At 42.7% G+C, this 72,089-nt stretch overlaps 1 protein-coding gene across 4 annotated transcripts; it reads left to right on the plus strand.

The window, feature by feature from the left end:
* The first annotated feature begins 11,744 nt into the window (after positions 1 to 11,744).
* On the plus strand, positions 11,745 to 55,995 carry LOC124016875 (GRAM domain-containing protein 4-like). 4 transcript variants are annotated; one of them, XR_006835425.1, is made up of 20 exons: positions 11,745 to 12,093; positions 20,629 to 20,836; positions 22,630 to 22,753; positions 29,441 to 29,564; positions 29,832 to 29,890; positions 35,830 to 35,962; positions 38,333 to 38,358; positions 38,556 to 38,647; positions 39,327 to 39,418; positions 39,529 to 39,577; positions 39,983 to 40,054; positions 40,190 to 40,233; positions 45,399 to 45,508; positions 45,685 to 45,839; positions 49,462 to 49,609; positions 49,843 to 49,936; positions 51,076 to 51,166; positions 51,749 to 51,817; positions 52,470 to 53,873; positions 54,557 to 55,995. XR_006835425.1 is itself a non-coding variant. In XM_046332214.1 (19 exons), exons 2-19 carry the CDS (start codon positions 20,672 to 20,674, stop codon positions 52,575 to 52,577), a joined length of 1,755 nt encoding a protein of 584 aa, XP_046188170.1. In that variant the 5' UTR covers positions 11,745 to 12,093; positions 20,629 to 20,671; the 3' UTR covers positions 52,578 to 55,995. The 4 variants fall into 4 exon arrangements, 3 of the variants coding, with proteins under 3 accessions (XP_046188170.1, XP_046188172.1, XP_046188171.1); XM_046332214.1 differs by having other exon boundaries at positions 52,470 to 55,995; XM_046332216.1 differs by lacking the exon at positions 11,745 to 12,093 and adding an exon at positions 19,354 to 19,482 and having other exon boundaries at positions 52,470 to 55,995.
* The last annotated feature ends 16,094 nt before the right edge of the window (positions 55,996 to 72,089 follow it).

The following is a 72,089-nucleotide window of genomic DNA, read 5'->3' on the forward strand; positions in this document are numbered from 1 at the left end:
TTAGTAACTGTTCTATGTCAGTGTGTTGTTCGTGTTTATGGTTGTATGTTCCATTTATTTATTAAACACTCACTCCCTGTACTTGCTTCCCGACTTTCAGCACATTTTGTCAGGATTTGGCCAGGGTTGTTCCGGTTTTTGGACACTAGATGCCCCCATTGTGCCTTTTGACCTTTTGTTTTCCCTTGATCCCCATTATTATTTGCACCTGTGCCTCGTTTCCCCTGATTGTATTTAAACCCTTTGTTTTCCTCTGTTCTTTGCTCTGTGTTTGTATGTTAGCACCCAGCCCTAGTACTCTGAGAACTCTTGTTGATCCCGGTGGACTCTCTTGTGGAATTCTGTTGTTTGTTCTTGTTTGTTTGTTTTTTGAGTATCTTTTGAGGCTTTTTGTGCTTTACCTTCCACCTTGTGGATTTACCTTTTTTGTCTTGGAGGATTACCTTTGTTCTTGTAGGATTCTTTTTGAGGTTGTGGAGTTACATGTTTTCCTGAAGAACTTCACTTTTTACTTCATTAAATACACTGTCTCAAGTACTGCTGTGTCTGCCTCATCTTCTGGGTTCTGCCGACTATTCGTGGCTCAGTTGGTTAAGTGACTGTTTCTCACTCCAGAGACCCAGGTTCGTAACCGGGTCCTGACACATTTGTTACAAATAAAAAGTGTTGACAAATTTGAACTCTCATAAAACCAGCAGCTCTTTGCTGTATTCTGTAACGGTCTCTAGTCATGGTTGAACATTTTTTGTAAATCTCATAGTATCAATTTTGCTGTAGCTTTCTTTTATGCCTGGTATGTTACTGCAGACACGGTAATCTGAGACATCCGATTGGCCAGCGGTAAGTGCACTCGATTTGCTTTAGGGCCAACCAGGGAGGCAAAGTTTGTTCATGTACATGAAATTTTTCAAAATCCGAACACTTCACCTACCTGGTGCAAACGGCAGCTGAATCGGTAGCACCTACCAACAATAGTGCGAGATGATAAAAAAATTGGAACGCAAGGCTTTATTGGTCGGTTTTTACAGACATTTTTGTTCATTGACTAGAAACGCCTCGCGGTCGACCGATAGGTGACCACTGCTTTAGGTAATTGATATTCAGCACCCCTTATCCAAGTAACCCACACACAGCACTCCCTATCCCAGTAAGGAAGCATCTGTCGTGTTCAACCTGCGGGACACTTCTCAGACCATGAGAACCCCCTGCAACAGTAGTCACGGGTCCTTTCAAGGAGACAACACCTGTAGGCACAACAGGGATATTCTTATTTACAATCACGGCCTACCTTGGCCAAACCCAGATGATGTTGGGCCAATTGTGCGCTGCCCTATGGGACTCCCGAATCACAGCCCATTATGATACAGCCAGGGATCAAACCCGGGTCTGTAGTGACACCTCTAGCACTGCAATGCAGTGCCTTAGACCGCTACGTCACTCAGGAGGACCATTGATGTAATCACGCCACAAAAAGCAGGAAGAGGATGCACAGCGAACTGCAGACCATACACCCTCATCAGCGTCCTCATCTCCCATGGTGTAAATGCACCCTGAGAACACGCCCACTCTCCCGGCCTCTTGCTATGTATGCAAAGGTCTGCTCTTTCCCCCGCGGTGCAGAAGAATCAGCTTTCACCTCGCGCTCTTTTGACCCAGCACAGTGTCCATGCCAAGAAGTCCCCCGCTGGTCAGAAGAACCAAGATGGTCAAAACCTCTCAATGAACCCGCCTCTGGCTTGACCCCTTTCCTTCACACAATAAGAACTGCAGCCCCCGCAAAGGTTTTTCATGGGAAAAAGGACCCGTAGAGCTGCGTCCTGGCTTTGTTTCTCCTCGAAACAGGCCTGTAAGTACTTCATAGCTGAGCCAAACAACCTTGTTGGCGAAACTGGCTCATGAGTGAAGGCCTCCTTAGCATGTTTTCACCCTAGACAAACAGGACAGCACTCAAAGCCATCTTTCATTTTCCTAAAAATAGGGCATGGCCAGAGGTTCAAACTCTGCTTTTTGAAATTACTCTTACCACTGGCCATCTTGGCTACACACACAGAGCAGAAAGTAGTGGGGTTTTAGCAAACACAATTTGTACCCAAGCAAGGAAGCATTAGCTACACAAGCAGAGCAGAAAGTAGTTAGCTTTTAGCAAACACAAAAACCGATACCAAGACCCAAACTTGCAACATCTAGGGGGTCGAGTACTCTCTCCCCACTAACAGACGTTTAAGTCAGAGACGAATCCCTTAGTCTTCATATGCTTGGTAAATTAGTTAGTAAATTGCGTAACACCTACTTCCTTCAGGCGAGCTAAAGAGAGAAGCATTTAGGAAATGGATGCGAGCCCCGGTATTATAGCCAGGAAAGCGTTACTTCCTAGGTATTCATTGGCCCATTGGGAGTGATTTCAGTTTTCTTCAGTTGAATATAATTGGTTGTTGACTCCCCATATTGTGTTATACCAAGTGACTGACTGAAAGGGGACTGAAGATGCATGCTTAGTCATTCATTTTTGTTTTTAGGCATGCAGAATTCATGGCCTGCTGGTCAGTGTGGCCTTTTGTTTTGGATGTCTGTGTACACGAAACATGGTCATATGTGCGTAAGCAAGCATGTCATTAAATCTAACAGACGCACCTCCCCTACCTTGCCAGTCAACCAATCCTTGTCTGTGCATCGGACATGGAGCTTGTGGAAGCCTAAAGCTGTTGTTAGCTTAAAACTAAGGATTGTTAGCAATTACAAATCTATAGCGTGTCTTTAAGTTAAAGTAAATATTCTGGCACAAAGCTGCAGCACTCATGTCTGCCCCAGAAGCACTACTAACACACACACACACACACACACACACACACACACACACACACACACACACACACACACACACACACACACACACACACACACACACACACACACACACACACACACACACACACACACACACACACACACACACACACACACACACACACACACACACAGAAGAAGATTCATAATTTTAGAGGAAAACAGCGTCAGTACTTTTAGGGACATAGGCACACAGATTAGCCCCCACACAGCATCACTAGGCAACACACATCGTATGGTGGCAACATGGCATCAAATGAATCCGCACCTTACCCACTCAACCTGTTTGCTAATCAAAGGAACTGGTCATGGACACATGTTTGCCTTCCAGTTTTGCAGTCCAGGTAATGACTAGAGGGTGTGAAAGGCATTAGAAACGTCTCATTAACATTCAGTGAAAGCCAATGTTTCATCAGGTAACAGGAGAACAGGATCGCGTTTCTGACGTTATTGTACATGTTCAAACTGTTGCTGTTCAAACTGACAAAACGTGAAGCTCAATAACTAATGTACTGAAGGGAGAGCAAAGATCAACGATCAAATGGATTAGATGGTTTATCACCAGGTTTGGGGGGGTTCAATTCACTCTAAGTCTGTCCATTTCGGCAAATGTATTGAAAATCACTCCATCAGGATCTAATGGAGAATTTCCCAAACCATTTTAGCCAAGGTAAGTGGACAAATCATGTTTGTTTGTATTTTGAGAGGAACAGCTTTTTAATGTCCGCACCACAGTCTTTAAAGGGATGTTTCACCCTTTATGGTGAATGGGCATGGTGATTGCAATGCCAGGGTTGTGGGTTCAGTTCTCATGGGGGACCAGTATATAAATGCATGCACTCACTACAGCTTTTAAATGTCTACACCACAGTCTTTAAAGGGACTCTGGACTGCTTCTGTCTACATAGTACACTGTAGGCTACTAGAGAAGAAGTGTCTGCATCCAATTGTTGCACTGTGTTTTAGGGAGAATATATCGATTTCATTTACTTTCAATCACCCTTTCTCAAATCAAATGAAATGCAAGCTGCATGCAGTGTTGGAAGAAATCAAATGCATTGACCTCACAAAATACTGGCAAATATTATGTGATACTGCCTACTTGTGGCCATTGTTGAACACCTGGAATGTTTTCTCTAAAATTGTAAAATATTTTCCCGAGAAGTGCCTAGGCAACAATTGATATTGTAATGGAATACATGTGAGGCTCTGAATATTTCCTAAACCTAGAGGAAAACAGTAACATTCATCACATTTGAGAGATCCATTAACTTTACTGGCGTGGTAAATTGTTTCCCTACTTCAAAGTTTTTTGCCCCCTTTGTGTATAGGCTTCCTGCATCGTTTGCCATAAGATAATGTTATTTATTGGGGTTCAGTGGAGGTTGGTGGGGATGGGCAATAGGAGGATGGGCTCATTGTAATGGCTTGAATGGAGTTGATGGAACGGAGTCAAACATGCGGTTTCCATACGTTTGATAATGTTCCATTTATTCCATTCCTGCCATTAAAACGAGCCCGTCCTCCTATAGCGCCTCCCACCAGCCGCCACTGCTGGAGTTCAATGTTAAAGGGAAACTTCACCAATTTTCCACTTCATATTCATCATCTCCAAAACCACCCAAACATCAACATATGTGAAAATGTGTTTCTATGTTCTGTAGTAAAAAAAGATAAAGATAAGTGTTTCGATCATCAACCAATTAGTAGACAATTTGCATCCAATTAGTAGGCAATGCCTACTCACACTTGGTTAAAATAACCAAAATAATACTGATGATGTCAATGGAAAAATGTATCTTCCTCAATTGTTTTTACTACAAAACATAGAAATGCACCATTTTCACATACTGTATGTTGATATTGGAGTGGTGCTGGAGATGATGAAGTTGAAAAAATGTGAAGTTTCCCTTTAATACTTGGAATGAGCAGCATTAGTGGACACTTCTCTTGACAGGAGGACGGTAAGGGTCATATAGCATAGTAACTTTTGTTGTGATATCTAGGGATGAAACGGTTACCGGACGGTAAGTATTACCGTTTAAATTTTAATTATCATTGAAACCGTGTTTGATTACCAAAACTCACGGTAAATACTGTCCAGCATCAACCAAAGTTAGCAACAGTCTGACGCACGTGTGAAAACATGGGAGATTTTTGCCTTCTAAAAAGACAATCTGAAGTGTGGTCGTATTTGGGGTTTTACAAGAATGCTGAGAGAAACTTAATCGAAGATGGTCACCCTGTCTGCAGAACATAGAAAGACCTGGTCTGCGTTACCACAGACAATTCAACAAACATGATCAAGGCTTTTGAAGAGTTCTCAGATCTGTGGCTTGGGTGCTTTGGCCATCATTTGAACCTGGCCATCACAAAGGCTCTGAAAATTAAGTCAAGGCCTGCCATCATCTGGTCCAAGGCTTCTTACGGAGCTGGAAGAGAAGGAGAGAACTGGGAGAAAAGCAAGCTGCCCTCAACATGCCACAGAAAGCTCTGATCCATGATGTGCTGACCTGATGGATCTACACACAAGATGCTTGAGCGTTTCCTCAGCCAACAGCAGCCAGTCTGTGCGACACTGGCTGGAGAAAGAGGAACATGGCATCTGATGCCCAAGGACGCTGACATAAGTGTCATGGAGCAACTGTGCCAGCTACTTGAACCTCTGAAGTTTACAGATGAACTTGCCTCAGAGACACGAGTGACACTGTCAGCCATCAAGCCTGTCCTGGACCACATCACCCGTGATGTTCTGGTGGAAAAGGATACGGAGCCATCCCTGACCAAGGAGATAAAAAGGGTAATGAGAGAAGACCTTAACAGAGAAGGCAAAGAGAGTCATGCACATGGCTTGTTACATTGACCCCTACGTCAAAAGGAGCTTTTTAGATGAGCCTGAGGCTGCAAAAGTTAACACTGACAGCTGTGTCCAGGAGGCCTTGAAGCTGGCAGCTGCACAAGTCAGGGAAGAACCACACAGCACCAGCAGCACCTCCACCACCACCCCCACAGCGGTATTGGAAAGGCTGGGTTGCTGAGAAAGATTACCTCGCTGGCCATGGCAGAACACTGACATTCCTGTCTTGCAGGATATCACACATAGAATGAGCAGTATGGCTGGTGGCATTGCTGGAGGGTCATGTCAGGATGAGCCTGCATGAAGGGTACCACATGAGGGAGGAGGATGTCTTCCCTGTAACGCACAGCGTTGAGATTACCTGCAATGACAACAAGCTCAGTCCGATGATGCTGTGACACACTGCCCCAGACCATGACGGATCCTCCACCTCCAAATCAATCGAACTCCGGAGTACAGGCCTCGGTGTAACGCTAAATGCGACTCCAACCATCACCCCTGGTGAGGAAAAACCGTGACTCGTGATTGAAGAGCACTTTTTGCCAGTCCTGTCTGGTCCAGTGCCAGTGGGTTTGTTCCCATAGGCGACGTTGTTGCCGGTGATGTCTGGTGTGGACTTGCCTTACAACCGGCCTACAAGCCCTCAGTCCAGCTTCTCTCAGCCTATTGCAGACAGTCTGAGCACTGATGGAGGGATTGTGCGTTCCTGGTGTAACTCGGGCAGTTGTTGCCATCCTGTACCTGTCCCGCAGGTGTGATGTTCAGATGTACCGATCCTGTGCAGGTGTTGTTACACGTGGTCTGCCACTGCGAGGACGATCAGCTGTCCGCCCTGTCTCCCTGTAGCGCTGTCACCGCCGGTGTGTGTGTGTGTGTGTCCTGTGTATTCAGTTTGTGTCCAGTGTGTGTATGTCCGATGTGTGTTTTCCACTGTGTCCTGTGTGTGTTTGTGTCCACACACACACACACACACACACACACACTGGACACACCTCTACATACTTGAGTTTCTCCAGTCTGCAGTGGGGATTCCCCAGTCCAGCAGAAAGCAGTCTTGACTCCTGAATCTTTCAGGTCATTGTTACTCACATCCAGCTCTCTCAGGTGTAAGCGATTTTGAATTCAGAGCTGAGACCAGAGAAGCACAGCCTTCCTCTGTTACTAGACAGCCTGCAAAGAGTAAAATCATATTAAAACCACACTGACAGTGAAGATAACATTTGAAATGTGACTCTGTACTCCAGCATTTTGGATTTCCGATCAAATGTTTCATATGAGGTGATAGTAGATAATGTCACCTTTTTATTTGAGGGTATTTCCATACATATCTGTTTCACCGTTTAGAAATGAAAGCACTTCATGTATCTAGTCCCCCTATTTGAATAAGTCACACGTATTCTGACAAATTCACTTATAGTGTATTAAACCTGCACTAGGGAAAATTTTACCTCATAGCCACATGGTTAATGTTATTAATTTAATGTTAATGCACACAAAGTGCATAGTGCTAATAATTTAATTTGATGGTTGTCGATTTTCAATATTAAACTTGACTAAATGATTTCATTGTGTGTATCAGTACTTTTTGAACATTCCCAGCACATTTGAATAATACTGCGATAATACTGATAATTTTGGTCACTATAATCGTAATATGAAAGGTTCATACCGTTTCGAAACTTTTCCACCTTTTTAGTTAGATGAGAAACGAAGAAGAAAAGGACTGAAAATGGCTGACGATCTGGTGTCGATTAAAAATGTCCCTGCTCCTATTCGGATACATTGAGGTCATTTACAAGATTTGCCTGAAGGCAATAACAGCAAATGAAGGAAATGCATCAAATCTGGGCTCTCACCTCAGGGTACACCACCTTTTGACCTATGCACTCGCTGGGCCTGGGTCCTCCTCACTGCCGTCGCCAACCCCATCACCAGTGGTGTGTATTCATGGATGCCAAGAGAAGCCAGGCTTCCCCCCAAAAAATGGACCAATATTTTTTAGACATCAAATATTTTATATTTTGCCTCTCTATGTTTCATCATTTTCCTTCAATTCGCAAGAGGCTGAACGCATCTCACCGGATAAGGCATCCTAGCGAGCAATACAGCGCCCTCTCTCTATGTGTAGGCCATCTATTTCATACCGTCTGGGCCAAACGAGTATGACATTGTTGCCGCCCGTAGCATTGAATGCAATGCAAGGGAAGCACAAGCATTTGGCCTCCCTTGACGAAAAACGTATCCAAAAACAAATTGCCAAAACTGAGCAAACTCAACTGTGAATGGTCCTGGTGCACCCCAATAAAGTGTCAAGGGAAGCCAGCTTGGTTGTCAAATCAAATGTTGTTTGTCACATGAGCCGAATACAACCGATGTAGACCTTACTTTACAAGCCCTTAACCAACAATGCAGTTCATGAAATAGTTAAGTTGACCATTTTTGGTGTCACTCCTATTCAACCGCATTGAGAGCATACTGTACGTCATTGATAGAAACTTGAATTGTTGCATCTCGTTGTGTTGTTGTCCTCCGGTGGCTAGCCAGCTAGCTAAAATTGGTCCTTTCCTAAATTAGCCATGGAGGAAGATATGGGTTTGGACTTCTGGTTTTACTTAATTCTCTGTACTAGCCAATGATTACAACGGCGATTCTGATCCAACCATACATTCATACATTGTGCCCCTGGCCTGAGAGGATGGAAGTTCAATATGTAATTTGATGTAAAAGACTAATGTTAACTAGCTAACATTGCTCATGAATGGAAGTTAGGCTAGCGAGCAAGCATTTTAGCCATTTTAACCTATGACAACAAAAAATACAAGTGTGTACTGTATGACAGAGTGATAGACCGTTTCGTCAACATGAAAGTGAGGAGGATGGCATTGAAATATCTCTAAAAGTAGGGTAAGTCAACATATTTTCCACTTGCACACACCTACACACATACACGCACACAGAAATCAGAACCATGGACAGGCACATCATATTTAGCTTACGTTGATTGCAGGCCAGGCTGCCAGGGTACAGGCCAGGCAACAGGCTGTTAGCCAGCCTGACAGCTTAGTGGAGTCTTAGTGGGATCTGCCACTAGCAGTCAGTGTAGTCAGCTCAGCTATCCCCATTGAAACCTTGTCTGTGCCTCGATCTAGGTTGGGCAAAACTAAACATGGCGGTGTTCGCTTTAGCAATCTCACTGGAATGAAGACCTCCATTCCTGTCATTATTGAAAGAGATTGTGATATCTCACATCTCAAAATAATGCTACTTAATGTTAGATCCCTCACTTCCAAGGCAGTTATAGTCAATGAACTAATCACTGATCATAATCTTGATGTGATTGGCCTGACTGAAACATGGCTTAAGCCTGATGAATTTACTGTGTTAAATGAGGCCTCTCCTTGTCCAAAGTGTCTCCGGAACCTACTCACTGCCGCAGTCATACTATGGACCTAGTTTTGTCCCGTGGAATAAATATTGTGAATCTTAATGTTTTTCCTCATAATCCTGGACTATCGGACCACCATTTTATTACGTTTGGAATCACAACAAATAATCTGCTCCGACCCAATCCCAAAGGATCATCAAAAGCCATGCTATAAATTCTCGGACAACCCAAAGATTCCTCAATGCCCTTCTAGACTCCATCCGCCTACCCAAGGACGTCAGAGTACAACAATCGGTTAACCACCTAACTGAGAAAATAAATGTAACCTTGCTTAATACCCTAGATGCAGTCGCACCCCTAAAAACAAAAAAACATTTGTCATGAGAAACTAGCTCCCTAGTATACAGAAAATATGCGAGCCCTGAAGCAAGCTTCCAGAAAATTGGAACATAAATGGTGCTACACCAAACTGGAAGTCTTCCGATTGTCTTGGAAAGACAGTACCGTGCAGTATCGAAGAGCCCTCACTGCTGCTCAAACATCCTATTTTTCCAACTTAATTGAGGAGAATAAAAACAATCCAACATGTTTTTTTTGATACTGTCGCAGAGCAAACTAAAAAGCAGAATTCCCCAAGAGAGGATGGTTTTCACTTCAGCAGTGATAAATCCATGAACTTCTTTGAAGAAAAGATCATGATCATTAGAACGCAAATTACAGACTCCTCTTTAAATCGGCGTATTTCTCCAAAGCTCAGTTGTCCCGAGTCTGCACAACACTACAAGGACTTAGCATCAAGGGAGACACTCAAGGGTTTTAATTCAATATCTTTTGACACATTAATGAAAACAGTAATGGCCTCTAAACCTTCAACCTGCATAGTGAACCCTATTCCAACAAAACTACTGAAAGAGCTGCTTCCTTTGCTTAGCGCTCCTATGTTGAACATAATAAATGTCTCTCTATCCACCAGATGTGTACCAAATTCACTAAAAGTGGCAGTAATAAAGCCTCTCCTGAAAAAGACAAACTTTGACCAAGAAAAAAAAACGATCGGCCTATATCGACTTTCCCATTCCGCTCAATTTTTTTTGTTGAAAAATCTGTTGCACAACAACTCACTGCCTTCCTGAAGAAAAACAGTGTATACGAAACGCTGCAGTCTGGTTTTAGACCCCATCATAGCACTGAGACTGCACTCGTGAAGGTGGTAAATGACCTTTTAATGGTGTCAGACCAAGGCTCTGCATCTGTCCTCGTGCTCCGAGACCTTAGTGCTGCTTTGACACCATTGATCACCACATTCTTTTGGAGAGATTGGAAACCCAAATTGGTCTACAAGGACAAGTTCTGGCCTGGTTTAGATCTTATCTGTCGGAAAGATATCAGTTTGTCTCTGTGGATGGTTTGTCCTCTGACAAATCAACTGTAAGTTTCAGTGTTTCTCAAGGTTCCGTTTTAGGACCACTATTGTTTTCACTATATATTTTATCTCTTGGTGATGTCATTCTGAAACATAATGTTAACTTTCACTGCTATGCGGACAATACACAGCTGTACATTTTAATGAAACATGGTGAAGCCCCAAAACTGCCCTACCTGGAAAGACTGTTTCGGACATAAGGAAGTGGACGGCGGTAAATGTTTTACTTTTAAACTCGGTCAAAACAGAGATGCTAGTTCTAAGTCCCAAGAAACAAAAATATTTTCTGTTGGATCTGAACAATTCATCTTGATGGTTGTACAGTCGTCTCAAATAAAACTGTGAAGGACCTCTGCGTTACTCTGGACTCTGAACATATTAAGACTGTTACAAGGACAGCTTTTTTCTATCTTTGTAACATTGCAAAAATCTGAACATTTCGGTCCAAAAATGATGCAGAAAAGTTCATTCATGCTTTTGTCACTTCAAGATTAGACTACTGCAAATGCTCTACTTTCCGGCTACCAGATAAAGCACTAAATAGACTTCAGTTAGTGGTAAACAGTTGCTAGAATCTTGACTAGAACCCCAAAATGTAATCATATTACTCCAGTGCTAGCCTCTCTACACAGGCTTCCTGTAAAGGCAAGGGCTGATTTCAAGGTTTTACTGCTAACCTACATTACATGGGCTTGCTCCTACCTATCTTTCGGATTTGGTCCTGCCATACATACCTACACGTTCACTATGGTCACAAGACGCAGGCCTCCTTATTGTTCCTAGAATTTCTAAGCAAACAGCTGGAGGCAGGGCTTTCTTCTGTTGAGCTCAATTTTTATGGAATGGTCTGCCTACCCATGTGTGAAGGTGAATGCAAAGGCACTGGAGTGATGAACCACCCTTGCGGTCTCTGCCTGGCCGTTCCCCTCTCTCCACTGGGATTCTCTGCCTCTAAACCTATTATGGGGGCTGAGTCACTGGCTTACTAGTGCTCTTCCATTCGGCCCCTATGAGGGGTGCGTCACTTGAGTGGGTTGAGTCACTTTCGTGGGTTGAGTCACTGACGTGATCTTTCTGTCTAGGTTTGGCGCCCCCCTCGGGTTCATGCCGTGTGGGAGATCTTCATGGGCTACACTCGAGAATCCGGATTGGGACACCTCCCATAGGCCTACGTTTTCGGAGAGGTGAAAATGCCCCTTTCCACTCCTCTACAATATGAATCTAAAGTATACATTTTTTCCATCAACGGCCATGTAGTTGACTCTCAGACAAGCATGGCTTCACTCAAACGAGTTTGGCTAGTAGTAGCTGGGATTACAATTGATGTTTACTTTGTGTCAAATTCATTAATTGTTTTCTTTTGCTGAATTTATATAACAACAGTCCAACCTTGTTTAGTATCATCTAGTCAAATTGCATCGGTTTGCATCAGTTTCAATGGGTGACTTTTAATTTGAAGGCGAACCGCCGATTCCGCTATTGTTGTCCACAGCACACTGGTCGATGAAACACTGACAGGTGAGAAAGGGCGACCGACGGACTAACAACAGCGTTAATGGAACTTTGTTGCTGATTTCGTTATGGGTAAGAAACTTTCTGACCGGTTATTATTTATTTAACCTCAGTTCTAAGATCAACAGGCGCAGTCCTGTGCAGTTTCTCGTGGCACCAAAATATATTGGTTTAATTCGATATCATTCTCTCATTCTGCGCTCATAGAGAACATGATATTTTCACAACGTGTCATCCCCTGACCACATTTAAAGTTTTTGATAGAATTATATAATTTAGCCTAGCATAACCTACTGTTAATGTCTTCTATGTACCATTGCCTCCTTTTACTTTTGTGTTAGCCACTACTACGACTAAAACTGGCTACTTTTGTCTGCTTTACAATATTTCAACAATCAAACGTTACACTGTAACAATGTTCTTCAATCAATATTAGCTGGTGACGGCGCAACATCGTATAACGAAATGATGTTTGTACATGTGTTTCTACAAACCCTCATCCAAACGTCTGGATTTTTACATTTCATTTTGCAGTGATATGTGGCGATGTAATCTGCCCAGCAGCTACATAATTCAGTCTGTTGACCCATTTAAAAACACATAATGACCATTAACAAAGACAATACAACCTAAAGGACCAAACAACATGTACCATACTGCCCCTCTGTCATTAATATTTATACATTTATTGATCTCCTGTTCAGGGAGTGGTTCTTAGTGTGTTGCACCCAATGGTATACATTTACACTAGATCACTAAAAGGGGTGCAGTTTTGAACCCTACGCGCCTCCATCTTGGCACAACCCACCATAAGAAAAAAAAACCCATCAATTCACTAACTTTGTACATTGTAACGCAAAATATGTTGATTTCAAATCTGATTGCCGCCTAAACTTTATTCGTTCACTTAATCGGTCTCTCTCACGTCACTCCCAAAGATGATCTATTGCCTCAGCGAACTGACTGTGTCTGTGAATAGGGCTTCCACAGGCCACCTCGTGAATGACCACATTACTGGTTAGAGATAGTGGGCACTTTTGAAAAATAAGCATTTTTATTTTATTTAGATGTTGATCAGTACAATAAAACAAGCTCAATAACTCAATGCATGCACACACACCTATTGGCAGGGTAGCCTGGTGGTTAGAGCGTTGGACTAGTAACTAGAAGGTTGCAAGTTCAAATCCCTGAGCTGACAAGGTACAAATCTGTTGTTAACCCACTGTACCTAGGCTGTCATTGAAAATAAGAATTTGTTCTTTACTGACTTGCCTAGTTAAATAAAGGTAAAATAAAATATTGAATATGCATTCAACTGTATTATGAATAGGCCTAGGCTTGATTTACCCAATAGAAATTTACCATTAAAATAAATTATCACTGTTACCAAAGTCAAATTGATTATATGATTTATTCATTAATGCATACATTGCTGTCACTGAATATTGTTGACGTGTAAAATTGAATGATATTGAACTCAAAATTTGCCCAAAGATTAAACAGAGCACAGTTTCTTGCCGTGGTATTGTGATACCAAACCCGGTATCGATGTAAACATTTTGGTCACATAAGACCTTTACCCTTTACATCTTCCATGTTAATTTCAATGGATTTGTGAGAGACTGTAAAAAAAAGGTTGCACTATGCTCCCTTTCCTCCTCATCAACAACTTGTTGCCAGGACTGAAAATAGGTAAATCCATTTGAATTCAACCACTTTTTGTCAGCATTCATTTTGATTTAAACAACATTCCATACATATTTGCTCATGGAAGAAGCAGTCAGAAATGTACTTTTTGGACCAGAATGCCAAAACATTCAGTGTGTAAAGGGGCTCAAAGTTGACCCATTTTTCATAACCCACCATACCATACGACATTCATGTCTTCTCATCACTGTAAAAGATAAACGGCTGATTGATTATCATTTAAAAGCTTAAAGTATTCTCAAACAATTGGATTATTTCTAAAAAATATATTTTTATACATTCTTTTAAACCTTTAACATCAATTATCTAAAGACACGTATTTTCATATTAACATACAGTTCATTCGGAAAGATACTGCCGCCACCGTGCCTCACCGTAGGGATGGTGCCAGGTTTCCTCCAGAAGTGACACTTGGCATTCAGGCGAAAGAGTTCAATCTTGGTTTCATCAGATCAGAGAATCTTGTTTCTCATGGTCTGAGAGTCTTTGGGTGCCCTTTGGCAAACTCTGTGTGCCATTACTGAGGAGTGGCTTCCTTCTGGCCACGATACCATAAAGGCCATGATTGGTGGAGTGCTGCAGAGATGGTTGTCCTTCTGGAAGGTTCATCCATCTCCACAGAGGAACTCTGGACCTCTGTCAGTGACCATTGGGTCAATGATTTCTCAGTTTGGCCGGACTGCCAGCTCTAGGAAGAGTTTTGGTGGTTCCAAACTTCTTCCATTTTTAAGAATGATGGAGGCCACTATGTTCTTGGAGACCTTCAATGCTGCAGACATCTTTGATACCCTTCCCCAGATCAGTGCCTCGACATAATCCTGTCTCGGAGCTCTACAGACAATTCCTTCGACCTCATGGCTCGGTTTTTGCTCTGACATGCACTTTCAACTATGGTACCTTATATAGACAAGGTCATGTCCAATTTAATTTAATATACCACAGGTGAACTCCAAGTTTTAGAAACAACTCAAGGATGATCAATGGAAACAGGATGCACTTGAGCCCAATTTCGAGTCTCAAAGCAAAGGGTCTGAATACTTATTAATCCTCAATCTTTACACAGTGCCCCATAACAACAAAGCAAAAATATGATTTTAGAAATCTTTTACATGTATAACAAAAAAAAAAGTATTCCTTATAATAAGGAATACTTTTTTTTTTTGTTATACATGTAAAAGATTTCTAAAATCATATTTTTGCTTTGTTGTTATGGGGCACTGTGTAAAGATTGAGGATTTTTTTATTGAATCCATTTTAGAATAAGGCTGTAACGTAACAAAATGTGGAAAAAGTCAAGGGGTCTGAATACTTTCCGAAGGCACTGTATGTTGTAGCGTAGACCATATTTCACATCATCTGAGGTTTTTGTGTTGTGCCTGTCATTATTTGAGACACAACATGCTCTTGAGTGCAGGGTGGGTTTAATTTCAATCGTATAAATATAATTCATAGAATGGACCTATCCCTTCAGACTACTGCAATTTAGCTGGTATACCATTGACATTTTTATTGAAATTTTTACCACACCCACCATTGAGCATCAACTTAAATGGTCATGTCTATTCTATTATCCATATTTCTATGATTTCAATTGGTTTCCTATTGAGTTTGACAGTATAGTGTTCAACCTTCCCAAGTTCTCTCACGTCACCCCGCTCCTCCGCTCTCTCCACTGGCTTCCAGTTGAAGCTCGCATCCGCTACAAGACCATGGTGCTTGCCTACGGAGCTGTGAGGGGAACGGCACCTCAGTACCTCCAGGCTCTGATCAGGCCCTACACCCAAATAAGGGCACTGCGTTCATCCACCTCTGGCCTGCTCGCCTCCCTACCACTGAGGAAGTACAGTTCCCGCTCAGCCCAGTCAAAATTGTTCGTTGCTCTGGCTCCCTAATGGTGGAACAAACTCCCTCACAACGCCAGGACAGCAGAGTCAATCACCACCTTCCAGAGACACCTGAAACCCCACCTCTTTAAGGAATACCTAGGATAGGATAAAGTAATCCTTCTCACCCCCCTTAAAATATTTAGATGCACTATTGTAAAGTGGTTGTTCCACTGGATGTCATAAGGTGAATGCACCAATTTGTAAGTCGCTCTGGATAAGAGCGTCTGCTAAATGACTTAAATGTAATGTAAATGTAATTTAAAATGGATATTTCCATTCAAGTCAACATTTTCTGATGTGTGGACACACAACCCTGTTGGTGGTAGCATTTGAAAGTAGAAATGTCAATTTCTTTCTCTTCTTCCAATTTTAGTACATTTATCAGTCAAAACATGACACCCACCATGCATTCAAGAGTGGGCACAACACAAAACCTTAGATTATGTAAAATAGAGTCTAAGCTACAACATATGGAAAAAATCGGAGTAGAAGTATATTTTGATAATTGCTGTTAAATGTTTAAATGTTTATGGCATTCAGGTCCAAAAGGTTACTTTCTGAGTACTTCTACAATGGGCAAATATCTATAGAATGTATCATTCAAATCAAAAGGGCTGCTGTCAAAAAGTGACTGAATTCAAATGGATTTACCCTATAGGCTAAGAGGATTTTAGTCTTCTCATTGCTCTGTTTACTTTGCCTTTGTGCACACACAGCCATCACACCTTTCTGCTCATGATTTTCTCTCAATCGGTAGGGCTTAGCTGCATATGTCAAACCCCTTAACTCAGAAAAGATGAATGGTTAACCTTAGTCCATTCTTAGACATTAGCATCTATTCATGAAGTTATCTTCTGGCTGGGGGAGTTTTGTTAAAGGGTGACTGCACTTCCTGGTTTGGCCTTGTTTTTCATCAATGCTCAATCCTTTTGTCATCCTTGCAGCTATGACAAAAGTCAAACGAGACTTGTCTTGAGGGTGTGGTTTGATGTGGTTATTTCTTGGGTGTGTCTTTGGCATTCAATCATAAAAAACAAGACCAGTAGTGAGTATAGTGAGGTAAGCTAATCTAGCTTTGCTATGGAGAGAATTAAGTTTTGAAGTTGAGGGCTTCTCCTCTCCAGACTGATTCGCTATCTCAAGATGGAAAGCTAATTCAGTTCTTGGTGAAATACTGCACCAAATATCTTAGTTAGATGTAAAATTGCGAGACTAAGATCTCCTCCGCCAAAACGTCAAAATTAATGAACGATTTCTTGAGTTAGATTAATTAGGACTTTTGAGAAAGTGTATACTAGCTAGGGCGTCTCAAAATGGACAAACATATATATATATATATATATATATATATATATATATATATATATATAATACCAGTCAAAAGTTTGGACACCTACTCATTCCAGGGTGTTTATTTATTTTTTAAACTATTTTCTCCTTTGTATAATAATAGTGAAGAAAACAAAACTATGAAATAACACATGGAATCATGTAGTAACCCAAAAGGTGTTAAGCAAATCAAAATATGTTATATTTGAGATTCTTCAAAGTAGCCACCCTTAGTCAGTTTTTTTTTGTATGTGGTTTTGTTAGGCAGGGTAGCCTAGTGGTTAGAGTATTGGACTAGTAACCGGAAGGTTGCAAGTTCAAACCCCCGAGCTGACAAGGTACAAATCTGTCGTTCTGCCCCTGAACAGGCAGTTAACCCACCCGTTCCTAGGCCGTCATTGAAAATAAGAATTTGTTCTTAACTGACTTGCCTAGTTAAATAAAGGTAAAATAATAAACATTTTTTTGCACCTTTTTCACTCCAATTTTGTGTTATCCAATTTGTAGTTAGTCCTGTCCCATTGTTGCAACTCCTGTATGGACTTGGGAGAGGCTAAGGTCGAGAGCTGTGTGTCCTCCGAAAACACGACTCCGCCAAGCCACACTGCTTCTTGACACAATGCTCGCTTAACCCAGAAGCCAGCCACACCAATGTGTAGGAGGAAACACCGTACACCTGGTGACCGTGTCAGTGTGCATTCGCCCGGCCTACCACAGGAGTCGCTAGAGCGCGATGGGACAAGGACAACCCGGTCGCGACTAGCTGCGACACAGCCAGGATCTGTAGTGCTGCAGCTAGCACTGCAATGCAGTCCCTTAGAACGCTGCGCCACTCGGGAGGCCTGCAATTTATTTTAATTTTTACATTGGATAAAAGTAGAGACAGCGCTACAAAATGGTACGTCATGGGAAAGTAATTCTGCTTTGAAAGTTGATAAACTTGTAACCCCATTTTTGAGAAAATGGCCCTTGAATATTTTGGTACACCTACTGGAGTGCTACTTTTCTAGACCTATTCAACATTGTTCACACCCTCTTAAGATTTAGCCCCGCCTGTCTCTTTAATGATTCACTTGTGAGGCCATGTGCTAAACAGAGGGAGTGAGATAGTCTTGAACTATTTGGTTGTTTACTATACTAAAAGTGGTTTAAGTAGTAGCCTACAATAAGGGAAGAACTCCAGGTAAAAATACACTCTCTAGTCCTTGGCTGCTTGTTTACAGAAGACGTGCTACACCTGTGTGTAAGTGTACTAGGGAAAGAAGTGTAGTGGAAGTGTATTTTGTCGGCTGGAGTCACACAGCCGTATGGATTTGTGCAAACCTGCTACAGCAAGTGTATCTTTTTTATTTATTTGAAAGATTCTTGCTGATATGAAAGATAAGATCCATATGTTTTTCGAAAACCTTATCGCCAGCAATGATTATTAAACGATTAACGATAAAACAGAGCTTCGGGTTTGTATTTCACATGGTCCCACCAGTAAGCTGTGCTTATAGTTGAGAACCTTTGGGATTTGGATTTGATTTATTAGGATCCCCGTTAGCCGACGCCAATGGCAACAGCTAGTCTTACTGCGGTCAGACACACAACGAAAAAGACATTACAGGCAAAAGACTCCAATTTACATACAGTGCACACATGTTTTTAAATGTATGTGTGTTACACATACAGTGCATTTGAAAACAGCCTTGCACTGTCATCTGTGGGACCTTATATACTGTAGATGGGGGGGGGGTGTGCCTTTCCAAATAATTTCCAATCAATTGAATTTACCACAAGTGGAATCCAATCAAGTTGAAAAAAGTACAATTGTTTTGTTGACATGATCAAATAGTTTGTCAACCTTTTTTGTAAGCTTATATATCAAACTCAACCATTTATCATTTCCAGTGATGCAGACATGGATGTCTCATTGTATTGCGGGATATGCAAAATGGGTGACCCTCTATCTCCTGAATGTTTTGGCATTCAGGTCCAAAAAGTATATTTAACCAGGGGCAAATATGTATGTTCAAATCAAAAGGAGTGCGGTCAAAATGTGATTCAAATGAATAAGAATGACCCTCCTAAATTAAACCTCTCGTCTTATAAAGGGTGCCTAGTCTCCTAATTAATGATGCAAGTTGGCCATGTACCACATCTCTCTTTCTCCTTCAACCTTTTTCTCTTTTCCACTCTCTTTCAATCTTGCTCTCTGGGCAGAGGCTAAAGGGTCCAGCGCTCTGTCTGACCTACATAGAGTAAAGAGATAATGCTGGAACGACCCGGCCCTAAAATCATTGCCCAACTCCCCCACACCGCCTCAGTCACATTGGTCTCACACCGCTCTGGCCCTACTTTTGCTGGTGCAACATGTATAGCAAGTTACGATTTGGGAAAAGAATAATTACTTTGAAAAATAGATTCTTGATGAAAAGGGATCAAAGTTAAGGTGGAAGAAATAGACATTCTTCCTGCCCACCATTTGGCTATTTTGTCATCGTTTTAGAATTGTCTAATCATGTGGAGAAGTGATGGGAGTCTAGTTTATTCTACGGTAAGTGTCTCATTACTGATTTTGAGTAGAGGGTTTTATTTCTCCTGTAGGAAATGGATAGGAATGAAATCATGCTGTGTGCCCATTACTCTTGCAGAATTGAATGACTGTATGTGGATGACTATGCCATTCATGCCTCCCTCCTCAGGTCTGTGCTAGAATGCAATGTCATGTGGATTGCACATGTAAGTGTTATATTGCTGCACAGGAATCTTTATATTGGCATTTAGAATTGGTCATATTCATATAGATTTATCATTTTCCGAAATGTTTATTAAAGATGATGATGTTAGGATTTCTGAGCTTTAACTATTTATTAATCATTAGTTATAAAAGAGTCATGAGGGGTGCCGTAATGAATCAAATCAAATCAAATCAAATCAAATTTTATTTGTCACATACACATGGTTAGCAGATGTTAATGCGAGTGTAGCGAAATGCTTGTGCTTCTAGTTCCGACAATGCAGTGATAACCAACAAGTAATCTAACTAACAATTCCAAAACTACTGTCTTATACACAGTGTAAGGGGATAAGGAACATGTACATAAGGATATATGAATGAGTGATGGTACAGAGCAGCATACAGTAGATGGTATTGAGTACAGTATATACATATGAGATGAGTGTGTAGACAAAGTAAACAAAGTGGCATAGTTAAAGTGGCTAGTGATACATGTGTTACATAAGGATGCAGTCGATGATGTAGAGTACAGTATATACATATGCATATGAGATTAATAATGTAGGGTAAGTAACATTATATAAGGTAGCATTGTTTAAAGCTGGGGGGGCTGTGTGCAGGGAAAACGGACACATGTGGCTGTACTGATAAGGGGAGAAACCGCTTACTTAGCTCCCTGCCTAGCAATAATGATGCAATGTTTAGCGATAAGGAAGAGACTGCACCCAAAGTGGGTTATGTATACTACCACGGGTGGAACCATGCCTCTGTCTGTTCAGCTGTTCGATCCTCTGGGAAGAATAAACTTGGTTTGAGCTTTCATAGTGTCTGAGTGTTTACTCTGATAATTAGAACATAACAATGACAATACAATGCCTTATGGAGACACATCCTGGTCAGTGAGTTGGCGGTACAATATTTTATTCTAACCACCTGTGTCTTTCGTCCTTTTTGTCCCTACAGGGATGCCATACTCCATGTTAAGATAAAGACGACTGTGTTTAACATGCTTAAGCGGTTGGACAAAATCCGTTTCCGGGGGCAGCGGACAGATGTGTTTCTGGATCTGGGCGACTCGCCCAACACATCTGACACTGAATGTAGCGAAGAGATTCTGATGAAGCCTCGGCCCTCACTTGAAATGAAAGACACGGAAGAACTGCAAGACCCTGTAAGTGAATATCAGTATTAATAGAACCATAGAACTGGCATCTCTTCAGACTCTTTAACTTTACAAATTCTCACTGAAACAAAACAGATATTTTCCTCCTAACTTAGTTGGGAATCTTCCAGATCACTTTGTTAAGACTACTCACTCGCCATGCCAAGGTGCTGCTTCCATTTTCGGGGGGGGGGGGTTAGTCAAAATGTCCCCCCTTTGATACATGGCTTTCATGTTTATTCAACCCCCTTCCAGTTGATGTTGTTCACTCAAGCGAGGATGGAGAGAAAGACTTAACAACCGCTGTCTGCATCACTGCAGGCAGAGCTTAGTCAAACTACACATGTGCCAAGGCCTAACGTCAACTCAACATCCCTGAACACTTTAGAAGAACAGCTATATTTCTCATCTTCCTATTTAATTTGACTGAATATTCTGGTGCGTTGATGTTCATATTTTTGTGGAGAGAGGTTGATCAAACTGCTTGATCTTTGAAGATCTACTCGGAGGAAAAAAGTTGAATGCATGTTTTCCCCATTTAACACCGATCAAAGTCATCACGAGTTATTTGATATCATTCCACACGGGGTCAAATTGATTGCGTTCTTTATGAAGTGTCCAAAAAAAGCTCAAAGTTGTTGACAGACGCACACAAAAGACGTGAAAACTTGGCACTGGTGCGAACGCTCAGCTAGCCGATCTGGTTCCTAAATATCAAGACCCAACTTGCACGTAGAGTCTAAATAAGAGAAGACCGTTGGAGATGTTGATCTTTTTAGGGTGGCTGTGTCTCAAACAAACTTTGACCTGGAACGCCTATGTGCAGTGGAATTAGGGCTTCAACACAGCCCCTGTAATGTCTAACCACAGACGTCTTGGTTCTGGGAGACTGGGCTTCAGCCAGTTCAGTACTGTACAGTGACACATTTTGTTTGCCTCTTGGGCTTGTTCTCATGGAAACAGGAAGAGTGTGGTTCTTCTCACTCTGGTTATTTATCATAATCTTGACACCTTTGTCATTATGTTTTAATCGATTTATGAACTCGTGTCAAATAGCCGTTCCAGATGTATTTACCCACGTAGCAGGCCTGGCTGTCATTACTTACCACTTTCGATGCACTTCAGCACTTTTACATCTAATTAACGTTGAGGTCTAATTTGCACGGATGGAATACATTGAGGTACATTACATTTGTCAACTAGTAGACCTAGTGAAACGCGTCACTGCTTCTCTGGGTAAATGGCGCAAAGAGGGACAGAGTTAATGTCCTATTATTCTCATCATTTTACAAGCGGCACTATTGCAATCTGCTATTGCACTGATTTCTCCCCTTCTGACACGAGCGGTCTCTCCGCCTGCTGAGAGGATGTGAAATGAGATCGGCTTCTCCTCTCCCAGCTCTGTTGTCTGAGTAGTGCCGTACAAGTTGGCACTAGTGGTTATCTCACGGTGGCAGTTCTCACACTCACCATCTCAATCTCCTTTGTTTCTCTCTCTTTGTCAAAAATCTTTGTTCCTCTATCAGTGTTTTGGGTCATGATACTAGGCATACAGGATTATACTGCTGTTTTTGAGCCAGGCTGAAGGGTGCAGGGAGAAACTGTAGGGTGAAATGAAGTCTTCTGCAGTCAGCTTGCCTCCGTTTGTTTGTTTGGGTGTTTTGTGTGCGTTTGCTTTGCGATATCAGAATTTTGAGGTTCTGTGTGCAGGTGTTTTGAACCAGAGACTACGGTAGCTCACATCGGCAAGGAGGTTGTTCTTCTTTACTCACCCCTGCATTTGTGTGTTTGCCCACATCCAGGCTGGTCCAGGGACACTTACGATGCCTGCTGCAGCCATCCACGACTACCAGAGGGCTGAGACAGATCGACTCAACGACTTGAAAGGCCACCTGGAAATTGCCTTACTGGAAAAGCACTTCCTACGTGAGTACTGCACTTTATTTTTCAACCTAGGTGATAGTTTGTCAGACCTCTAGCCGGAAGTCTTTGATTTGCAAAAAGGTATATCATCACGTTTTGTTGTTTGATTGCCAATCTTCACAGCAACTTTGGATATCTGTCTTTCCTGTCCAGGTGTCTTCTGGGGCATTTTCACACATGCAGTCAAAAGTTTGGACACACTTTCTTTATTTCATCAAAACTATGAAATAACACATATGGAATCATGTAGCAACAAAAAAAGTGTGTAACAAATAAAACTATATTTTAGATTATTTAAAGTAGTCACCCTTTGCCTTGATGACAGATTTGCACACTCTTGGCATTCTCTTAGCAAGCTTGGTGAGGTAGTCACCTGGAATGCATTTGAATTAACAGGTGTGCCTTGTTAATTTGTGGAATTTCTTTCCTTCATGCGTTTAAGCCAATCAGTTGTGTTGTGACAAGGTAGGGGTAGTATACAGATGATTGCCCTATTTGGTAAAAGACCAAGTCCGTATTATGGCAAGAACAGCTCAAATAAGCAAAGAGACATGAAGGTCAGTCAATCCAGGAAATTTCAAGAACTTTGAACGTTTCTTCAAGTGCAGTCGCAAAAACCATCAAGTGCTATGATGAAACTGGTTCTCATGAGGACCGCCAGAGGAAAAGAAGACCCAGAGTCACCTCTGCTGCAGAGGATAAGTTCAGTAGAGTTACCAGCCTCAGATTGCAGCCCAAATAAATGCTTCACAGAGTTCAAGTGACAGACACATCTCAACATCAACTGTTCAGAGGACACAGCGTGAATCAGGCCTTCATGGTCGAATTGTTGCAAAGAAACCACTACTAAAGGACACCAATAATAAGAAGAGACTTTCTTGGGCCAAGAAACATGAGCAATGGACATGAGACTGGTGGAAATCTGTCCTTTGATCTGGAGTCCGAATTTGAAATGTTTGGTTCCAACCGTCTTTGTGAGGCGCAGAGTAGGTGAATGGAGGATCTCCGCATGTGTGGTTCCCACCGTGAAACCTGGAGGTGTGATGGTGTGGGGATGCTTTTCTGGTGACACTGTCGTGATTTATTTAGAATTCAAGGCACACTTAACCAGCATGGCTACCACAGCATTCTGCAGCGATACGCCATCCCTTCTATTTTGCGGTTAGCGGGACTATCATTTGTTATTCAACAGGACAATGACCCACAAAACCCCACAAAACCCCTCCAGGCTGTGTAAGGGCTATTTGATAAGGAATGAGAGTGATTGAGTGCTACATCAGATGACCGGGCCTCCACAATCACCCGACCTCAACCCAATTGAAATGGTTTGGGATGAGTTGGACCGCAGAGTAAAGGAAAAGAAGCCAACAAGTGCTCAGTCTATGTGGGAATTCCTTCAAGACTGTTGGAAAAGCATTCCTCATAAAGCTGGTTGAGAGAATGCCAAACGTGTGCCAAGCTGTCAAGGCAAAGGGTGGCTACTTTGAATAATCTCAAATATATTTTGATTGTTAAACACTTTTTTTTTTTTGGTTACTACATGATTCCATATGTGTTATTTCGTAGTTTTGATGTCTTCACTATTATTCTACAATGTAGAAAATAGTCCAAATAAAGAAAAACCCTTGAATGAGTAGGTGTGTCCCAACTTTTGACTGGTACTGTATTTCTGAGCTCGAGTTCGAATCAGTTCGTTTTATTTGTTACATTGTATTTTTGTCGTTTGGTAAGGTTGGTTTCAAATTGTCAAATGAACTAAAATGCCTAAACGAAACCACGTGTTCATGTAAGTCATTTTGTTTATTGGGCAACAATGCATACTTTAAATCCATCTAATATCATGGAGCATCACTGTGTCCCAATCGTATTACTTCAGCTTTCTCTTCCGACCACATGCGGGAGGGAAACGGCTCCATAGCTGCTCTAACTGCGACGGGCAGTGAATATGTGCTTCGTTTGGTGCGTTCCCGAGTGCGGGATAGAGTATTCCCACCAGTTCAAATGGACAAACTAAAGGGGGTAAACGCACTAGAGTGTGAAAGAAATGTTTTTGGGTGTGAAAGTCCCTTTAGTTGGTAAAGTCATTGGAATTTGTGTAAATTGTGTTTTTCTCTCTTCCGGGGCTCACCTGGCTGCAGAATTACTGGCTCCTATAACCCTCTGGCAACGTTAAGTGTTAGCCTCCTATAACTCCATATAGGTCAGTGATCATACATAGTATCTGTGAGTGACTATATCACTACTAAATGATGCTTACATTTGGGCCGTTATTGTCATCCCACTGTGTTGGCAAACCTTGTTTATCAAAGTGACCCAGCCTTTAATTTCAATTAGTGTGTCAGCAGGCCCAAGAGATTACCCCTATGCTGATCAGAGAATGGTTAAAAAAACACACACACACACACACGGGGACATGCGCTACAGTAAACGCAATCGCTACCAGGAATTACCCGTTACATTTAAACACACCGACCACAGCCATTGTGTTTATCACACACGTGCAAAGCACACACTGCAATGCTGATTGAGGCCAATCTGCCCCGCGATCAATACATTAGTCTAGCAGACAGTCCATGTTGTGATATCATCAGGCTCTTACAACGGCACAGACCAAGGCATTTACCAGCCTTTTGAGTTGGATACAATTGACATATTTAATAGTGCTGTAAGGTTTGACCATTTCCCCTAAATAGCTTGGATTTCACTCTCACGGTCGATCCTTTCTCACAACCTGCGACAGGAAGAGCCTCAGAGAGCCAGGAATGTGTATTTTTATGAGTCCCCCCCCCCCTTGCTTGCTCTCTTGATGTTTAAATCCTAGAGGCCTCCGCACCTCCTACCTGCACTGACTCTCTGCACCTTAGCACACATGCACCCACTTACACGCACGCGTGCGCGCGCAAACAATTTAAACACTTGCCCCCCCAATCCCCTCTTCCCTGATAAATGTGTCCATTTTGTACTCTAAATTGTGCCTTCCTGTATTCTACTTCTGCAACGTACAAAAAAAAAGATTCTACTGAACCAAGGACTTTGTTTGTATTGTTATCTTTTATAAATTCTTATTGCTTTTGCATTGAAGGAACCTGCATGTGAGCATTTTGGAAGGTGTATACCATGTGTACCCTGGACATATGACTAACACAACTTGAAACACTTCACGATTGTAAATAACGTGAAGCGAGGTCATGGTCCACTATGAGTGCGGAGGACATGCAAAAGTCAGACGAGGACCTGTGCCAGCAAATAAAATCCATTTCTACAGATGGTCGATTGTCACAGATGCTTCCCCACACTCCGAAGAGAAAGGCAGCCAGGTATTGAAGGACCATTGGGTGTCTCTGGTCTGATCCGCTGGTACAGAGACCGAAGGATAAGAGGTCTCAAACAGTTAATTTCACAGCAGTAGTTACTTCAGAAACTTTCAGCGTGGCCTCTCCCTTGCTCTTGGCAACTATTAATCTATGCTGGCTTTTTTTTATAGTCTCCAATTCCAACCTCGTCTGTTCACATGCCTGGGCGCGTGGAATCAGGGCTACACTTTTAACGACAATGGCGGCGTAGAATGAGAGATTGGTAGCAGTAGTATGATGTATTTTACGAGGCGTGAATTATGCCTATGTTTGTGTAAACACCGTTAGTAAAGTAGTCCAGGTTCTGTTGTACATTTTATGTAACAGTTTATACAACAGCGAGTGTTTTCATCGTCCAATAAGGCTATATCTAAAATGCGTTTAATCTTAACTTGAGCTGACGGTTGGTAGGTACTAAAGCGGTTGTACCTCCCAGGTGCCCTGTATTTGAGGGCCAGCTTCTGTCTTTAGAGATCAGAGGATGGGGTGGTTGTGCCAAAACGAGGCAGAAGCACTTTTGGATCGTTTCCAGTTTACTCTGCTAGTCTCTGGCTCCAGGCCAAAACAAGGTCAAGTCACATGGGTCACACCTCCTCCTGTTTTACATTGTGAAATGCCTGCATGAGGTTACATAGTGATACCTCAGGAATGTCCAGGCCGACCTGTAGACGTCATTCCACTCGCTGTTTCCTTGTTGTGAGTCATTGCACAGGGCGTTCGGTTTTCTTAGGGAAAGTATTAGTGTGAGCAGATGCTGCATATCCTGGATGGCATTAGTCCTTTGGCTCACTTTTTATTTTATTTTATACCCACTGTTAGACACTGACTCTGGGACAGTTGGTCATGGTTATGATCCGCCCCCCTTCCCCATCTACCTAGGATGTGTGAGGATATAGCTAGCTTTGAGTATGACGTGAACCTCACACAGAACACTTATTGAAAGTTTACAAGAATTCAACCTATTAACCATTGCATCATGGAATTGGATTCTTTTCCCTAGCCTGGCAACATATCCATTAGCTAAGTGTTAGCCAGTGATAAAGATACACAGCACCTCCCTTACCATAGGTGTCCCATGATACTGGCGCTGAAAGATTGACTTGAATACGATAAAAGACTAGAGCGACCTCAACAGCGCGTTGGAGATGCTAACATAAATTGTTGTCTTGTGTTTGGCAGCTAGCCAAAACGAGGCACTGTGGGAAAGAAGAAGCAAGGAAGTCAGAGAGAGAGAGAAGCTGACTTTCAAATACGGAGAACCTGGGAGGTACAACCGCTCTCCGTGACCGCCGGTAACGTCAGGACAAAGTTGATGACAAATACGAAGTTATCAACGTCTTTGCAATTGACACAAACCAGCGAAAACAGATGCGTCCAATTAAAACCCGAGATGACGGCATTAAAATACAGTAGGCCTTTTCCCAGCAAAATGAAGGCAGTTATGAATGTAATGTTTTTAAAATGTATAACAGATTTTACAATGTATTAAGTGTGTGCCCTCGGGACTCTACTTTACTACCACCTATCTATGACACAAAATCCATATGTACATGTGTGTGTATAGTGCGTGTGTTTTGTATGCATGTGTCTATGTATGTGTCGCTTCACAGTCCCCGCTGTTACATAAGGTGTATTTGTGTCTGTTTTTTAAATACATTTTTTTACTGCTGGCATGAGTTACTTGATGTGGAATAGAGTTCCGTGTAAGTCATGGCTCTATGTAGTACTGTGCACCTCCCATAGTCTGTTCTGGACTTGGACTATGAAGAGACCTCTGGTGGCACGTCTTGTGGGGTATGCATGGGTGTCTGAGCTGTGTGCCAGTAGCTCGGCGCATTCAACATGTCAATACCTCTCACAAATGGTGATGAAGTCCATCTCTCCTCCACTTTTGAGCCAGGAGAGATTGACATGCATACTATTAATGTCCCTTGACCGCACGACCTAACAGTAGTGCCGGTGCGTCAAAACTAGAGCCTGTAGGACCTGCCTTGTTGATAGTGCTGTTAAGAATGCAGAGCAGTGCTTTATTATAGACTTATTTCTCCCCATCCTAGCTACTGTTGTATCAATGTTTTGACCATGACAGTTTACCATCCAGGGTTACTGCAAGCAGTTTAGTCTCAACTTGCTCAGTTTCAGTCAATTGTGTTCTATTTTTCTACTTGTAGGCTACCGTCTGTAATTTGTCTCAATATATTTCATGATGTGTAGCATAACGTGCGCAATGATGTACCAAATCTTGATTTATTGCATTGTTCTAGGGTAAGCAATAGAATAAGCCGCATCAGTATTTGCAAACATAGGTGATAATATCTATCTAGGAGCTGATCCGTCGTCAGTATTGTGGAATAATTCTAATGATAAGGTAAGATTTGAATGGATAAATCTGATCCGAGAGCAGCTTTGCCTTTCCTGCGATCCTCAGTATCGACATGCCTCAATGCGTTTAGCGAACATTCTCCACGGGTGGTGTTTTGGGAAACGTGGGTTACATCTTCGGCCGTTGTAGGAAAGATGCATTGTTAAAACACTCGGAAGATGCATTGTTAAAACACTAGTTTGTCCAGGTTTTCCGTCGCTATCCAGAAACTGGGCCCTGGACAGTTGAAATGAACGTAGTTGATACCTTGTTGCCTGTCTACCTCCCTGTCTACCTCCCTGTCTACCTCCCTGTCTACCTCCCTGTCTACCTCCCTGTCTACCTCCATCTTATTGTGTTAGCCTATCCCATTCGAATAATATCAAGTCATTCTTTCTCTTGTGGATTAAGGAAGGACATTGAGGAAGTGTCTTCTTGAGATATTTTCTGTATCTGTTATTCTGTGTCATGGGGGAACATCCCTTGTGAAAAATGAAATGTCTCTATCTTTTATAAGGTCTTAGTTCAATTACAGTGATGAAGTAGGTTGAGGTGTTCTCTGCCAGAACTCTGTGCTACAGTCATTTTTAATGACCTAAAACAGTTGCATTAACCAGAGAAACCTTTACGGCTCTTAATTTGTCTTCTTTTCACCCCTTCTCTCTGCTCAGTCAAATAAAAAATGATTTTGGGGACTGTTAAGGTAGTTGTGGGCAAACAATATCTGTTCCCATAAGAACAGGCGTAGGCAACCCTGGTCCTGGAGTGCAGCAGATTCTTATTTTAGTTCCAACCAGGCACCGCATCTGATTCTACCAATCATCAGACGTGCTACTTGGACAATGTCAGTGACTGGTTAAAGGCTTAACCAGTTTGTCCAGGTGCCTTTGACAGTGACTCTCCAGGAGCAGGGTAACTGATAGACATATGTATTGGCTGAGACATTTGATGGGCTTTCATTGCTTTATTTTTCAGAGGAAGAGTTGAGGAAACTTCGGGAAGAAACCAACATAGACACTCTGAAACAGGATTTGGAGAAGGAGAGATCGAAGAGGTTGGACTTGGAACAGAAACTGAACTTGGATGCTCTCAAAATGGGGTAAGGGGCATGTGCGCACATGCGCCACTGCTGGCGTCCTTGTGTTAGGGTGTCTGTTGTATTTGTCAGTCCTTGTTAAAAATGGAGCCTCTCCCTAGAGTTGGCAGTGGGAATTTGTCAAGAAGCAGAGCCAGGCTACCAATAAGCAATAATTGTTTTTTGCTTTCACTTGTCTGACACAATTATGTCTCAATAAGTGAATGTGTTTTTCTGAAGCCATGACTAATGCTCTACCTACCAGCAATGCCTTTTCTCTCCTGTTCCTAGACCGGAAGATTCCCCATCACAGCGACCCAGAGAAACGCCTCCAACTGCCAACGGTACAGGTAAGCCAGAAACGGGTATTCCACAATAGACAACTGAAGATGCGTACAGACACACTAATTCACACACTTTTTGAATACCTTTCATTGCAGACTTGACGCTCCCCAGACTGCGTATCCCAGGATTTCAGCTCCATAACATGCCATCTCTCACCATTCAAATGACCTGTCTCGTAATGGTTCAGAATGGAAATTTGCCATTGGAGATGGTCTCAACATCTCTGTGTGGGAGTTAGAGGCGAAACTATGTGCTTTTCTAAGCCCCTCTGGCTTTTGATGGGTAGAGAGCTATCTATCTTTCCCGTGTTTGTGTGTGCCTGCATGCACACGCTTGTATGTATGCAACGCCTAGCATGAGTATCAGGAAGTGTGTGTGTGTGTGTGTGTGTGTGTGTGTGTGTGTGTGTGTGTGTGTGTGTGTGTGTGTGTGGCGACAGGAATTGCATCCCTCTCCCTCTCTGTAGGGACTGTTACACATTCATAGGTGGATGAATGCAGCTGTGGGACATTGCCTCTTATAGTGGAACATTGCCTTTCTGCTCCCCTGTGACCATGCTCAAGTCTTGATTTTGTCTCGCACCGGGTTTCTTCATTCAATTCTGTCAGCCTTGTTTTCAGATGAGGGTTTCTTTGTACTGCGAGATACAATATGTGACCGACCGGCTCGATTCGGTCCTATGTAGCAAAATTTTCATTTTTTTAAATATTTTTTTTATTAGATAAAAGTACACTCTGAGCTAGAATATTGTATATCATACACTACTGTTGAGGAACAATGGGAAAGTAGATAGACTTGAATGCCCTTGAATGTTTTGGTGCACATAATGGAGAGCTCTTCTTTGTTTACACCCATTCAGCATTGTTCACACCCTCTTAATTAAGCCTTAGCACCATTGATCTCTTTAAGGATTCACATGTGAGGCCATGTGCTAAACAGAGTAAGAGTGTAGTAAATATCCAAATATTTCAAGACTAAAAGTGTTGATAGTAGTAGCCAAAATACACTATCTAGTTCAAAATATGATTGTAATCACCCCTGGCTAACTTGTTGGGTCATGTAATTATCTGACTAATTGGAGTCTTGTTTAGACATGTAGTTAGCTAGCAACCAATTAACCTAATGGTGCATTCAAGACGACTGGGAACTTGGAAAAATACGAGGTCAAATCATGACCTCAGTAATCTTCAGGTCGGATAGTTAGGGCTCTAGAAAGAGGCCAAAGTTCCAGAGTTGGAAATACGAGTTAGATGACGGTTAAAAAAAAGACGCTGAAGGCAGAAGTCAAAGAGTTCTGAGTTCCCAGTTGTTTTGAATGTGGCAATAATCCCAACTCATATACTACTAAAAATACAAACGGATTGTCATAACTAGCCAACATGCATGAATCTGCAGGTAGCTAAAGCTAATCAACTAGGTTCAATTTTAGCTAGCTAGCTAACATTAGGCTATAACTAGCTATGCAAATGGCTTCCTGAGATACACAGATCATACACGTACCGTTAGCTAGCAAGCCAACAGTACACTTTAACTTGCAATGAAAGCAACTTTAGAAATGTGTAATATCTGAAAATGTAGCTAGCTAGACCCTCTTACATGGATAAATGCTTCTCGCTGTCTGTCATAGATGCCATGGTTTCCCTTAATTTGAAGATGTAATCCGCAGACAGGTGTTTTATATAACTTCTCTTTTATAATCCGCCACATATTTGCAATCAAACGGCAGAATTTGCTCCATCTCCTTAGCTATCATACTCTTCTTCCACTGGGCATTCCACTGATTTCAAAAGTAGAAAAACTTATTTTGTGACAACACTGTTAATCGCCGTTTTAGAAGACTACGTCTGGTTCAATGAAAATGTTTTTGCCTAAATCAGGGATTTCCTCATCATCTTATTCATTTTCAGAGTCGGAGTCAGCATGGCACGATTGTCCTCAAGAAAGTGGAGAGCATTAACAACACTTTTGCAGTTCTTCATGATATTTCTTTAAAAAAAAACTTGGTAGAAAGGTTTACCTACACATACTGAGCAGGTCATGTTATAGACAGAAGCATGCTACTCATGTCAGACCAATCCAAACTAATTTCTCGGCATGTCCAGCCCATCCATTGTCTCAGCCAATCATGGCTAGCGGGAAGGTTCCTGTGTTTTATCCGTAATTTAACAAATGTATTTGTATTTACAGAAAGCTCTCAGTATAGATGTTTAGAAATGAAATTGTATACTTTATCTGCTACGTCATATTTCATTTTCCCCTACCAGTTGTGCGGCGCGGGCTACACGTAGAAGCAGCACAGTTTATAGGGGAAACCGCTCGAGTTCATCACACGACTCTCCCTTCAGTTTTGCTAGCACAGACTGGAATATGCAAGGGATTCATCTGATAACATTGAGGAGCATACCACCTCAGTCACCGGCTTCGTTAATAAGTGCATCAACGATGACAGCGTCCCCACTGTGTCCGTACGTACATATCCCAACCAGAAGGCATGGATTACAGGCAACAACCTCACTGAGCAAAAGGCTAGAGCTGCTGCTTTCAAGGAGCGGGACACTAATCCAGACCCTTACTAGAAATCCCGCTATAACCTCCGTGCCATCAAACAGTCAAAACGTCAATACAGGATCAAATCCTACTATGCCGGCTCTGACACGCGTTGGATTTGGTAGGGCTTGCAAACTATCACGGATTACAAAGGGAAACCCAGCCACGAGCTGCACAATTGAGTGAGCCTACCAGGCAAGCTAAATGCCCTCTATGCTCGCTTTGAGGCAAGCAACACTGATCCATGCATGAGAGCACCAGCTGTTTCGGACGACTGTGTGATCTCGCTTGCCATAGCTGATTTGAGTAAGAACTTGAAACAGGTTAACTTTCACAACGTCGCGGGGCTAGACAGATTACTAGGATGCGTGCTCAGAGCATGCGCTGACCAGCAAGCAAGTCTGACCTATTCAACCTCTCCCTGACCCACTCCAATTCGCATACCGGCCCAACAGCTCCACAAATGACGCGATCTGAATTGCACTCCACACTGCCCTCTCCCATCTGGGCAAGAGGCACAGCATTCAAAAACATAGTGCCCTCCAAGCTCATCACTAAGCTCAGGACCCTGGGACTGAACAACTCCCTTTTCAACTGGATCCTGGATTTCCTGACCGGCTCCCCCCAGGTGGTGAGGGTAGGCAACAACACACCCGCCACACTGACCCTCAACACGAGGTCCCTCAGGGGTGCATGCTTAGTCCCTCCCTGTACTCCCTGTTCACCCTTGAATGTGTGGTCACACACGGCTCCAACACCATCATGTTTGCTGATGACACAACGGTGGTTGGCCTGATCACCAACGATGATGAGACAGCCTAAAGGGAGGAGGTCAGTGACCTGGCAGTGTGGCACAAGGACAACAACCTCTCCCTCAACGCCAGCGAGACAAAGGAGCTGATCGTGGACTACAGGAAACAGAGAGCTGAGCACACCCCCATCCATATCAACAGAGCTGTAGTAAAGAGGGTCAAGATTTTCAAGTTCCTCGGTGTCCACATCGCTAAGGAATTATCATGGTCCACACTCACCAACACAGTCGTGAAGAAGGCACGACAATGCCTCTCCCTGCTCAGGAGGCTGAAAAGATTTGGCATGGGCCCTCAGATCCTCAAAGTTCTACAGTTGCACCATTTGAGAGCATCTTGACTGGCTGCATCACTGCTTGGTATAGTAACTGCTTGGCATCCGACTGCAAAGCGCTATAGAGAGAAGTGTGGCTGGCCATCCAGGACCTCTAAAAAATTGTCAAAGACTCCATTGTGGATCATTGTCATGCTGAAAGACCTAGCCACGTTTCATCTTCAATGCCCTTGCTGATGGAAGGAGGTTTTCACTCAAAATCTCACGATACATGGCCCCATTCATTCTTTCCTTTACACGGATCAGTCGCCCTGGTCCCTTTGCAGAAAAACAGCCCCAAAGCATGATGTTTCCACCCTCATGCTTCACAGTAGGTACGGTGTTCTTTGGATGCAACTCAGCATTCTTTGTCCTCCAAACACGACGAGTTGAGTTTTTACCAAAAAGTTATATTTTGGTTTCATCTGACCATATGACATTCTCCCAATCTTCTTCTGGATCATCCAAATGCTTTCTAGCAAACTTCAGACGGGCCTGAACATGTACTGGCTTAAGCAGCGGGACACGTCTGGCACTGCAGGATTTGAGTCCCTGGCGGCGTAGTGTGTTAGTGATGGTGGCTTTGTTACTTTGGTCCCAGCTCTCTGCAGGTAATTTACTAGGTCCCCCGTGTGGTTCTGGATTTTTGCTCACTGTTCTTGTGATCATTTTGACCCCACGGGGTGAGATCTTGCGTGGAGCCCCAGATCGAGGGAGATTATCAGTGGTCTTGAATGTCTTCCATTTCCTAATAATTGCTCCCACAGTTGATTTCTTCAAACCAAGCTGCTTACCTATTGCAGATTCAGTCTTCCCAGCCTGGTGCAGGACTACAATTTTGTTTCTGGTGTCCTTTGACAGCTCTTTGGCCATAGTGGAGTTTGAAGTGTGACTGTTTGAGGTTGTGGACAGGTGTCTTTTATATTGATAACAAGTTCAAACAGGTGCCATTAATACAGGTAACGAGTGGAGGACAGAGGAGCCTCTTGAAGAAGAAGTTACAGGTCTGTGAGAGCCAGAAATCTTGCTTGTTTGTATGTGACCAATACTTATTTTCCACCATAATTTGCAAATAAATTCATTAAAAAATCCTACAATGTGATTTTCTGGATTTTTTCCCCACATTGTCTGTCATAGTTGAAGTGTACCTATGATGAAAATTACAGGCCTCATCTTTTTAAGTGGGGGAACTTGCACAATTGGTGGCTGACTAAATACTTTTTTGCCCCACTGTATGCTGCTGCTACTGTTTTTATAATCTACCCTGTTTCCTAAACACTTTATCCATACCTATATGTACATATCTAACTCTATTACCTTGTACCCCTGCACATCGACTTGGTCCTGGTACCCCCTGTATCACAGGAGGTTGGTGGCACCCTAATTGGGGAGAACGAGCTCGTGGTAATGGCTGGAGCGGAATGAGGGGAATGGTATCAAATACATCAAACGCATAGTGTCCATATGTTTGATGCCATTCCATTTGCGCCATGCTGGCCATTTATTATGAGCTGTTCTCCCCTCAGCAGCCTCCTGTGCCATTGTCGTTACTCATCGTGTATCTATTCCACCATGTTATTTTTCAATCATATCCCGTTTTTGTTTCTCTGCATTTTTGGGAAGGGCCCATAAGTGAGCATTTCACTGTTAGTCTCCACCTGTTGTTTACGAAGCAGGTGACAAATACAATTTGATTTGAACCTCCCACCACCACATAGTCTCGGAAATCTCAGACCTATGCTGGAACATTGTTAACATTGTGGGATGCAACCAGCATGCTTTGGGAGACTAGCCATATTCCAAACAAAGCGAGGATGGAGTACAGTTTGGAATGGTACTTGCGAGTTGTCTTGGGGAATAACCCGAGGTGACTATTTTAATTGGGTGTGATGTCTGGCTGCAATTTATTTTAGTGAGGTGTCTCGAAGCGAGCTGTTAGTTAATTAGTTCCAGAGACTTGCTGTGGAGACGATACAGTATGAGGGGAAAGGAGCTTAGAGAAACTGCTAAATAAAGACGAGGTGTTTGGATACAAGTGCTAACGTAGGTCTGACAAAAAGCCTACACAGTGTTGTATTCACCTACTTTCATACCTCAACAAACATGCAACATTGAGTCTAATACTGGTCAAATGTATACAGTATAAGTTGTGGTCACCAACACTAGTCCTGGAAAGCAATAAGGTGTACAGGCTTTTGTTCCAACCCAGATATAACCTACCTGATTCAACAAAACAAGGTCTAACAATATCCCATATGTTCCTCTGCCCCTGCAGACAAGCAGAAGGAGACCATGTACTCATGGCTGCAGGCGTGGCTGTACAACCAGTTTGGAGCGTACATTGGGGACTTCCGTTTCCAGCCGGAGGAGAACACAGTGGAGCCAGAGGAGTCGCTAAGCGCTAAGAGGTGAGAACTGCCCCCCCCCCCATTGAGGACATTTGTAGGGATCGTTTTGTGGAATTACCCTTACCTTGAGTTCTGCCTAAAGCCCCATAGTGACGGAATCCACAATAATACATTGGTTACTTCTGCCACAGCCAGGAGCTAGCATAATAGGCATCGTCCAATTCATGAATAAATCAGGGGACTGATGTTAGCAAAGCATCACCTTGGGCCTTCAGCTAGGGTTGCAAAGCTGCCGGTAATTTACCAAAGTTGCCAGAATCTTCAGTATTTTTGGTAATTAACAGATTGCCATAGATGTTCTATTGTAACTTTGGTAAATTATGCTTGAATAAAATAAATGTATTCATATAATATTTTTATTATCTGTTGTCCATGAGTTTCTAGTAGATGAACCACAAGAGAAAATGGCCTAATTTAATGAAAAGTATCTAATCAACGATGCCATTATTTTCTATTAAGTCTGCAACTCTTCCAACTATTGACTTTTCGTCACAACTGCCACCAGTTTGACACCAAAATACTGGCAACAAATACATAGTGACATAGTAAAATAAATTGTGTGTAAAAAAAAAAGAAGACATGATGGATATTTCATGCTGAAAAGCCTCATATTTGATGCACACACACACACACTACATGTTAATGTTTTTAAATGGATGTAAATTGAAGTCTTTTGTCTGTGATGTCTTTTTCGTTATGTGTCGGACCCCAGTAAGACGAGCTGTCGCCATTTGGCATCGGCTAACGGGGATCCTAATAATTGAAATCAAATGTTCACTAAGTTGATGGTTTATATTTAGGATATTTATTTTATGTTTTACAGCCTTGTCATTGTATTTTTTAAAATTATTTTAAAATCATATTTAAATATGCAATATTTAACTTTTTGGGTGACCTGACCAAATTCACATAGAAATAGGAGTTATAGATCTTTCACCTTCTTAAGTTTCATTTTTGCGTCTTTTACTTTCTGTTTTGTACACCAGCTTCAAACAGCTGAAAATACAATATTTGGGGTTATTGAAAATTAATTTCACAGTGGTTTAGATGATCCAATGACTCTCTACGCTATGCGTTGCTTGTTTTGTCACAAACTGAAATTAGGCAAACTATTTGAATTTTAGCGAACAGGAAGTGACTAAGCGATTTCTGCATATTACACCTTATGAATTATTTCATACTTTAAAGGTTTTAAATGTGATAAGGCCACACAGAGGGTCGTAGATAATTAGACACCTGTGATAATCTGAAATACCCAAAAGGGCCACTACATGTCTTGTGATAGATTACATCAATTCCTTGAAAGATTCTAGTAGTGTACTGGTAAACGTCAAAAGTTTCCAGTAATATACCTTCCATTTGTAACCCTAGACACAACTCTAAGGTGAAGTTAATTCCACCCATATTTGGATTTAGCCTGAACTATCCCTTTTTCAGATTCTGATTTTTAACATTTGCTCCCCTCTGCTTCTCCCCTATCATTTCGATCAGAGTGGGGGATCAGCCAGCCACTGTAGTCATCAGGTTAACCAGCTCAGAAGACCCTGAGTACATGCTGCTTAGAGAAGGGTCATAAAACTGATGGCTTTGTAATGGGCCTAGAGTCTGTCCGCATGCTATTCATCAGCACCCACCGTAAAGTAGCCGTCCCCGTGACTTCACCCTGATGTCAAATTGGCCTGTTGTTATAACCCACAGCCAATCCCAGGCCTTTCAGCACAGTAGAGGTTGTAACCATGTTGTTGTGGAAGTGGGAGGATTGTCTGACTCCTGGTGGTAGGTTGAGTGCACTGCAGCAGGCTGTTGTCATTCTATGCTAGTTAAAACTGATTTAGGGTCCTTTTACAGTTGCCCTGGACCAGTCCTCTGCTGAATAACGCAGAGTGGAGTCATGGGTACTCTGACTCAAACTATGTTATGAAACGTACAATAGACGGAGGGGAGAGAAAGAGGAGATGAGCGGAAGAGAACGCTCAGTGTTAACAATGTCAGTATTGTCATGAGTAGTCTGACTCAAACTGTGTCCTATAACTTTATCCAAGTACATAAGAGGACGGAGAGTGAGAGAGCAGAAGAGGCAGGGGGAGAGGAGTGTTCACTGCACCCTGCCAGTTGAAATGAACCTGATGTTAGTTTTTGAGGCTGAAAGGGAGATGAGATAGGAGGCAGACAAGAAGGTGATTCTTCAAGTGATTCTTCCAGGCAACACATATGCCAAATAAAATAAAGGTTAAAATACTTTCCCATGAAGGATAGCTAAATGTGGCGAAATCAGTTGTCTCTTCCTCCACCAAAACCTATATAGCACTGTTTGTGCTTTTGCTTGTTCTAATTGAATAAAACTCCCCTTCTCTTGTCCCCTGTCCTCAGATTGACTGAAAACATGAGAAGACTCAGTAAGTGTTGTAAATTTAGTGAACAAGATATACCGATCACACTCAATGTCAGCCGTATCTTGATGACTATCATATTCTGAGTCGAATACTATTCCAATGACATATCTTTATTGTAGTAAATGATGTATACATGATTGATGCATTTGTGTCTTGATAGTGTTTTTAAAAATGTTTTAAAACTTTCTACTTGTCTGTAGAGCGAGGTGCCAAACCTGTCATAAACTTTAAGAGGAACCTTTTTGCCTTATCCAGCTGGCAATCAGTCTATACGTCAGCCTTCGCCTTCATTGTGAGTGCACACACACACACACACACACACACACACACACACACACACACACACACACACACACACACACACACACACACACACACACACACACACACACACACACACACACACACACACACACACACACACACACACACACACACACACACACACACACACACACACACGAGGCAGTGAGGCCAGAGGTGTCCACCTCTCATGACTATCATTTGGCCGCCTAGTGTTTTGAGTACTCACGCGACGTAGCCTGCTTTGTGAGTCCTCTGAAACAGAATGGCACACACACACACACACAGACACTGTTGAGCCTGACAAACCGGTGCGCCTGGCACCTACTACCATACCCCGTTCAAAGGCACCTAAATCTTTTCTCTTGCCCATTCACCCTCTGAATGACGTGTGTGTACATAAGTCATCTCGATTGTCTTGAGGCTTGAAAATCAAGATTCCAGCGAGAAAGATCAATAGATCTATCGCTCCACCTGTATAGCAACATCTATTTATGTTTTGGAGAGATAGATTTACATGCAAATATATCTGCCCCAAAACGGTATATAATATGTGTTGCATAGTACCGAGATGTTTCACACCTCAGTATGAGTATAGACTAGAGGTGGATAGATGGAAATAATAGATTGTGTGTGACCTGTTCTCCCCCTTTTTATATTTTACACAGATCTATATGAATGCAGCGTGGCACGGTTGGGCCATCCCAATGTTTATCTTCCTAGCCATTCTAAGGTTGTCCTTGAATTACCTCATTTCCAGGTAGCTAAGCTCATTACAAGGTGCATTTCCTGTTATAAGTTGTTCCATTTGAACTTGTGCAATCTGCTTGTGAGTTGAGTCAAACTTGTCTCTCTCCACTTTCTTCTCAGAGGTTGGAGGATCCAGTGGAGTATTGTGCCTGGTGACTCTGAACCTGTGGTAAGACTTTAATGATGTCACCTTTTGGGATCTGGCTTTACCTAGGAAAGGTCAAAAAATCCACCCCTTGCACCTTCCACACGCCCCTACCCCTTCAGTGTTTGCAGATTTTAGGGCACTGGGCGTGTATGAGGTATTCTGGGTGGGGTTATCGCTGAGATGTGGGTTTTATATGGTGTGTATTCTCTTTTCTCTCCACTGGCTATCTGGTAAACAGGCTACACTCTAGACAGTCTCTTCTGCTGATGTGTGTGGGTCTGGTAGTGGTACTCTCTCTATTCTACTCTTTTCCTTTGGCGCCCGAACAAAATCTTTATCTTTACCCCTCTCAAATAAATACCGCTTACAACCTTAATGCTGTTTGCTTTCGGGGGAAGAGTTTGGATGTAACTCTTCATTTCCTAGGAACCACCAAAAGAGGACCGGACTGTTTCCGAGAAGTTCCAGTTAGTTCTTGATGTAGCTCAAAAAGCACAGGTGAGCTATAACAATTGTTCACCTTGAGTTCGAAATGGTTAGAGATGCATGATGATATCTATTCATAGTTATGGAGCTGCGATGTGCCATTTAAATTGTGCCATTTATCACAACAAAAATGTGTGTTCTTAACAGAATCTTTTTGGAAAGATGGCAGATGTCTTGGAGAAAATAAAGAAGTGAGTGTGTGTTTGTTACCGGTATGTTTAAGTTTGTGTGTATATATACAGTTGAAGTCGGAAGTTTACATACACCTGAGCCAAATGCATTTAAACTCAGTTTTCCACCATTCCTGACATTTAATCCTCGTAAAAATTCCCTGTCTTAGGTCAGTTAGGATCGCCACTTTATTTTTAGAATATGAAATGTCAGAATAATAGTAGAGACAATGATTTATTTCAGCTTTTATTTCTTTCATCACATTCCGAGTGGGTCAGAAGTTTACATACACTCAATTAGTATTTGGTAGCATTGCTTTTAAATTGTTTAACTTGGGTCAAAAGTTTCAGGTAGCCTTCCACAAGCTTCTCACAATAAGTTGGGTGAATTTTGGCCCATTCCTCCTGACAGAGCTGGTGTAACTGAGTCAGGTTTTTAGGCCTCCTTGCTCTCACAAGCTTTTTCAGTTTTTCAGCCCACAAATTTTCTGTAGGATTGAGGTCAGGGCTTTGTGATGGCCACTCCAAGCCATTTTGCCACAACTTTGAAGTATGCTTGGGGTCATCATCCATTTGAAAGACCCATTTGCGACCAAGCTTTAACTTCCTGACTGATTTCTTGAGATGTTGCTTCAATATATCCACATAATTATCCTACCTCATGGTGCCATCTATTTTGTGAAGTTCATCAGTCCCTCCTGCAGCAAAGCACCCCCACAACATGATGCTGCCACTCCCGTGCTTCACGGTTGGGATGGTGTCCTTCGGCTTGCAAGCCTCCCCCTTTTTTCCTCCAAACATAATGATGGTCATTATGGCCAAACAGTTCTATTTTTGTTTCATCAGACCAGAGGACATTTCTCCAAAAAGTATGATCTTTGTCCCCATGTGCAGTTGCAAACCGTAGTCTGTTTTTTTTAATGGGGGTTTTGGAGCAGTGGCTTCTTCCTTGCTGAGCAGCCTTTCAGGTTATGTCAATATAGGACTTGTTTTACTGTGGATATAGATACTTTTGTACCTGTTTCCTCCAGCATCTTCACAAGGTCCTTTGCTGTTGTTCTGGGATTGTTTTGCACTTTTAGCACCAAAGTACGTTTTTCAAATCAAATCAAATCAAATTTTATTTGTCACATACACATGGTTAGCAGATGTTAATGCGAGTGTAGCGAAATGCTTGTGCTTCTAGTTCCGACAATGCAGTGATAACCAACAAGTAATCTAACTAACAATTCCAAAACTACTGTCTTATACACAGTGTAAGGGGATAAGGAACATGTACATAAGGATATATGAATGAGTGATGGTACAGAGCAGCATACAGTAGATGGTATCGAGTACAGTATATACATATGAGATGAGTGTGTAGACAAAGTAAACAAAGTGGCATAGTTAAAGTGGCTAGTGATACATGTGTTCCATAAGGATGCAGTCGATGATGTAGAGTACAATATATACATATGCATATGAGATGAATAATGTAGGGTAAGTAACATTATATAAGGTAGCATTGTTTAAAGTGGCTAGTGATATATTTACATAATTTCCCATCAATTCCCATTATTAAAATGGCTGGAGTTGGGTCAGTGTCAATGACAGTGTGTTTGGCAGCAGCCACTCAATGTTAGTGGTGGCTGTTTAACAGTCTGATGGCCTTGAGATAGAAGCTGTTTTTCAGTCTCTCGGTCCCAGCTTTGATGCACCTGTACTGACCTCGCCTTCTGGATGATAGCGGGGTGAACAGGCAGTGGTTCGGGTGGTTGATGTCCTTGATGATCTTTATGGCCTTCCTGTAACAACGGGTGGTGTAGGTGTCCTGGAGGGCAGGTAGTTTGCCCCCGGTGATGCGTTGTGCAGTCCTCACTACCCTCTGGAGAGCCTTACGGTTGAGGGCGGAGCAGTTGCCGTACCAGGCGGTGATACAGCACGCCAGGATGCTCTCGATTGTGCATCTGTAGAAGTTTGTGAGTGCTTTTGGTGACAAGCCGAATTTCTTCAGCCTCCTGAGGTTGAATAGGCGCTGCTGCGCCTTCTTCACGACGCTGTCAGTGTGAGTGGACCAATTCAGTTTGTCTGTGATGTGTATGCCGAGGAACTTAAAACTAGCTACCCTCTCCACTACTGTTCCATCGATGTGGATAGGGGGTGTTCCCTCTGCTGTTTCCTGAAGTCCACAATCATCTCCTTAGTTTTGTTGACGTTGAGTGTGAGATTATTTTCCTGACACCACACTCCGAGGGCCCTCACCTCCTCCCTGTAGGCCGTCTCGTCGTTGTTGGTAATCAAGCCTACCACTGTTGTGTCGTCCGCAAACTTGATGATTGAGTTGGAGGCGTGCGTGGCCACGCAGTTGGGTGAACAGGGAGTACAGGAGAGGGCTCAGAACGCACCCTTGTGGGGCCCCCGTGTTGAGGATCAGCGGGAGGAGATGTTGTTGCCTACCCTCACCACCTGGGGGCGGCCCGTCAGGAAGTCCAGTACCCAGTTGCACAGGGCGGGGTCGAGACCCAGGGTCTCGAGCTTGATGACGAGCTTGGAGGGTACTATGGTGTTGAATGCCGAGCTGTAGTCGATGAACAGCATTCTCACATAGGTATTCCTCTTGTCCAGGTGGGTTAGGGCAGTGTGCAGTGTGGTTGAGATTGCATCGTCTGTGGACCTATTTGGGCGGTAAGCAAATTGGAGTGGGTCTAGGGTGTCAGGTAGGGTGGAGGTGATATGGTCCTTGACTAGTCTCTCAAAGCACTTCATGATGACGGAAGTGAGTGCTACGGGGCGGTAGTCGTTTAGCTCAGTTACCTTAGCTTTCTTGGGAACAGGAACAATGGTGGCCCTCTTGAAGCATGTGGGAACAGCAGACTGGTATAGGGATTGATTGAATATGTCCGTAAACACACCGGCCAATGCTCTGAGGGCGCGGCTGGGGATGCCGTCTGGGCCTGCAGCCTTGCGAGGGTTAACACGTTTAAATGTCTTACTCACCTCGGCTGCAGTGAAGGAGAGACTGCATGTTTCCGTTGCAGGCCGTGTCAGTGGCACTGTATTGTCCTCAAAGCGGGCAAAAAAGTTATTTAGTCTGCCTGGGAGCAAGACATCCTGGTCCGTGACTGGGCTGGATTTCATCTTGTAGTCCGTGATTGACTGTAGACCCTGCCACATGCCTCTTGTGTCTGAGCCGTTGAATTGAGATTCTACTTTGTCTCTGTACTGACGCTTAGCTTGTTTGATAGCCTTGTGGAGGGAATAGCTGCACTGTTTGTATTCAGTCATGTTGCCAGACACCTTGCCCTGATTAAAAGCAGTGGTTCGCGCTTTCAGTTTCACGCGAATGCTGCCATCAATCCACGGTTTCTGGTTAGGGAATGTTTTTATCGTTGCTATGGGAACGACATCTTCGACGCACGTTCTAATGAACTCGCACACCGAATCAGCGTATTCGTCAATATTCCCATCTGACGCAATACGAAACATGTCCCAGTCCACGTGATGGAAGCAGTCTTGGAGTGTAGAGTCAGCTTGGTCTGACCAGCGTTGGACAGACCTCAGCGTGGGAGCCTCTTGTTTTAGTTTCTGCCTGTAGGCAGGGATCAGCAAAATGGAGTCGTGGTCAGCTTTTCCGAAAGGGGGGCGGGGCAGGGCCTTATATGCTTCGCGGAAGTTAGAGTAACAATGATCCAAGGTTTTACCACCCCTGGTTGCGCAATCGATATGCTGATAAAATTTAGGGAGTCTTGTTTTCAGATTGGCTTTGTTCAAATCCCCAGCTACAATGAATGCAGCCTCCGGATAAATGTTTTCCAGTTTGCAAAGAGTTAAATAAAGTTCGTTCAGAGCCATCGATGTGTCTGCTTGGGGGGGGATATATACGGCTGTGATTATAATCGAAGAGAATTGTCTTGGAAGATAATGAGGTCTACATTTGATTGTGAGGAATTCTAAATCAGGTGAACAGAAGGATTTGAGTTCCTGTATGTTTCCTTCATCACACCATGTCCTGTTAGTCATGAGGCATACGCCCCCTCCACTCTTCTTACCAGATAGATGTTTGTTTCTGTCGGCGCGATGCGTGGAGAAACCCGTTGGCTGCACCGCCCTGGATAGCGTTTTCCCAGTAAGCCATGTTTCCGTAAAGCAGAGAACGTTGCAGTCTCTGATGTCCCTCTGGAATGCCACCCTTGCTCGGATTTCATCAACCTTGTTGTCGAGAGACTGGACATTGGCAAGAAGAATACTGGGAAGTGGTGCGCGATGTGCCCTTTTTCGGAGTCTGACCAGAACACCGCCGCGTTTCCCTCTTTTTCGGAGTCGTTTCCTTGGGTCGCTGCATGCGATCCATTCCGTTGTCCTGTTTGTAAGGCAGAACACAGGATCCGCGTCGCGGAAAACATATTCTTGGTCGTACTGATGGTGAGTTGACGCTGATCTTATATTCAGTAGTTCTTCTCGACTGTATGTAATGAAACCTAAGATGACCTGGGGTACTAATGTAAGAAATAACACGTAAAAAAACAAAAAACTGCATAGTTTCCTAGGAACGCGAAGCGAGGCGGCCATCTCAGTCGGCGCCGGAAGGTAATATCACGCGTTCTGTTCATCTCTAGGAAACAGAACGCGTCTCTTTCCTGAGCGGCATGACGGCTGCGTGGTCCCATGGTGTTTGTACTTGCGTAGTGTTGTTTGTACAGATGAACATGGTACCTTCAGGCGTTTGAAAATTGCTCCCAAGGATGAACCAGAATTGTGAAGGTCTACAATTTATTTTTCCTGAGGTCTTGGCTGATTCATTTAGCTTTTCCCATGATGACAAGCAAAGAGGTGCCTTGCCTTGAAATACATCCACAGGTACACCTCCAATTGACACAAAGGATGTCAATTAGCCTATCAGAAGCCTCTAAAGCCATGACATCATTTTCTGGAATTTTACAAGCTGTTTAAAGGCACAGTCAACTTAGTGTATGTAAACTTCTGACACACTGGAAATGTGATACAGTGAAATAATCTGTCTGTAAACAATTAATGGAAAAATTACTTGTGTCATGCACATGCAAAACTACAGTTTGTTAACAAGAAATGTGTGGAGTGGTTGAAAAACAAGTTTTAATGACTCCAACCTAAGTGTATGTAAACTTCGAGTTCAACAGTGTGTATATAAATAAATACATCTGTGTGTGTGCGCATGTGTATTTCAGCCTGTTCATGTGGGTGCATCCTGAGATTACTCGGAAGCTTTACGTTGGTCTATGGGTGGCCTTTATCTGCTCCTGTCTCATCCCCTACAAACTCATGGGCTTTATGATCGGTAAGTACAATATGTAAATTGTACCCTGGACTGACCTAAGATCAGCATTGGGGGTCACTCCCTGCTGCACCTACACGGTGAGAGCCCCAAGCATTGAGATGAGAAAATGGCTGAGATATACCAGACGAAGAAAGAGACACGGAGAGGTCCTCTTGTTCTGCATGTCTCCTCTTCAGGCCTGTATGCAGGGATCAAGTTCTTCCTGATCGACTTCATGTTTAGGAGCTGTCCCAAGCTAAGGGACAAGTATGACACGCCGCACATAATCTGGACCAGCCTGCCCACTGACCCCCAGCTGAAGGAGCGCGGGGGCGCGACATTGTCCAGGAGGGTACGTCTCAAACTCTACATATACTATTGTATATAATGCGTTTGTGTCTGTATATGTGCAGGTCTTTTATGCCTACAGTGCATTCGGGGAAGTATTATTTATGTTAAAGCCTTATTCTAAAATGTACCAAATAGTTTTTCCCCCTCATCAATCTATACACAATACCCCATAATAACCAAGTAAAAACAGGTTTTTAGAAAATGGAAATATGACATGTACATAAGTATTCAGACCCTTTACTTAGTACTTTGTTGAAGCACCTTTGGCAGTGATTACAGCCTCGAGTCTTCCTGGGTATGACGCTACAAGCTTGGCACAGCTATATTTGGGGAGCTTCTCCTATTCTTCTCTACAGATCCTCTCAAGCTCTGTCAGGTTGGATGGTGAGCTTCGCTGCACAGGTATTTTCAGGTCTCTCCAGAGATGTCCGGGCTCTGGCTGGTCCACTCAAGGACATTCAGAGACTTGTCCCGAAGCCACTCCTGCTTTGTCTTGGCTGTGTCCTGAGCGCTCTGGAGCAGGTTTTCATCATGGATCTCTCTGTACTTTTCTCCGTTCATCTTTCCCTCTGCTTACTAGTCTCTCAGCCCTTGCCGCTGAAAAACATCCCCACAGCATGATGCTGCCCCCAACATGCTTCACCATAGGGATGGTGTCAGGTTTCCTCCAGACGTGACGATTCGCATTCAGGCCAAAGAGTTCAATCTTGCTTTCATCAGACCAGATAATCTTGTTTCTCATGATCTGAGAGTCTTTAGGTGCCTTTTGGCAAACTCCAAGCAGGCTGTCATGTGCCATTTACTGAGGGGTGGCCTCCGTCCGGCCACTCTACCATAAAGGCCTGATTTGGTGGAGTGCTGCAGAGATGGTTGTCCTTCTGGAATGTTCTTCCATCTCCACAGACAAAAACGTTGGAGCTCTATCAGAGTCACCATCGGGTTCTTGGCCACCTCCCTGACCAAGGCCCTTCTCCCCCTATTGTTCAGTTTGGCCGGGCGGCCAGCTCTAGGAAGAGTCTTGGTGGTCCATTTAAGAATGATGGAGGCCACTGTGTTCTTAGTAACCTTCAATGCTGCAGAAATGTTGTACCCTTCCCCAGATCAGTGCCTCGACACAATCCTGTCTCGGAGCTCTACAGACAATTCCTTGGACCTCATGACTTGGGTTTTGCTCTGACATGCACTGTCAACTGTGGGAACTTGTGTGTGTGCTTTTCCAAATCATGTCCAATCAATTAAATGTATCACAGTTGGACATCTACAATCAAGTTGTAGAAACATCTCAAGAATGATCAATGGAAACAGGATGCACCTGTTCTCATTTCCGAGTCTCTTAGCAAAGGATCTGAATACATATTTTACATATGGTATTTCAGTTTTTTATTTTTAATAAATTAGAAAACATTTCTAAAAACAGTTTTTTAAAACTTTGTCATTACGGGGTATTGTGTGAAGATTGAACATTTAATAGAATCAATTTGAGAATAAAGCTGTAACGCAAACAAATGTGGAAAAGGTCAAGGGGTCTGAATACTTTCCGAATGCACTGAAGGTACGTGTACACACACACATTAAATATTGATGTGTGTCATTGTCACAGTTCATCCCTAATTAATGTTGGTGGTCACAGCAGCTGGGAACTGTGGGAATCCTTAAGTTTGTGTCTGATCACCTGAGTTCTCTGTTTTTCCCCTCTCAGCTCTCTGGGTGTGAAAAGGTAGGGCTCCCTAGGGTGCACTTTGGTCGGCGAGTGCCTGTGTTTGCGCCACCATCGTGTGTATGTGTCATTTAGAGATGAGCTGCATTCCAAATCGACCCCTTGCCCCTTTGGATATCAGCAGTAGAGCAATGCTTACCGTGTCTATGTGAAGGATCAAAATGTGGCCTTGTCTTTTAAACATGTGCATCTACCACAGTGCTGTTGAAAGTGTTATTTTCCATTTGGCACCAAAGTAGAGATTACCATAATGGTGTATTGAATGTTAATTTTGTATCCATTCTCATAGACACGATCAGAAGGAAGCCTATACTCAAAGTAGTGCTATGTGTGTTGAGGAAGTAACTAGAAGCTAGAAACTGCTCATTGGTTCTTTTTGAAAGATAGTGGTTTGTTAATAGTATTTGTAATATCATACCGGTAACTACTCTTCCACAAACTCCCATACAATTATTCAAGGTTGTTTTATAAAGTTCTAATAGTTAGCAATACTTATCAGTGTGTTCGGGCCAGTTTGTGTTATCTAGAAAAATTCCTGCCAATGGTCAGCAAGAACAAATTAAAGTCCAATCAAATTGTATTTGTCACATGCGCTGAATACAACTGGTGTAGACTGTGAAATGCTTGATTATGAGCCCTTCCCAACGATGCAGAGTTGAAAAATAAAAGTTAGCAATACTTATCAGTGTGTTCGGGCCAGTTTGTGTTATCTAGAAAAATTCCTGCCAATGGTCAGCAAGAACAAATTAAAGTCCAATCAAATTGTATTTGTCACATGCGCTGAATACAACTGGTGTAGACTGTGAAATGCTTGATTATGAGCCCTTCCCAACGATGCAGAGTTGAAAAATAAAATGGTAACTAGGAATAAAATAAATAGGAATGGAGCCATATACAGGGAGTACCAGATCAATGTGCAGAGGTATGAGGTATCATGAAGGCAGGGTAAAGTGACAAAGCATCAGGATAGATAATAATAAGAGTAAAATAAAGAATAGAGTAGCAGCAGCAAATTATGAGTTTCAAAGTGTGTATGTTGTGAATATGTGAGGTTTTTGCATTGGACTGTTAATGTTGTGTGTGTGTGTATAGTCTAGTGAGTGTGTGTAGAGTCTGTGCAAGATGGAGTCAGTGCAGATAGTTTGGGTACCATTAATTGACTATTTAGCGGTCTTATAGCTTGGGGGTAGAAGCTGTCTGCGCCTGTTTGTCCTGGAGCCGATGCTCTGGTACTGTTTGCCAAGAAGTAGCAGAGTGAACAGTCTATTGCTTCGGTGGCTGGAGTCTTTGGCAATTTTTCGGGCCTTCCTCTGACACAGCCTGATACTGTTTAGAGGTCCTGGATTGCAGGGAGCTCGGCCCCACCACCCTCTGTAGCGCTATGCTAAAGAGTGTAGTGTTTCTGCGGTCAAGGACGGTGCATTTGGAATACCAAACGGGGAAGCAGCCAGTCAAGATGCTCTCGAAGACACTTGCCAGTTGGTCTGCGCTTTGAGAGAACCTGTCCAGTCATTTTTCATGTTTCATTCTATAGAATGAAAGGTTGTTATATACAGTACAGGGCATGAGTCCATTGCGTCATGCTTTGCATGAGACACACCATAAACCTATCGTTCACATCCCCATAAGCATCGTATCCAATTCTCTCCACTAGTACCCCGGCCAATATGCACTGCTAACCATAAAACTGTGTACGCTTTGAGTCACCTGCAGTGAAGTTGACTGAGTGATGCTGATGACACCAAGTCAAGCCACTGGTTTGAGAGAGCCTGCTATAATGCACACACACTGCTTAGGTCTATCCAATTCCCTTCCCGCACTCTGTTCCTAGTCTAAAATGCTGACCTCTCTCCATCCTTCTTTCTGTCCTACCATTCTTATCCCCGCTCTCTCTCTTTCTCTTTAGATCAATCCGACGGTAGCTCACGGCAGTCTAGGAACAGCCTTACCATGTGGTATCAGTCTAGAGGAACAGACTGGCAGAGCCTACAATACTAAGAAGGGGGCTTTCCACGAGGTCTTCAATCTTTCCGGGGATGAGCGCCCCCTAGCAGGTTGGTAGAGCACTACATGATAATTCTCAAGAGCGACGGCTGACTATTTGTGCCTGGATCACCACCTCACCCTTTTCCATGTTGACCTATTTCCATAGTTGTTGTTGATGAATTTAGTGTTTATCGATTGTGTTATGTTGGTGCAGTGCAAGCAGTGAAACCATGAGTATTGACTGTGTTTGTTGGCTGTGTGTCAGACTTGATATGTGTGTGTCGACTGGTTTCGTTGGCAGTGTGTGAGAATGGCTGGCGATGCTGCTTGATCAACAGGGACAGGAAGAGTCCCACAGACTACATCCGTAATGGTGTGCTCTTTGTCACTGAAAAGTAAGCCAAAAACTGCTAATACCTAGCTGTCACATGTAGATATGTACACTGAGTATACCAAACATTAGGAACACCATACCCCGTTCAAAGGCACTTCAAATCTTGTCTTGCCCATTCACCCTCTGAATGACGCACATACACAATCAGTCTCAATTGTCTCAAGGCATATTTAACTGGGAAAGTCAGTTAAGAACATATTTACAGTTAAGAACAAATTTATTTACAATAATGGCCTAACAATGAAATAAAAAATATAGGACAAGAGACACCACGACACTACATAAAGAGAGACCTGAGACAACAGCATAGCATGGCAGAATAGCTTCTTTAAAAACCCCTAGAGTCGATGTCCGGGCCCCTGTGGAAATCGAATTAGCGGCAGCCTAGTGGCTAGAGCGTTGGACTAGTAACCGGAAGGTTGCGAGTTCAAACCCCCGAGCTGACAAGGTACAAATGTGTTGTTCTGCCCCTGAACAGGCAGTTAACCCACTGTTCCCAGGCCGTCATTGAAAATAAGAATATGTTCTTAACTGACTTGCCTGGTTAAATAAAGGTAAAAAATGAAAAAAAAAAAAAATAATAATAATAATACAAAACTCCTCATCAAAATCCTTCAGTTTAAGCTGGAGATATGTTTCTACGCCTCGGAATGCTCTCAATCCACCGCGTCCGCCGATGTCGCACGTTCGCATCGGAGGCGAAAGGTGACAGAGAGCTAGAGCGGTTTTTGTCAAATCATGAGACATCCCGAAAATCGGTCTCCTCACAAAATCGTCAGAACGGGCTTGGCCTACAAAACTATTATGACCCCTCACACAAACATGATGGTGTTCGACAACCCCCACAAGCGTCTTGGGACTCGTCTGAAGGGCTTAGACTGTTATGGGTTAGCCTGTCTCCTGCCTTTTTCATCTACACTGATTTGAAGTGGACTTAACAAGGGACATCAATAAAGGGATAATAGCTTTCACCTGGATTCACCTGGTCAGTCGGTCATGGGAAGAGCCAGGTGTCCTTTAATGTTTTGTATGCTCAGTCTCTGCATGTGCTCTTGCAGCACCCTTTTGTGTGTTTTGTATTGGCCTGTGTTCAGGTGTAATGTGTCCTTCACTGTGCTTACAAAGTGTTTCCCTCCCCAGTTACCTTTGCTTTGAAAGCTCAAGCTGCAGGTCAAATTCCTCTAAAAAGAATAAAGTCATCAAACTGATTGACATCACTGATATTCAGAAGGTGGGTTTGTCGATTTTCACTTCACCTTCTGTCCAATGTCTAAATTCATTGGTTGAACAAAAATTTGAGTTGGGCTGTATCCATATTTTCTGTACCATGCCGAGGTATACAGTATTACCGAATGTGCACACAAGGGGTGCTATTTCCAAAAGAAAAAGGGAACTTTGCAGTAGTTTAGGAATCACAAAGACAGACGCGACTGGACAGGGACCTTAGTCAACTTTGTTTACTAGTGTTTAAATAAAATGTAAAAAATGATGTATTTTTTTATTTTATTTTTTATTTTTGAGGCACAAATAATTTAGGCAAGAAGGATCTTGATCCAGGAGGATGCATAGCTGGAGCCCTATTGCTGGATATAATTTATTTGACACATCTTAGATTTCTTATAGTTAGTGGCATAACACGCACACCCAAACCTCCAAAAATAAACATTTATTTTTTTACAGTATTGAAAATCATACAATCAGTATTTCGGTATAACCGGTATATCGCCCCAAGTCTACTAAAAATCGACTTCTGCAGTAGAATGTTTTAAGGTTGTCTGAGCTTATCTGGTGTTTTGTTTTGTTTGTTCCACAGTACAAAGTCTTGTCTGTATTACCTGGGTCTGGAATGGGAATCTCCATAGCAACACCGTCCACCCAGAAGGTAGGAACAACTATGGACAGTCCATTTTAGTAAGTGGTTTGTAAGTGGTTCCAAACATGTGGAGTGTTAAAACTAAAATGGGACTTACCTTCCAGTGGAGTCCCAAGGAACCTTGAGTGAACGGATTTGGTATCTCATGTTTTTTTACACTTTAGTTTTTATATATACTTTGACAACAAAGTGAGGTACGTTGGAAGCTTGTATAGTAGAGCTTTGGTAACAAAAATGAAGTAATTAAGTGATCTACGGGACTGTAATGAGGACCAGCCTACCTTTTGCGACAGGATGCAGTGGTGAGTATTAAATTGGTCACCTGTGATCGAGCGAAAGGCACTATGGTAGAGTGGTGACTGCTGCTATCTGGTAAATGGTATCACCATAGACAAGCTCTGGTAGGAAAGTTGACTGTACAATCTGCTTCCTGCTATTTAGGGAGAGGCAAGATGTATATATTCATCGGTATGGTTTTTAAACATAAAATCTTTGTCAATTCAAAAGAACAGAAATTTATAGGCAGGAACCCAATCATTGAGCTTCATAACAGTTTTTTGACAGGTTTATCAACGCCTAAAATAATCTTCCAAATAATATCCCTTTTATCACCGTCTTTCTATCCCCTCACTCTCCCCTTTATTTACCCGTTCTCTCTCAGCCGTTGGTGTTTGGTGCCATGATCCACAGGGACGAGGCCTTTGAAGCCATCTTCACACAGTACACGAAGAAAGTGACCATGACCACAGCCACCAACCCTGAGATCTAACAAACCAAAATGGCTGCCTTCACCAGGGATGTCCTATACTGACACAGCGAATTCTCTATGTAGTACACTGCTACTGGCCAATTAGTATATCTGCAAGTATGTTAAGCTAGTGTCCATGCCAAGGTGGTGGATTCCTCCACCAAGCCACATTGGGTTAGTATGTGAGGATGGTATCCACTTGATCTGAGGCCTGGTCCATCACTATAAAGCCCAAGATCTTTGTATCCTCTCGCTGATAACCAACTTCTCATTAGGTCTAAGGGACTACAACTGGACCCGCACACCATCGCTGTCTCCTACTGGTTCGGTCGAGGCTATTGCATCCGTTGTTCTGTACTCGGGTAATAGCTTTTAAAGTCTCTCTCTTTTGTTGTCAGTTCTTCTTTTGTACACACGTGCGTAGTGTGCACATGCGTGAGAATGTGTGCTGCTAAAAAGCGTGTGTGTGTGTGTGTGTGTGTGTGTGTGTGTGTGTGTGTGGGGGGGGGGTGATCATTTTTATACACTGTTGTGCTGTTTCAGGAGGGGGCTGGATCTCTTTGCCTATCTGACAGGACTGCCTGGCACTCCCATTTTGTGTATCACACACATTGATGCTCTTTGCTCCACTTAATACTCTCCTTCAATAGGATGCATTTGGTTTGATATAGAAATCATTGGTGGCCTTGGACAAGTCTTAACTCACATTTTGTAAAGTGCACCAGAAACCACGTTTATGAATACTTCAATCCTTCATGTTTCTCAGGTAATGAAAGTGCTTTAGATATCATTTCTGCAATAGCCTTTAGTTGTAAGTGTTTTATTTAGCCTTTGTTTCTGAGAGAGGAGGGACGGAACGGGGGTCATTTAATGACGAGCAGCCAAAAGCCTGAAGTTCTTGTAGTCGATATCTTTCTCGCACACATTTTTGTCTCGGCAAAGAAAAGGTATGGATTTACATGTCCAGGGTAAGGAGTTATGATGCATTCATAAGCACCACATAAACATTACCTAATGTCAACATAGTCTTTCTGAAGCCTCAGAGTATATTTATTATGTAGAACAATATGTGACTTGTAATATGTGACATTCTACATAATTAATTGGTTTAGTAAAAGCGATCATTTGTGTAGGTTTTGTGGAATGTTTATGAATGTACTGTAAGTACTTTATGGGACAGATTACATGTAAAGCAGGAGCCTTTTCTACACTTCCTTGTTCCACCACAATGCCTTACCTAATTCTCTCACAGATTTAGGCCAGGATTCAAACCAATGCAGCACTGCACTTTCTACTGATTCTGACGTGTAACTTCAGGTAAATTGCCATTGGATCACGCATCACGAAACCACATGTTCTTAGAAGTCGAGTGCAGTGCAATGCCGGTTATTTGTGTTAGTTTGAATCCCGGACAAAAATGTTGGCAATAAAGTTTTCTTTTTGGTTTTGACAGCAAACGGGAATGGGGTTTATATTAAAATGCTAGTGACCTTGTCAAGAGGTTCGGACCTCTTGGTGTAATGGTTAAGGTGTTGGCTTGAAGGTCGCTGGACCCGGCTTTGAGTGCCGGTCGGGGCTACCCCCTGAATTTGCTACATTGGTGTCAGAAGTGGGATGGTGTCTGTGAGGCCATCGGAGAGGCGTGTACACCTGGGGGACTTGGTATAGAGAAAGTATGGGGGGGGGCCCTCTCCCAAAGGAAGGGGGTAATGTAGCGTCCTTAACCCAACACCTTGCAACCTCGTCAAGATGTTCGTAGCTCTTGGCGTAACGGTTAAGGTGTTGGCTACAATATGTTCTAGTTGAGCACATGCTAGGGAGGCTAACTGGACATTTGCTTGATGCATTTTAGTCTACACCAAGTCATTTAGGTATCTCACTCGCCAAGCCCCTCAAAAAAGTTAGATCTACTTAAGAAGCACAGAATGTCTGCCAAAATCTTTACTTTATTTCATTGCTTGTCATTGAGTTATTTCACCCTATATCTGTAATGTTTACAGATGTTAGGTTCTGAACTCCACTGCTTTAAGTCAGTTTGATTCCTTGTAAGACTATGAGGTCATGAAGACTGACTGGGTACGTCTTGTGATGGAGAACTTCTGAATGCTGATAAACCTGAGTGGTCACATCTCAGCCAATCAAAGACTTCCCCTGGGTTTAGCCACACTCTTTGCCAGTGGATGGTGAATTGAAAGGTGTCAATTCGTGGAGTCATGTTGCTTCCAAATCTGTTTGAATCACCACTCACTAAACTATGTCAATTTATGGCATGGCCGTCATCTTGAAGATGGAAAGTCCTCATTTATAGTACCGTGTGTGTCCCAAACCATCGAAGGCGTTGTAAAAAAAAAAAAGCCTCGCTAATCAATCATGCCCTTATTGATCGATCATCCTTTTCGTCACTTGCTAATTCCCAGTATGATGGTAATGGCTTCACCAAGTCCTCTGGTAGGTTTTTGTGCAGTTTCTGCCACACTGTAATGCTCACCTACCATGTAATTTCACAATAGTTAAGGAGGGTCAACACGGGACTGGATACATTTTCAGAGGAGGATGGATATTGTCTCTATGGTTCTGTGTCAGTGTGGCAGAGATTGTTTCAACCACTGAGGCTTGCCAACTGAAAACTGCAGAAGTAATCCTGTGGCCTCTGTGTTAAACAAGTACAGGGCCTTCAGAAAGTATTCATAAGACTTGACTTATTCCACATTTTGTTGTGTTGCAGCCTGATTTCAAAATGGGAGATGTTTTTATTTTTTATCTTACCCATCTGCACACAATGCCCCATAAATGACAAAGTGAAAACACGTTTTTAGAAAATGTTGCAAATGTATTGAAATGAAATGCAGCTTTCCACACCTTGTTTGTGCAACAGTTGGCAATTTTTAAAAGTTGTTTGTTTACCTATCTACCAAGAAGTGCCCTTTGCGAGGCATTTGAAAGTCTCCCATGTCTGATGTCGAATCTTTATTCGAAATTCACTGCTCGAATGAGGGACCTTAGGCTTGCCCTTTAGGCTTTTCATTTTTTATTAATATGTAAAAATGTCTAAAACGTTGACATTATGGAGTGTTGTGTGTAGGCCAGTGACAAAGAAATCTAAATTTGATCCTTTTTAAATTCAGGCTGTAACACAACAAAATGTGGAAAAAGTCTAGGGGTGTGAATACTTTATTTATTTGAAATCAAAGTACTTGTTTGCTAATTCATTTTTCATAATACCTTCCCAATCAATATGTAACTGTTTAGAAACGATAACCATTTACAGTAGGTGTGAATACTTCTCTGTAATCTGCTGTGTCCACTGCCTTTTACGAAAAATTGTACATATGAAATTATGTAATGAACACATTTTAAATCCCTGTAAAGTTTTTAAAGAAAATAGTTAAGTGAAAATGTACATAACATTTTACAATAAAGTAAACACATTTTAAAGTAATGATTGTTGGCAGTTTTCTTTCAAGCATCTCAGTAACTGTATCACTTATTTCTTTATCCCTGTAATCTGGGATGATCCCTTGTTGACGGTGAGCATACACTGGAAAGGTTTGGAACGCACTGGGATAGAAGACACACGGCAAATCTGATTTTGTTTCTTGTGTGAAAGGTTCCTTTGGAGAGACATTCGCTTGAATGCTCAGAGTGCAAGAGCTTTGCACTAACTTGTGATTGCTCAGTCTGTACACAAGCATGGTCTAGGTTGAAGTTGCCCCTAGATGCTGATCTTGGGTCAGTTTGGCATATCTCCCACTAATGGTTAAGGTTAGGATTGGGGAGGGGGAGCTGATGACATAGTGGGTCCTCATTTAAACGTTTTGTTATGCTTGCGGAATCGTGTGGTACATTGGAATGAATGGAGTGAATCATAGTATTTTACTGTTAGCCATTGTTGCTGTTAATGCTAGTTTGACCACCAGAGGGTGTCAGTGTCTTTATGAAGCTTATTCGTGCTTGCTTACGTTTCCAAATAATCCTACAGTCCATGTAAAGGCAGATGTTTTGATTGCAATACCCTATCCGAAAGAGCATATTCCAAGGTTTTTAATTTATCTAGTTTTGCCAGACAACACATTGTTTTATAAATGGTCTCTCATTCAAAATGTAACTTTTCCTAGAATAACTGCAGTTCCATGCCTACTGGTGAAAATCAGCAAATACCCATTTGGGGAAACTATCCTTTCTGTTATATTCCATCATGTTGTAAAGGGCTGGGGAATATAAGCATGTGATGTCTGCTAAATTAACACGTTCATTTCATTAACATTCCATAGCCTATAGCACAGATAAATAAATCTTAAAACATGCTATTCTGTTCTTTTTAAATACATAGTCTTACTTCCCTGTTTTTTTTATTACCTCTCTAAACAAAATATTTATGGATTTCTTTGTGATTGTGTATATTAACCTCTCTAGGGTGCGCTAGCGTCCCACCTCGTCAACAGCCAGTGAAACTGCAGGGCGACAAATTCAAAACAACAGAAATCCCATAATTAAATCAAACATACAAGTATTTTAAAGCCTTAGGAATCCTTAGGAAGTGCAATATGTCCACATAGACATTGTGTATTTGATAGGCCAAGAGTTGAAAAACTACAAACCTCAGATTTCCTACATCCTGGTTGGATTTATTCTCAGGTTTTTGCCTGCCAAATGAATTCTGTTATACACAGACATCATTCAAACAGTTTTAGAAACGTCAGTGTTTTCTATCCAAATCTAATAATTATGCATATTCTAGCTTTTATCGCTGAGTAGCAGGCAGTTTTTAATTTGGGCACGCTTTTCATCCAAAATTCCCAATGCTGCCCCTACCCTAGTTTTTAATCATATATAGGAAAAGTCGGGGACAGGTGGGTTCAAGGTTTTTATTGAAAAGACATGAAGCTGTAGGCCTAAGAGTGCTGTTTACTGTAGCTGTCTTAACTAACTTACTGGCATAAAGGCCAACTTCAATATACAGTATATCAATCATTCAGTCGTGTGTCATCACACAGCATCCATGTCTTTTGAAATACAATCAAGCATTTTTAGTTAAACTAAATAAAAGGAGCCTTGAATAATTAAACAATGAATAAAGCGCAACATTATTGTTGCTAAAGCAATTGAATTCATGAATGTGTTTGACTGTTTCTTATATTGGCTGTACTAAAGACTTTACAACCTTTTTTTGTTTGAACAGACTACATGGGATTGATTATAATTTGTAAGATATTGTATTTGGTGTGCTGTTTATACTGTTAGAAAAATGCATTTTACAGCTAGTGAACATCTGTCAGGTGTTCCCCCGGGTGCGGTCCCGTCAGTTCTCTTATATACTGCTTACACAGACATATGTGCATGATTTTACATTATTCATTATTCATCACTAACGTTGGCTCCTGCATTATACTGACCAATACCTCACATGGCTTCCTCTCTCCAAGACCTAGAAACTGAGAGACCTCGGTTCCCATAGCAATGTTCTGGGCGCCCTGCCAAGTTGCTTATCTTTGAGAGTGGGGATTCCTCCATACACGATCAGTCAGTCACCTGCACGAAGCCGTCTAATTGGTTATTAGAAAAGTAGCGTTGATTTGATACCCAAACGGAACAGTTTCCCTCACATTCTCTCCTATCACTCTGATAATTATCGTAACATTTTAGGGTAAGCATTAGATTATAGCTTCTATCAAAGGAGGTTCTATCAAAATATTTCTATTAAAGTCAGCGAAATCGAACACAGAAAACCAGGCACTTCATCCTTTCAAACCCTTCACTCGGTTTCACAATCTAAAATACACACACACTCAGAGGTGACTAAATCTGTCAATGTATAACCATTGTTTACGAAGGTCTTACCACAATCAGGTTGCAGTGACATTTGTTCTACGCCAACTGTTCCCGAGACTAGTCAAAACAAAACAAATCCTCTAGGGCCTTCTAAACATGTCAAACAAAAAACAACTTTATATATATATATTATCGTCCTTATCTAAAAGGGGGAAAAGGAAGCTCATCCATCGTCGGCAGCTCATCAGTCTCATCATCCTGAGTAGCATTAAACACGATGGCTGCTGAAACCTTATCAGGGAAGCACAAATAGCCTTACAACATGTTATTAATACAATTAGATAGACTAAGCATAAAAAACTAACGCTGCGGCCCATTGGGCAGTTTGGGATCCCCAACATCCAAACAGACATTTCAAGAGTTGCAAGCGTCCACTCTGTCGGGAATTGTTCTTCGCCACAGTGGCGATGTATTTGGCAAGATTGGTAAGTACTGAGCCAGGACAAAAGTGCAGCACTCCTCTCCAATTATTACACAAGTGCACCCCTGACCTGCCAAAGGTTAGTCAAGACCCTCTCTGTTTTGCAGAGCCAATTTATGCATTTATTTTCAGTTTGTCATTTAATTGTTTCAGGGCATTTCGAGCAGCATTGCCAATTTCCTCTACGTGTTTCGAGATATCACGAATTTGGTCAAAGTGCGCATGTGACTCCATACCCAGGAAAAAAATACACCAAAGAACCTGGAGGCAGTTGCATGAGTGTGAGTGATGTCAGCTAGAGACCTCTAATCTCTTCTCATTCCAGAAGATTTGTAGGCTCTAAACAGTCTTAAGACTCTTATCAGTGTTTGGAACGGTTCTCATAGCTGTCACTACAAACCCAACAGTATAACTACCTCCCCAGTTCAGGGGCAAGATATAGTAAGCCATTTTCCCACACAACCAATAGGTGCCATCTGGGGCTCCTCTCAAAGGGACAATAACATTATAGGCTGACCTACCATAAGTAACATTACCAGGTTCCCCAATGTCGGCATTGTTAACAGTTAACTTACAGGTATTGGATCCGTTGTAATACATTGTACAATAACATTCTATTTCACCCAAACAATGAACTCCTCTAATACACCAAGGGGTTGTCATCACTCCTGCTACTGAGATGGGTGGGAGTAATGTATTGTCTGGCCTAGCAAACGACGGTGGGCCTGTGTGGTTGTGTAATGCAGAAAACGTCATGGGCTCGGGGTTACGTGGCATCTCTACCACGAATGGTAAGTCAATTTGTGTAGTTTACCCAACGGGAACTCCCACAAGTGGTAAAACCTGCTCCTACCGCCCCAACCCACACACCCAACACGCTTTTTGTCCAGATGTAAGATTAGTAACCATTTCTTCTCTAGAACGGAACAGATTGCCCTCATGGTGATGATCAAATGGTAACAGTGTTAGGCACCAGAGGTGCTCTTGCATGTACAGCATTGTTTACTATCCTAAAGTCTTCCACAAAACGATAATCACCAGATGGTTTCCTAACAGGTAGAATTGGTGTGTTCCATGGTGAATTCGGGCAGGGAACCAGAGTGCCTCTTTCAACTAACGCACTATGAATGGGAATGATACCCTTTTCCGGCTTCTTTGCTAACAGGGTACTGAGCTTCGTAAAGGTCTGTGGGTGCTTTTTGGAATGGCCACAACTGGCGCAGCTCCTTTCATGCGTCCAACGTCAGTCTTTGATGTAGCCCACTGTTCATCAGGTATATCCTTTAGCCAATCAATGTGTGAATTATCTTGTAATACCACAGGCGTGGTTTCAACAGGATTTTTTTATTTTGGGGGGGGGGGTATTGTCATTGCAGTAGCCCAGTATGGCAAAAGCTGCTGTTGAAGCTGACCACTTTCCTTCCCAGGCCACCCAATCAGTTGCTTCCATAGCTTTCTTCATCCAAACACCCACATCTTTCCATTGTGTTCCAGGAGCTTTTGATAAGCTACAATGGTGAAGAGAGTCGGGGACGTCATACAAACTCAGGTTCGTGTCCGTCAACAACACTCCAGCTGCTACGAAGTCTTCTCCTCTGTATATCCCATTCATGGTTTCTCAACTTTCTTTCCATCTTTGTTGGTATTCAGTGTCCTCTTTGCATGAGAGAACAGCAGCAGTACAATGTAGGTGTTCAGATAATTCCCAGTTAGCATGCAACGGGGAAGAGATGGATTGCTCTCTTAGCTGTCCCTCCAACATGTTGATTATTCAGAGTAATAGTTCATCAGGCACGGGAAGATTCCATTTTCTCTTGATCCCAATGACAATCCTTCTTCAGTACAGGCAACAGATTAATTAATTTTACACATCAAATCTCTTCGTAATACATTTACTGGGCAGACAGATGAGTATAGGGGAAAAGTCAAATGTTCTTCCGAGGGAATTCCAGACACTCCAAGTGTGTGCATTGCTTTTTTGAGGGGGATATAGACAGGGTAGATATTTTCAACACTGAAACCACAGCCCCAGTGTGTACCAACAATGTAGTTGTATGTTTATTAACTAACATATTAATATCAAGTGGGGTTTGGGTTGACAAGGTGGTCAATTTTAGCATTTGACAGGTCTCTTCTGGTTCTTAATTTTTTTTCTTCTTTAGTTTCTTCTTCTGTTTCCACCTCATCCTATGATTGGTAGGCACCTCATCCACCTCTTCCAAATGGGTTGTTCACCTGCACGCCCACAGGTGGGGATGGCCACTCTCCTTGGGCTTCTCCAGGACAGGGTCTTGAAAGATGCCCTATCTTCCTACAGTTGTAGCAACTCTAGTCTCTCCCTCCGTCAGCTCCAGCAGGGGCCCCTCTTCCTCTACCTCTTAGGTTTCCATTTTCTCTATGTCCTTTTACTCCTCCAGAGTAGCACATCAGCTGTACCTTCAGTGTATTTCCGTCCTTAGTTTCGTTTTCCTTCAACTGTCTTTCTGAATAGGTTATAGATGGCTTTATGTCAGACAGTGTTTTTTTCCCCCCATGCAATACAAGTTGTAGTTACAGCTGTTTTCAGATCTTGTGTCAGGCCTGTCACCACGACACAATAGGCTGCTGTATGAGTCTTGGTCAGGTATCAGGCCTAAGTGTTGGAGGAAGACTGTCTCCATTCTTTCCATGTAGTCACTGTCACGGTCGTGGTAATTGACGGACCAAGGCGCAGCGTGTGTTGAGTTCCACATTTTTATTTGCAGTGAAACTTAAAAAAAACTAAACAATAAACCAACAACGAACCGTAACCTCAGTGGTGCTACATACACGAACAATATCCCACAACCCAGGTGGGAACAATGGAGAACTTAAGTATGATTCCCAATGAGAGACAACGATAATCAGCTGCCTCTAATTGGGAACCATACCAAGTACACCAACATAGAAATAGGAAAACTAGAACGCCCCCCTAGTCACGACCTGACCTACAACACCATAGAGAACCAAGGGCTCTCAATGGCCAGGGCGTGATAGTTACTCACTTTTTCATCAATTCCCTGTTTGATGGAATGGATTTTCTGCCAGTCTGTGCGTTTGGGGAAAGCAGCCTTTATAGCGGTAAAAACTGCAACCCACGTGTTTATAGTCCTTCCATTTAAATTTCAAGCAGCGGCAGAGTATCTCTTCAATTTCTCTGGTGGTGGTGTTGTACATGGAGACGGTTTATTTTATCTCTTCCTCAAACCTCACCGCATCTTTTGCTGGGTCAATGACATCGCCCACTATTGCTTTTATTTCGTCAACATCCCACGTTCTCTCCATTTCAAATATCCCACCTCCATTGGGGTTGGGGTAGCGTATTATTGGAAACATTCCCTCAAGCTTCTTGAGGGGGTTTTCTTTCTATCCTTCTGCTGGTCTTTTCTGATTTTTCCTTTGTTGTTGTCCCACGGCTCCTCCATCTGGCACAGGCCCAACCCCAAATAGGTTATGAGGGGGTGGGAAGCCACCATCTCCGTCTGCTGGTGGAGGATTTTGCAAGGGGGGGCCATGAATCGGTTCCCCTCTCAAAGTCCAGCCAGGCTTCTTTTTCTTTCTTCTCCGGTTCTACTTGCTTTACCATCAATCCTCTTAAAGCTTTATCTTTTGCATTTTTCTGCTTCTCCCTCCCACCTTCTGAAATTGTCCCACTTCACTTAAATGTTCTTGTTTTATTTATTTACTTTCAAGTTAGCCTCAGACTCCAGTTGTTATGTGCTCAGTGTCCCATCAACAGGGAAATGTTAATCTGTCCATATTGTCCAGTCTTCTGTTAAAAAAAAGAAAGCAAAAATGAAACGCTGCAATTTGAATTTTATTTCACCTTTATTTAACCAGGTAAGCTAGTTGAGAAGAAGTTATCATTTACAACAGCGACCTGGCCAAGATAAAGCAAAGTAGTGTGACACAAACAACAACAGAGTTACACATGGAATACAAAACATACAGTCAATAACACAATAGAAAAAAAGGAAAGTCTATATACAGTGTGTGCAAATGGTGTGAGGTGGTAAGGTAGTAAGTAGGCTATAGTAGCGAAGTAATTACAATTTAGCAGATTAACACTGGAGTGATAGATGAGCAGATGATGATGTGCAAGCAGAGATACTGGTGCGCAAAAGAGCAGAAAAGTAAATAAAAACAATATGGGGATGAGGTAGGTAGATTGGATGGGCTATTTACAGATGGACTATGTACAGCTGCAGCGATAAATTAGCTGCTCAGATAGCTGATGTTTAAAGTTAGTGAGGGAAATATGTCTCCAGCTTCAGCGATTTTTGCAATTCGTTCCAGTCACTGCCAGCAGAGAACTGGAGGGAAAGGCGGCCAAAGGAGGTGTTGGCTTTAGGGATGACCAGTGAGATATACCTGCTGGAGTGCGTGCTACGGGTGGGTGTTGTTATCGTGACCAGTGAGCTGAGATAAGGCGGAGCTTTACCTAGCATAGACTTATAGATGACCTGGAACCAGTGGGTCTGGTGACAAATATGTAGCGAGGGCCAGCCGACTAGAGCATACAGGTCGCAGTGGTGGGTGGTATAAGTGGCTTTGGTAACTAAACGGATGGCACTGTGATAGACTGCATACAATTTGCTGAGTAGAGTATTGGAAGCTATTTTGGAGATGACATCGCCAAAGTTGAGGATTGGTAGGATTGTCAGTTTTACTAGGGTAAGTTTGGCGGCGTGAGTGAAGGATGCTTTGTTTGCGAAATAGAAAGCCGATTCTGGATTTGATTCTGGATTGGAGATGTTTAATATGAGTCTGGAAGGAGAGTTTAGTGTCTAGCCAGACAGCTAGGTATTTGTAGTTGTCCACATATTCTAGGCCAGAACCGTCCAGAGTAGTGATGCTAGTCAGGGGGGGGGGCAACGAACGGTTGAAAAGCATGCATTTGATTTTACTAGCGTTTAAGAGCAGTTGGAGGCTACGGAAGGAGAGTTGAATGGCAATGAAGCTCATCTGGTAGGTGAGACACTAACGTCCCACCAGGCCAACATCATCCAGTGAAACTGCAGAGAGCTAACATTCTAAATACAACATTTGTTATAGTAAACATTCTTGTAAATACATGTATCTTACATCATTTAAAAGAGGAACGTCTTAATCCAGCCGCTGTGTCAGATTTCAAAAAGCCGTTAATGTGAAAGCAAATATGCTATTTTCTGAGGATGGCGCAACGCACACACAAGTATTACTAGCATTTTCCAACCAAGCATTAGCGTCATGAAAGTCAGAAATAACAATAAAATAAATCGCTTACCATTGAAGATCTTCCTCTGGTGGCAATGCCAAGTTTCCTAACTACACAGTGAATGTTTGTTTTGTTTGATAAAATCCATTTTTATAGCCTAACATGAAACATTTGTAAACCACTTGCGTCATGGTTTCCGTCTCATTCAACTTTGGAAGATGCGTTCGTGGTAATTACACACACTAAACAAATTGTATTTATTTAAGTTTATCCAGTCATGGTTGGTGTCATTGCAATCCTCTGGTTATTACTAACACAACCATACTTGATGTTTCTTTTCCCGGGACATATTGACAGAAACAAACTGATTTGAAGACCCCAATCAATGACATCATTGCGCACCAATGGTAGGACCGGTCTATCGTTGATTGACTGTATTTTGGCCCAATGACCACTGATCATCTTGAAATCTAGCTTGGAAGATAGCCAATGAGCTGAGGTAAATGGCAATATGTAATGGTTATACGTTTGAAGACCAGCCTTTGTCGTAAACTCTGGTGTAAAAGAGGTTCATTCACCATTGCAAATCCTACTTGACGGAGCCACAGGTGTTACGCATAGCAGTACATATTCAATAGCATTTTCATCAAGTTTATATATTTAAAATATGGCGAATAAATCAGGAAAAGCTAAAACAAAGTCTAGGTATACAGATTTAATCCAAATTTATAGAGGAAATAGATAGATACGTCGTCAGGCGTATCTATCTAGAAGGACGATGCCGGGGCATGGACCACAAAAAATGTCCACCTTCCAGCTGCTGTGAAGGACTACAACAACAGCATGGGAGGTGTGGACCTGGCATATGCACTGATAGGATACTACAATGTTCTCCACAAGACCATGAAATGGTACAAGACATTTTTTCTTTCATTGCATTAGCAATGCTGTGGTGAATGCCAGAGAGCTGCTCATCCAGGAGCTTGCTAGCTACAGCAAGTCCACTGTAGCACCTTCTACCTCTGTCCCTTCATTCATCTCTGCAGGCATGAATGTGCCTCAGGGCAAAAAGGGCACAGTAGGGAGACGTCGTTATGCCCTTTGTCACAGGAAACGCCCCATCACCTGCACCACCTGTTCAGTAAGCCTTTGCTTTACAGCAGAAAGGGACCGCTATGGGCCATGGCACCAGCAGCACAATATTGTGTAGAGGACTGAGGGTCTTCACAATATTGTAAACAGAAAATATGTAAATAGTTACCCTTGTTAATTGTTTATAGTATTATTTTTATTATTATTATATATATTTTTTAAATATATATATTTGTATATATATATTGTGTTAGAATATAATGTATGTATTGTGTATATAGTTCTTTCCTTCAAAATGTATCACTGTACCAATTCGGCCACTTGGGTACATTTGTGTGGGACACCTGGGTGACTTCATGCTCAATGTCATGTAGCTCGCTCATTTTTGAATTTCTCTGTCCAAAACTTTGCTCAGCTATTGTTTCCATCTTTTGTTCTTCATTTAAATCATCCTCAACATCCTAGCTGTATGTTTGGCTGTTCTTGGTCATTTGAAAGATGATGCAGCAACAATAAAAAACAGAAAACGTATGTTTATTTCCTTGTATTTTCTTCTACCAGATCTATTGTGTTATTCTCCTACATTCAATTCACATTTCCACAATATTCAGAGGGTTTCCTTTCAAATGATACCAGAATATACATATCCTTGCCTCTGGGCCTGAGCTACAGGCAGTTAGATTAGGGTATGTCTTTAGGTGGAAATTGAGAAGGGAGGGGGTACCCCAAAGAAGTTAAGTGTCCAAAGAAGGGCCAGATGTATACAGAATGTTGTCGTCTGCATAGAGGTGGATCAGGGAATCACCTGCAGCAAGAGCGAAATCATTGATATATACATAGAAAAGAGTCGGCCCGAGACTTTAACCCTGTGGTACCCCCATAGAGACTGCCAGAGGTCCGGACAACAGGCCCTCCGATTTGACACACAACTCTATCTGCGAAGTAGTTGGTGAACCAGGCGAGGCAGTCATTTGAGAAACCAAGGCTATTGGGTCTGCCGATAAGAATACGGTTATTGACAGAGTCGAAAGCCTTGGCCAGGTCGATGAAGACTGCTGCACAGTACTCTTATTGATGACGGTTATGATATCGTTTAGTACCTTGAGCGTGGCTGAGGTGCACCCGTGTCCAGTTCGGGAAAACCGGATTGCACAGCGGAGAAGGTACGGTGGGATTCGAAATGGTCAGTGATCTGTTTATTAACTTGGCTTTCGAAGACTTTAGAAATGCAGTGCAAGATGGATATAGGTCTATAACAGTTTGGGTCTAGAGTGTCACCCCCTTTGAAGAGGGGGATGACTGCGGCAGCTTTCCAATATTTAGGGATCTCGGACGATACGAAAGAGAGGTTGAACAGACTGGTAATAGGGGTTGCAACAATGGCGGCAGGTCATTTTAGAAAGTGAGGGTCCAGATTGTCTAGCCCAGCTGATTTGTACAGGTTCAGGTTTTGCAGCTCTTTCAGAACATCTGCTATCTGGATTTGGGTGAAGGAGAAGCAGGGGAGGCTCAGGCAAGTAGCTGCGGGGGGTGTGGAGCTGTTGGCCGGGATTGGGGTAGCCAGGAGGAAAGCATGGCCAGCCGTAGAGAAATGCTTATTGAAATGGTGGTGACCATGTTACCTAGCCTCAGTGCAGTGGGCAGCTGGGAGGAGGTGCTCTTGTTCTCCATGGACTTTACAGGTTCCCAAAACATTTTGGAGTTAGAGCTACAGGATGCAAATTTCTGTTTGAAAAAGCTAGCCTTTGCTCTCCTGACTGACTGTGTGTATTGGTTCCTGATTTCCCTGAAAAGTTGCATATCGCGGGGACTATTCAATGCTAGTGCAGTCCGCCACAGGATGTTTTTGTGCTGGTTAAGGGCCAGGTCTGGAGTGAACCAAGGGCTATATCTGTTCTTAGTTCTACATTTTTTGAAAGGGGCATGCTTATTTAAGATGGTGAGGAAATTACTTTTAAAGAACGACCAGGCATCCTCAACTGATGGGATGAGGTCAATATCCTTCCAGGATAACCGGGCCAGGTTGATTAGAAAGGCCGGCTCGCAGAAGTGTTTTAGGGAGCGTTTGACAGTGATGAGGGGTGGTCGTTTGACCGCGGACCCCTAGCGGATGCAGGCAATGAGGCAGTGATCACTGAGATCCTGATTGAAAACAGCAGAGGTGTATTTGGAGGGCAAGTTGGTCAGGATAATATCTTTGAGGGTGCCCATGTTTACAGATTTAGGGTTGTACCTGGTGGGTTCCTTGATAATTTGTGTGAGATTGAGGGCATCTAGTTTAGATTGTAGGACTGCTGGCGTGTTAAGCATTTCCCAGTTTAGGTCACGTAGTAGAAGGAACTCTGAAGATAGATGAGGGGCAATCAATTCACATGTGGTGTCCAGGGCACAGCTGGGAGCTGAGGGGGGTCTATAACAGGCGGCAATAGTGAGAGACTTATTTCTGGAGAGATTCATTTTTAAAATTAGAAGCTCTGATTATTTGTTATGAATAGCATTTATTTGATTTATTTCATTAAAATTCATTTTAACCACAAAGTCACAAATAATTGAACATATACACACACACACATACACATGAGCAGATTAACTTGGTCAAAACATTTATTTATTAAAGATTGTCAGAATGTTGGTACTTACTAACTTTGATTCAAAGCCACGAATGAGTGATTCACTCAGCTTTATGCTGACAAATCTACATATATGGTGCCTACGAAATAGGTAAAGCGTAAACAAATAAATTAAATTGCCTAAATAAACTAGTACCTTTCATAAATTAAATAAGTACATTTAAGTAGCTCATGTCTTGAAAATATGGACAACCTTTTCCCCTCCCTATCCTCACTGGAATCTCTTTCATTCAGCTTCTTCTTCTCATCAGCGAAGAAGGACTCCATGTTTCAGAAATTCAATTCATATAGAGGGGCTATCACTCTTTCACACTGGTAAATAAAGCCAGTTTGTATTCTAAATGACGTTCTTTCTATTTTTATAGGGAGAGAAACCAAATGCATTATCAGCGTTCTAACTCCTCCGTGTGATAGTGTGGCACAATGACAGAATGACGTCATTTACCAGAAACTGACACAGCATAAACTCAAAACTTTTAATTGAGGAACCACTACAAATCTGTGGCTTGAGGAAACTTCACCCCAGAGCGGTGGTCATGGGAGGTGATGTGGCTGGGGCATGCAAAGAGAAGACCAGGATGTGTGAACAACTGACTTCTCAAATGCAGTGTTTCAAGTTTGAATTATATACATTTTTTAACCATTTCCATCATTAGGCCTACATCTGTCATTTGAATGGTTTGTGACCAGAGTGTATGGTAAATTAATTATCTATTCTCTGTGTCAATATGCCATTTTAACCCTTCTGAGCACATCCTGGAAACATAAAAAACATTCCAGCTTGGAGTAAGGAAATGGTTTTAATATCATGATAATAATAAAAAATATCTACACCAGGTTGCGGTCAATCCCATTTTAATTCCAGTCAACTCAAAAAGTGAACCAAAGTCTAATTAAATTCAAGTCCATGGTGAAGTCCCTTCTGCCACTGTTTTATTCACACAATTAACCCCCTCCAAGTCCAAAGGACAAGGCTGGCGTTGTACCCACATTTGTTTTTCACTTTCTCCCATTCTTCTATGGGTGTGTTTGGATGGAGTAGGTATAGTGTAACAGGTCTTTTCCACACCCAGAGTCTTATTAATCTCACTATCTATTCCCAACCCCATTATGTCGCGACAGCCTGGACAATTACCCCCTCCCATAGGGTGACTGGTTACAGTAATTGGGGCCCAACACTCCTCTGGGGGGCATGGTTCCCCATCTACCCACAGACCTTTATCCATATTCAATATCACGTTAACACACTTCTCATAATATTTCTATATTGCAGGGTATTGTTTTAGTCTGCATTTTAGTCGTGATGTTCCTTTAGGAGAATTGCTTCCGGTCCCCTCATCGCTAACAATTCTTTCTATCCCTGGGCATGTCAAATTTAAATGACCCCAGAACAGACTTGACCAGGGTATGTTTACATTGTTTACACATCAATGTGTGTATAGCCTTAATGTTCCCTTTCTCTTTTAATCACATCCACTTGTATGGCCTTATCTTCTAACTCGGTCCACTGCAGTTTGACCCAGTAAAATTACTGCGGTCCCAGTTTACGTCCAAGACGCTGTAGCCAACCTCATTATTCAAGTGGCCGTCAACCTTCCAATTCACTAATCTCTGTGAGCACCTGGCTCAAGTCTCACCTCTTTTCCTATATCCTTTAAAAAGCTTTTCTCATTTCCGCTGACTTTCCAGTGCTTAAATATCAAACCACCTTTAGTAGAGATCACATATTATCGGGAGTGCACGAGTCTTAAACACTGGAATGCGGGCAGTTTTGTTCAATCTTTCCGTTCTCTTTATCCCTACTCTAACATGTGTTTGTTCCCAGCCAGGCTATCCAATCAAGTACACCAACAGCAGTGTCCTGTGAAAGAGAGATTAGTCGTCTGAGAATGTTAGGGAGTCTTAACAACGAACGAGCGCTTCCTGGATGGCTTCCCACCATGCCCAGCACTTCCTCCTTCACCATCCTCACCCTTTTCATAGGATCTTTGGCCTCCTTCATTAGGGCCTTTTTCACACTTGGACAGCTGTGCACCATCCCACTTACAGAAACAGTCAGTGGGCATTGTTACTTCATCACCCTCATTTTCCACTCCACAACTACCTTCAGCCTAGGGAGTAGGTTAACTCGGCAATGGTAGCAAAGCAATATATCCCCCACTTTAACTGGTCCTGCTGTTATTCCATATAATAACATTGTTCTCCGCCTGGTATCTTTCTTGGCCTTTCCGTCCCACGACACTGCCAGACAACGGGCGGGTGGCACACTCTCCTTCTACACCTTGGCGCCACTTCAGACCTCCAGGCACCGTGCTAGTCATGTCGTCCTTCGCTACTGTTACTCTGGGAGCGGTAAGGCTCTTCTGGACCATACGTTTTTCCCGAGTTTGTTTTATCCCTTGGTGTTTTAAACCCATAAGGACGCCAGAGATCAGCACTCGCTCAGCCTCCCCAGGGAGCTCTCCCTTTTAGGAATTGTTTTCCAGCTTCCTCCCCTTCCACTATTGCACTCCTCATCTGAGCAATAGAGTCTACTTTGTCATTACCCTGCCAGTACTCTCCTTCTTTCATTTGTGCTTCCTAGTGTATTATTTCATGTTGCAAATGCATTAGCAAGTCAGCTATATTAGCCCATACACCTTGGTTAGCTATATGCTTTCCTTTAGCTCCTTCATAGCCATTTTGTTCCCAGATCCCTTATTTTAGGGCTCTATGGCAGTAGTCACTATCAGTTTTTTCTCTCATATTTTTTACGTGCTTTTATATTGAGTTTTTAACAGGCCTTCAAATACTGCAGATTGAAGTTACCACAACTGTTGGGGCTCTTCAGAGAAGCCATACGTGTCTAGTAAATGTTTAACTCTAGATACTGTAGGTAGTCATTATCTTTTAGGCAACACTGTCTATAATATGTTCAGTTCTCACAGCACATCAGACAGAAACAAGGTTCTCATGGGTATTGCTTGTGGTTGTGGTAACCCAGCTTCCTGTAGCTGTCGGTCAGAGCTCAGATCAAAACTGCCAGCGTGTCCTCTCGAGAAAGCGCTGGTGGGCCTAGCAGCTCTTGCTGTTTAATGTCTCAGAACTAGAGTCATCTCCCTCTGAGTCTTCAGCCCTCTGAAATTTTTAACTCCCTTTTTTTATTATTATTTTTTTTTTACTTTCCACTTGTAATTATTTTCTCATCTTTCTTCTAAGCTCCTGCAACATGGCATCATGTGCCACCTAAGGGCGAGAGTGAAGCCTTGAGCTGTCATCAAATGCGCTGAGAAGGGGTGGTTGGCAAAATTAATCACCATAAGTCAACCCTGTTTCACAAGTTCCTTCATCCATCTTATCAATTCATGATCTTGTATCCTTTTCCCTCTCGCTCTCATCCAACACTTCCCACACTGCCCCTACTCGGATGGTATCGCGCCGTCCCAACCTTCGCTCTCTCTCCCCCGCTACTCTCTCCTCTTCCATCCTATCATCTCTTCCCTCTGCTCAAACCTTCTCCAACCTATCTCCTGATTCTGCCTCCTCAACCCTCCTCTCCTCCCTTTCTGCATCCTTTGACTCTCTATGTCCCCTACCTTCCAGGCCGGCTCGGTCCTCCCCTCCCGCTCCGTGGCTTGACGACTCAATGCGAGCTCACAGAACAGGGCTCCGGAAGGCCGAGCGGAAATGGAGGAAAACTCGCCTCCCTGCGGACCTGGCATCCTTTCACTCCCTCCTCTCTACATTTTCCTCCTCTGTCTCTGCTGCTAAAGCCACTTTCTACCACTCTAAATTCCAAGCATCTGCCTCTAACCCTAGGAAGCTCTTTGCCACATTCTCCTCCCTCCTGAATCCTCCTCCCCCCCCCCTCCTCCCTCTCTGCAGATGACTTCGTCAACCATTTTGAAAAGAAGATCGACGACATCCGATCCTCGTTTGCTAAGTCAAACAACACCGCTGGTTCTGCTCACACTGCCCTACCCTGTGCTCTGACCTCTTTCTCCCCTCTCTTTCCAGATGAAATCTCGCGTCTTGTGACGGCCGGCCGCCCAACAACCTGCCCGCTCGACCCTATCCCCTCCTCTCTTCTCCAGACCATTTCCGGAGACCTTCTCCCTTACCTCACCTCGCTCATCAACTTATCCCTGACCGCTGGCTACGTCCCTTCCGTCTTCAAGAGAGCGAGAGTTGCACCCCTTCTGAAAAAACCTACACTCGATCCCTCCGATGTCAACAACTACAGACCAGTATCCCTTCTTTCTTTTCTCTCCAAAACTCTTGAACGTGCCGTCCTTGGTCAGCTCTCCCGCTATCTCTCTCAGAATGACCTTCTTGATCCAAATCAGTCAGGTTTCAAGACTAGTCAT

This window comes from Oncorhynchus gorbuscha, unplaced genomic scaffold, assembly GCF_021184085.1.
Source record: "Oncorhynchus gorbuscha isolate QuinsamMale2020 ecotype Even-year unplaced genomic scaffold, OgorEven_v1.0 Un_scaffold_1:::fragment_2:::debris, whole genome shotgun sequence".
Lineage (NCBI taxonomy): Eukaryota > Metazoa > Chordata > Actinopteri > Salmoniformes > Salmonidae > Oncorhynchus > Oncorhynchus gorbuscha.

Excerpts from the sequence above, each read along its gene's own strand:
- LOC124016875 (XM_046332214.1), top strand. The coding sequence starts at position 20,672 with ATGCTTAAGCGGTTGGACAAAATCCGTTTCCGGGGGCAGCGGACAGAT. Across the intron at positions 22,754-29,440 it reads ACTGGAAAAGCACTTCCTAC|AGGAAGAGTTGAGGAAACTT; the intron begins GTGAGTACTGCA and ends TTTATTTTTCAG. Across the intron at positions 29,565-29,831 it reads TTGGATGCTCTCAAAATGGG|ACCGGAAGATTCCCCATCAC; the intron begins GTAAGGGGCATG and ends TCCTGTTCCTAG.